The 57,536-nt window shown below is 36.2% G+C and overlaps 2 protein-coding genes and 1 long non-coding RNA gene across 4 annotated transcripts; all 3 read left to right on the top strand.

The window, feature by feature from the left end:
• The first annotated feature begins 27,508 nt into the window (after positions 1-27,508).
• On the top strand, positions 27,509-31,285 carry LOC114294770 (G-type lectin S-receptor-like serine/threonine-protein kinase At1g61550). 2 transcript variants are annotated; one of them, XM_028238915.2, is made up of 7 exons: positions 27,509-29,033; positions 29,173-29,286; positions 29,374-29,555; positions 29,629-29,839; positions 29,932-30,169; positions 30,605-30,755; positions 30,861-31,285. In XM_028238915.2, exons 1-7 carry the CDS (start codon positions 27,707-27,709, stop codon positions 31,161-31,163), a joined length of 2,526 nt encoding a protein of 841 aa, XP_028094716.2. In that variant the 5' UTR covers positions 27,509-27,706; the 3' UTR covers positions 31,164-31,285. The 2 variants fall into 2 exon arrangements, with proteins under 2 accessions (XP_028094716.2, XP_028094717.2); XM_028238916.2 differs by having other exon boundaries at positions 27,514-29,033; positions 29,401-29,555.
• Positions 31,286-34,809: 3,524 nt separating this feature from the next.
• LOC145799502 (uncharacterized) lies at positions 34,810-35,598 on the top strand. The gene is made up of 2 exons (XR_014341277.1): positions 34,810-35,040; positions 35,192-35,598. It is a non-coding gene; the product is annotated as an uncharacterized LOC145799502 (long non-coding RNA).
• Positions 35,599-41,481: 5,883 nt separating this feature from the next.
• LOC145799885 (G-type lectin S-receptor-like serine/threonine-protein kinase At1g61550) lies at positions 41,482-42,224 on the top strand. The gene is made up of 2 exons (XM_082889526.1): positions 41,482-41,715; positions 41,829-42,224. The coding sequence occupies exons 1-2, from the start codon at positions 41,482-41,484 to the stop codon at positions 42,222-42,224; spliced, it is 630 nt and encodes a 209-aa protein (XP_082745652.1).
• Positions 42,225-57,536: the final 15,312 nt, after the last annotated feature.

Genomic DNA, 57,536 nt, shown 5'->3' with positions numbered 1-57,536 from the left:
TTTACTAAGCATGATATTTTGTTTTTGAAAACACATGTGTTCTTATTCCGGTTATTAACCTAGAATTACTATGTGATGCGCACAGCATACAAGTATAGACTAGATCGCCTAAGTTGGAACAAAACATCGCATGTTCATTTGTTTGAAAACGGTTTGAAGTTTGATACTTGCAAGTAGGCTAAATCGGGGATTTGATGAATTGTTCCAATTCAAGCAATCCAACCTTCACCCACAGGCATTTAGGCAATTATATCAAATAAGTAGTTAGCCTCAAGACAAGCATGCTTTCATGACAACATTAACACATATGCAGTATGCTAAAGCGTAAACACTCACAGTGTACTCCGAGCCAAAATAGAGAACTACTTAGAAATCATGCATGATCCTAGTTCATGTTAAGATGGCTAATGCAACACATGCAAAAATGCAACTAAGATAGGCTCGGCTATCTAGAATGGCATGTGAATGCAATAATTCAATACATGTATTCAACTTGGAATTGAAATACAATGTAGTTAGTATGATGCGCCGAGCCCGGTGCATGCAAAACAGATGAATGGATGCACGCATGCAAGTATAAGATATGCTAAACAAAATATGCCCTAAAACTAACCATCGTAAGCGGTGAAATAAAAGGGAGACAGAAATGGAGGTTGGAAGACATGCATCACACACACGCACGCTTATTACAACAGTTGGCCCTCTCGATGGAGGGTCCGAATAAGAAGCTAACTAGCTAACCTAAGCTAATTAAACTAATTATTACACAACGAAGCTAGTTAACTAATCCTAGTTAACTAACTATTACAAAACAATTAAGCAGCTAAACGCATTAACTACTTAAGTACAGAATCTAAAGCATAAACTAGCTAAGCAAAGGAAGCTAAGTAAAGCAGTAAAGCAATGTCTTCAGAGGGAGAAGAGTATGCATGTCCGGTCGCCTCGTTCGAAAATCCGTCACGATGCCCCGATTTGCCTCTGTTTGCAACTGTTCTCAAAACCTTGCACCAAGCTCCAGAAAGCTTCTAACTCACCTTGGGGACCTGTGGGAGGGCTGCTAACTAGTTATTGATGTTTCCAGCCACTGGCCGACCACTTTTTGTTGCTGCAGACCAGAAAAAGTGGTCGGCCAGCTAGTTTTACTGGCTGGCCAGCCAGTTTTTGCTGCACTTCTCCAATTTGCTGCAAAAGAGAGCAAGAAAGGGCATGGCAATGTATTTGCAACATATATGTGCACAACCACCCTCCCTATCATTACATAAGCTCAAAGGAGTGTGCTTCTCGACCCTCGGGCCACTAATCACGCATCTCGATGCATGATGGCCGAGAAGCGAAGTTGCACAATTCAATGTAAAATGAATGCACAAATAAACACACAAAGCCTAGAACTCTATCATGTATGATCAAGAGCGTCGGCGACCGAGAATTGAGACACGTTTCATCACTTCAAGTATGAAACGTCCCTCATTTCTCGTGTTCAGATTAACACCCAATCCAAACACAATGCAAGCAACAACATGCATGCAAACATGTAATACAACTTAAGCATGCGAACATGCAATGCAAGGCATGCAAAACACAATGCAACTACATGGCATACACAACGCAAGGAATAACATGGAAAACACAATGCAATGTAACATGAGCATACACAATGCAAACAACAACGTGGCATACTTAATGCTATGTGACATGATCAACTTAACAAAGCTAATGGCATGCGAACAATGCTAATGCGTTCATACACAATGCAAGGCAACATAAGCATGCAACAACATGATGCAATGTAACAACATTCACATAACATGCTCGATGGACTTTAAACCAAAATGGACAGACCTCACATGCCCAAATCAGTGGCCATAATGATGAAACAAAGGCATGAAATGCAAGACAATGCATGCACAATGCAAAGGCTCATCAAGTAAGCCAAAGAGCACAACCCTCAAGAGTGCTCAAAGAGTGACAAATGTGGAAGTGTAACAACACTATAAGCTCTGAAACTAAGTAAGAAATGATTCCAAATCAATCAAACAATAGGCACAAGGCATGCTAGAGTCCTTAAGGCATAAGGCTAGCAAAGAGCAACACATAGGAGGCATGCAAAACATGGTACAAATGCATGAACCAACCACAAACAAAGCTCAAGTAGGTCAAAACAAAGACCAAAATATGCTGAGATAAGGGCTCAAAGGCCTAGGCATGCATGCATACACACTAGGCCATAAACAAGGCAACAATGCACAACCCTTAGAGGCACTCAAAGGGTGAAAGAAATAGGAACATGGCAATGCTACATGCTCTGAAATGTCATGTTAAATGATGCCAAATCATCCAAATACCTCAAAGATAGCATGCATGAGGCATCAAAACACAAAGCTAGCAAGGCCAATTGCACTACAGCTATACAAAGCATGAAGTATATGGCCAAGGCAACCCAAAACAGTCCTAGAACATGCTAAAATGATACTAAAACATGTATGGAAGGAAGCCAAAACAAGCTAGCATGAAGGGCATAAAGCATGGATCACGCAAGGCAAATAAGATGGATTACACTACACCTACCAAGACCAAGCATGGGATGGCTTCGCCAACAAAAATCAGAGTTATATCATGGCAAAATAACCCCAAAAACACATTGAAATGATAGCTCGCAAGCTTAGGCATGGAGGCATACGAAATGATTCATGTTTAAAGCATAAAGGGCAAACCCTACATGGGCTGAAAGATGCAAGTGTGTGGCCACACTACATGGACTGAAATCACATTTCAAAAGATGCCAAAACATGGAAATAGGCCAAGCAATGCATTCTAGTGGACTCAATACATAAAGCTAACAAGCTAGAATGCACTATGGCTATACAAAGCATGGCATGCATGACCAAAACAACACAAATCAAAGCTAAAGCATGTTAAAACATGGACAAAAGCTTCTTAGAATGGAGCCAAAATCATGCTAGAATGACATGTTAAAGCATGATGCATGTTAGGCTAGTTCATGGAAATGCACTACAAGTGCATGGAGCATGCAAAGGCCAACCAAATCAAACCTTAACAGAGGTATGACATGGCAAAACATCACCAAAAACATGCTGAAATGGACTCAAAACAAGCTAGAATGACATGCTACTTCATGAAGCATACAAAACTAGTTTGTGGGATTTACACTATAAGTGTATTAGGCATGCATGGAGTAACAAAGCCAAGTTAAAACAGTGGTATGCCACAACAAAATAAGCCCAAATACGTGCTAAGATATGGCCAACATTGTAGACGTGCCCAAACGTGCCCGCTTCGTGCGCGAAGTGCGCGAAATCCGTTTTCGTTCATTAGCAACTACAGTTCGGACTCAATGTCATGGTTCTGAATCTAATCTCGCAAAGTGTAATGCAAGACCGATAAATCACCAAAGAGTCCAAATCCGGCAAATCGTTTTGGAAAACTAATTTTTATAAAGAAGTGCCAAACATGGACTGTTTTGCCAGATACAGAGTCGCCACCTAAATATTTTTATTTTGAGAAATTTAGGAAACCCTGACTCATGCCTAAGGCCACGTGTCCGTCATCACCAAAGTTTCCTTGGCTCGGGAACTTGGGTACGAGAAAGGAAGGTCATGCAATGAGCACCTCCGCTCGCCCGATCAAAGATCGGCCTTTACTAAGCATGATATTTTGTTTTGAAAACATATGTGTTCTTATTCCGGTTTATTAGGTAGCTTACTACATGATGCGCACAGCATACAAGTATAGACTAGATCGCCTAAGTTGGAACAAAACATCTCATGTTTGTTTGAAAATGGTTTGAAGGTGCTACTCGCAAGTAGGCTAAGACGTGAATTTGCCACCCTCAAGTGGGCTTAGGAAACATAATGATTTGCCACTCTCAAGTGGGCTTAAAACTCGCATTTCAATGAATTGTTCCAATTCAAGTAATCCAACCTTCACCCACAGGAATTCATGCAGTTGAACACATAAGCAAATAGCCTCATGGCAAGCATGCTATCATGGTAACACTCACACTCATGCAAGGATGCTAAAGAGTAAAAGCTTACCTAGTACTTCGAGCCAAAACAACAACTAGTTAGAAACCATGCATGATCCTAGTTTATGTTAAGATGGCTAATGCAACACATGCAAAATGCAACTAAAAATAGGTTCGGTTATTCTAAAATGGCATATGAGATGTAACTTAATAATCATGTATTCAAGTAGGAATTGAAATACAATGCAGTTAGTATGATGCGCTGAGCCCGGTGCATGCAATACAGATGAATGGATGCAAACATGCAAGCATAAGAATGCTAATTGAAACATGACCTAAAACTAACCATCGTAAGCGGTTAAGTAAAAGGGAGAAAGACGTGGGGTTGGAAGACATTCACACACTCAAGCACACTTATTACAAAATTCACCCTCCCGACGGAGGGTCCGAATGAATAATACAAACTAGCTACGCTAAGCTAAGCTAATTAATTATTACACAACCGAATTGAAACAAATAGCTATACTAAGCTAAATGAATAATTCAAAACAAATCAAATGATTAAATTACACGAACTAATCATGAATATTGAAATGGCCTCACGGGCGATGAAGAGATACATGCTCGGTCGACTTCGCTCGGAAATCCGTTGCCATGCCTCATGTTGCCTCTGTTTGCACTGTTTTAGACTTCTGAAAACTGTACAAATCTCCAAAACACTTCTGATCCACCTCATGGATATGCTAAGAGGCCATCGGTCAAATGGTACTACCATCGGCCAAGGGATAAAGGTCATCGACCAGTTTTGAGTCTATCGGCCAAACATTTATAGCCGATCGGCACACCAGATAGCCGATTGGCCATCTCTTCCTGTAAACTGCTCCTTTTGCTGCAGCAGAGCACAAACAGAGGCATAGCAATACATTTGTAAGAAAATGTTGTGCAACCACACCCCTTATCATGTTTGAAGCTCAAAGGAGCGTAGTGCTCGACTCTCGAGCCATCAATCATGCATTTCAATGCATGATGGCCAAAGAGGCCGAGTCGCATAATCCAATGTGAATGAAATGCACAAAAATACATAAGGGACCTTAACCTCTATCATGTTTGATCAAGAGGCAAGGCATGCACATACAATGCAATACATGCAACATGGAGATACTATACAATGCAACATAAGCATGCCAAATGCAATGCAACAAATATGCAACAATGTCATGCAAAGACAAACATGCAACAACATGCAAAGATGGACAAGCATGCAACAATATACAAGCTAGCAAGCATGCAACAACATGCAATGTGGCAAGCATGCAACAACATGCAAAAGATGGACTTAAACCAAAATGGACAGACCTCAATCATGCCCAAATCAGTGGCCAAGGTAATGAAATGATGTCATGAAAAGTGAGAAAAACACATGCACATGCAAAGGCCCATCACCTAGGCATATGGACACAACTCTCAAACATGAGCAAGGAGTGACAAACATGAGAATGTGGCAATGAAGTAAGCTCTGAAATCTCATGTGAATTGATGCCAAATCAACCAAACATTGCAAGTATAGCATATTAAGAGGCTCAAAGCTCAAGGTAGGCAAAGGGACTCACACCATGGCCATGCAAAGCAAGCCCCAAAGGGCCAAGGGCAACCAAAACAATCCCAAGGCACGTCAATACAGGACCAAAAGCATGCTTCAACCTAGCCAACACAAGCTAGAACAAAATACCAAAAGCAAGAAGAATGCAAGGCTACAAAGGGGTATTACACTATACCTATTAAAACCAAACGTGGCATGACTTTAACAACAAAAATCAGAGATGCATCATGGTAAAACAAGACCAAAAATACATTGAAATGATAGCCCAAGGGCCTAAGCATGGAGGCATGCACAATGACCCACTCTTAAGGCATAAAACCCCAACTCTTCAAAGCATCAAAAGGATGGAAGATGCGAGTGTACAACCATGAAATATGCACTGAAATAACATTTCAAATGATGCCAAATCATGAAAATGGTCCAAACAAAGCATGTTAATGCCTTAAAAACTCAAAGCTAACAAGCTAGAATGCACTAATGCTATACAAAGCATGTCATGCACGACCAAAACAACACAAATCAGAGCTTAAGCATGGTAAAACAAGGCTAAAAGCTTCTTCGAGTTTAACCAAAACATGCAAGAATGATGATCCAAACACAAGATGCATGTTAAGGCAATAGAGAGGATTGCACTACAAGTGCATGGTGCATGCAAGAGGCTATTAAACCAACCTTAGACAAAGGTATAGCATGGAAAAATAACACCAAATAATTGCTAAAATGGAGCCAAAACAAGCTTAACAAGCATGTTACTATTATAAGCCATTTATACTAGCATACAAAACACAAGAAGAGGGGATGACCCTCTCCTACTTGGGACCTCAAAACCACCTTTCCACCACTGAAAATCCTTTGGATTTCAGTGGTGAGAAGGCCCAAACAAGGTGGTCCCAATAGCTTAAAAACATGGTACAAAACAAGGCCTAACAAGGCATAAGAGGGGATAGACTACCCCCAATACAAAAGTGACCTTAAACAAACATCACAAGCATGAAAAATCAGAACTTTTTACAGTAGAAAGTTAAGCTTAAATCAGCATGAAAATAGGTCTAAAAGCTTAAGCCAAAACAAGGAATTAAAAGGTTAGTTTCTCACCCTTGAAGAACACCTTCAAGAACACAACTCTAGCACCTTTTTTGAGCTTAAACCAAACCAAAAACACTAAAACCAACTCCTCAGTACCTCAGCAACAAAAGGATGGTGTTCTAGTAGGTGTTTGCGTGCAATAGTATGAAAAAATCACACTTTTGAGTACAAACAAGGTAAATGGAGAGAGAGAGGTAAAATATATATATAGAGAGAGAGAGATATAGAACTTGCATATCAAATTCGCAGAACCTCTGGAAAGGGAGAGGGGCCTCCCTTCTTATAGAATTTTAATTCTCAAGCTTGTTGAACAAGCTTGAGTCTTGAATACAATCCCTCCATACACGTGTATGGAGGATGAGAATTGTGCCCACCAATTGTCACAGCTGACACAAAATATCTGTAAAAAGAAGATGGAAAGGTCTTGGCCAGAAAATATGGCCGATCGACCAAAAATAGTGTCGATCGACCAAAAATAGTGTCGATCGGCCAACACTTATGGCCGATGGCAAGAAAACAAGGCCGATGGCACAATGCCTTAGCCGATGGGTTGTAGGGATGGCCAACAAGCCACCCACTCCCCTCAGAAGCAAAACCACAAGTCCTTGGTCCACAACCAAACACAAAACAGACAAGTTGAGAGATCCTAAGGCAAGGCGCGCAGCTGAGACCTTCGGGAACTCAAAATGAACACGAGCATGGATTATCATCGAGTATTCAAATGATGACATCCAAGTCTTGAGGACGGTCAAAAATGGGGTGTCTACAAACATAAGCTTAACAAACATGCTCAAACAAGAGGCTAATGAAGCAAGTATTGAAGACACAAGGAGAGGGGATGACCCTCTCCTTATTGGGACCTCAAAACACCACTTCCACCACTGAAATTCCTCTGAGTTTTAGTGGTGAGAAGGTTAAAACAAGGTGGTCCCAAAAGCTTAAAAAGAAGGCACAAAAGCAAGGCCAAACAAGGCCTAAGAGGGGGTAGACAACCCCCAACACAAAAGTGACCTTAAACAAAGATGTTAAGCATGCAAAAATAGAACTTTTTGTAGTTTAAAGTTAAGCTTAAATTAGTATGCAAATTGGTTCAAAAGCTTAAGCAAAAATAAGGGTTTAAGGAGTTAAAGGCTCACCCTTGAAGAACACTTTTGAAGCTACAACTCCAGCAAGTTTTTCAAGCTCAAACCAAACCAAAAACCTCAAAACCAGCTCCTAAGCACCTCAGCAACAAAATGATGGTGTTTGAGTGTGTGTTTGTGTGTTAAAGTATGATAAAACTACACTTTAAGGCACAAAAATGAAACAAAGAGGGAGATATAGAGATAAAGGTGTCTCAATTACTCCCAAACACAAAAAATTAAACCTCGAGGAGGGAGGGGGAGCCTCCCTCTTATAGAGAACAAAAGCTCAAGCTTCTTGAAGAAACAAAGGGTTGAAGGCCATCCCTCTATACACGTGTATGGAGGATGGTTTCAGTGCTCTCCAGCTGTGCCAACTAGCTAAAAATTTCTCCAAAAGGTGATGAAAAGCAGCCGCCAGCTACTTGAAGTGGTCGGCCATGGTGGGAGAGAGTCTAGAACATGAAAGAAAGCTAAAGGTGTGGTGGCCGACCAGAAAAGGTGGCCCAAAGACCAAGAAAACCAGTTGGCCAACCAAAAAATCGGCTGGCGGGGAGGAAAGTGGTCTCCAAGGGGAAGAACTGGTCTCTCACCCTTGTACCACCTTCCAAACAAGGAAAACAAGGTTTGTACCAAAAACAAACCAAAAAGGATGCAAGACGAAAGTTTAGGAGACAAAGCGCGCAGCCGAGAGACCTGAAAACTAGTCTACGAGCACCAAAAGTGGTTTACGACCACAAAAGTGGTCTCCCAGACCACAGTGTCCCTCTAGGTAGAGGCAACAAGACATGGTTCAAAAACCAAGCCAAACGGAGAACGTTAAGCAGTCCCGAGACAAGGCGCGCGGCCGAAGGCTCCAAAAATCGAAAACTGGTCTCCAAACGAGGAAAGTGGCCCAGAACCACGAAAAGTGGTCTATGACCACAAAAAGGTGGTCTACAGACCACTCCCTCCCTCCGGGGAAGAGAAACAAGGTTTGGTCCACAAACCGAGCCAAAGCACAAAGAGTTCAGAGGCCCGAAGGCAAGGTTCTCAACCAAAACTCTGAAACCTCAAACGAGCACAACATGCACTATCATCGAGCGCTCAAACGATGATGTCTGAGTCTTAAGGTCAGTCAAAAATAGGGTGTCTACAGTATCAGACACGTATCTCATGTCCTTGTCTGAGTGTCGGGTGTCCGACATGAGTATTTGATGTATTTAAAAGAGTCTATGGAACATATAGCAACCATGAATGCAACTGCTCCTTTGAGCACGAACTGTCCTTTCCCAAAAAGTGAACATTTATAGCACAGTAATAACATTACCATGTGATAATATTCAAATTTCTCATATTTACGCTAGTTAATGTCATAACTACTCTTTTCATTCAGTTATTTGGAAGTACATGCAGAAATTATATTTGCGCCAAAAGGTCAATTTAGCTTATAATACAGAGTATTTGTACAGAGTTGGGAATTCCAATCAAATCAGAACTCTATTTGAATGGTTGTTTATGAATTCCAGTTTTCGGTTGAATTCAAAAAATGTCAAAACTAATTAAATTTGTGAAAATTTTGGCTATATCTTGACTGGCCAAATTTACAATGAATGAATTACTAAAACTTGAAAAAATATCTATTTTAAGGTCATTGATGTCAAACTTTAAATTCCTTTTTTCACTATTTTTTTTTTGGTGTGTGCAAACTTTCCCCACAGAACCACAACAAACTTGCATGGATTTTTAGCAAATTTCAAACCGCAGATGGCTTGCAAGGTGTCGACAATGCCGACAAACCTCATCAATACGCATCTGAACCTGAAAATTTTGCAAATTTCAAACCACAAATGCCTTGCAAGGTGTCGACAATGCCGACAAACCATAAATTTTAAATACCTCTCTCTTGAAATAGTAGAAAAACTCTTATGAAGTCTTTACAAATAAACCTATAATGAGAAATTTAAGGAATTGCATATCTGAACCACTCTAGTCGAATTCAAACAACACAATTTTCTCACCCCAAATATTTTCTTCAAGGAATACTTCCAAATACATCATATATTACAGGAGCCAAAATTAGCTCAAATCTTTTTATGCATCAAGCATATGTATGATTTAATTGTATATCTAGCTCAAAACCATAAAAATTCCTTTTCAAAAGGTCATGCTTGCGAAAATAATTGTCTTACGAAAACAATTAATCGCATATCACAAGTACGAAGCGTAAATCCCTAAAATTCAACTATCAACAACCTCATTTTTTGTTGTTGTAACTTCACTGATAATTTCCCCAAATCTACATAATAACATGCAAACAAACACACGATAAACATGAATTAAAGTCTTGATTCACCCCAAGCATTGCCCTAGTTTATGTAGCAAATTGCTTGATTCAACCCAAGCATTGCCCTAATTTTTAATTTCAATCACATTTCAATAACAACGAGGTAGATTTTCAGCATTTCGTATATGATTTCTGTGTGTTTTCACATATATATATATACTACAACAAGACTTTGCCCTAACATTTATGTAGCAAATTGCTTGATTCACCCCAAGCATTGCCCTAATTTTTAATTTCAATCACATTTCAATAACAATGCCCTAATTTTCAGCATTTCCTACTATCTATTATGTGTGTTTTCACATATATATGTATATAGATGTATGTATGTATGTGTGTATGTGTGTAAACAGAGGCAGAGAGAAACAGAGGGAAATCGAGAGGGAGATACAGAGAGAGGGAGAGACAGATGCGAAATGGAGGACATACCTGCGAGGGAGTTCGGAGGATGATCCAACAAGCCTTGCGGTGATGGCGATGGAGACAAAGCTATAGAGAAGAGGGCAGAGGCGTGAGTGAGACCCAGCGACAGAGGCGTGAGTGTACATATGACTTGTGTATATAATCAAGTATATATGGAATCAAGCTTGTGTATACATGATTTGTGTGTGTGTAAACAGAGAGAGAGAGAGAGAGAGAGAGAGAGAGAGAGAGAAAGAGGGAAACCGAGAGGCCTCTGTGAGAAGGAGACAGAAATCGAGAGGGAGATACAGGAAGAGAGAGGGAGATACCTGGGAGGGAGTTCGGGGGATGATACAGCAAGTCTTGCGGTGATGGCGATGGAGACAGAGCAGTGACAGAGACGGGAGTGCGAGAGGGAGGGAAATGGACTACTTTTGCAATGAAAATAAAAGAAAAAAATATTTATACCCGTCCACAATTCATTTTCGTCGCTAATATATATTATGAAAAATTAATATTCCCTCCACAATTTCGTGGCATGTTTGGCTACAAAAAAAATAGTCGGTGAACCTTTCTTATTTGGCAACCAAAATTCAATTAGTCGCCCAAACCCAATTATTTCCACGACTAACACACTATTAGTAGCCAAAAATTAAATAACTAACAATAAAAAAAATAATTTATAAAGACTATACAATTAGCGACGAACATCATATTTAGTTGGCCAAAATTTTATATTTAACGACTAACATGTAATTAGTCGCCATTAGTGAAGACTATTCCGACTACATATGACATTAGTAGCGAAGTAGGTCACATTTACTGACCAAAACAGTTTAGTAGCTAATACGTCTTTATTTGGCGATGAAATATTGTTTGGTAGCTAATGTGTGTACCATTGGCGACCAAAAAATTTTTAGTAGCTAATGTGCACACCTTTGGCAACTAAATTGAGTTTAGTCGGCAAAATTAGTTGCCGAAGCTGTTCTTTCTTGTAGTGATTCTTCTTACGTGGAAATTCTTTTTACCCATTTTAAAATTTATTTTGTACTCTGATATACTTTGTTAGACAACTTATTGCCAGATATGTAATGAGAGGGTAATTTATGTGAAAATTGGGCCGAGCTGGGCAATGGGTCGTTATGAGCCACAGTATAAAGGGCTAAGTAAAAGGGCCACATAAGTCACTCCGGTCGTATGGATATTCCGAAGTTAGTCTGGTCCTAAGACTTCGAAGCTAGTCCGGTCCGACGTAAAAACGAAGTTAGATCGGTCTAACAGTACCTTTGCGTTAGACCGGTCTTGGAGTTATACCGGTCACGATTTGTTAGTTTGGCCTAACCACGCCGTGTGTTGTGCATGAGAAGCCGACGTAAGAGAAGCAAAAGGAAGAGCTAGTTTGGCCTATTCTGTGGCTCGGCATAGCCATAATTACTTCGGCCATGGTAAAAACCATCTCACTTGGTTCAAGCAGTGAGGGGGGTGTTGAAGGATAAGCATTATCTTTCAGGAGTAAGAATCCTAGGAGGACTCTGCATGGAGGAGTAGAAGTCCTACTAGGATTGTGCCACACGAAACCTATAAAAGCTCACAAACATCACCTTTGGGGAGGTAACACACAACTTTGCTTTCTGAATACACAGAGCTTTTGTCTATTTGTCAAGTTTACTGACTTAGGCATCGAAGAGGTTTCCGGCACACACCCGCCGGCTAGCTTACGTTTGTGTTTTCAAGTGATAAAGCGACGACGTACGGAGGAGAGTAGACTTGGTCAACAGGATTATACGAGAAGTTATATTTCTTTCCCGTACAATTGGCGCCATCTGTGGGAATTACAGACAGAACAAAACCTCTTGACTAAAAGCTTCTCCTCTTTACAAACAATGGCGCACATTGAAGAATTGCCACATTCCGCCATCGACGGGCAAACTCCAGAGGGGGGAGCAAGGCGTGAAAGATTACCTTCTATCCCTCCCATGGCAGATTTGGAGCCCCAACGGCATAACCCCAGGAGAGATACTAGGGGAAGACAGACTCACAGCCCCCGTCAATCTCGCTCGCAAAGTCCTGACAGGCAAAGACGGAGAATTGATCCTCAAGCTCTGGAGGACCGCGTGAAGGAGCAAGATGAATTAATAAGGAAGATGGCGGCGGACATGGAGGCCTTGAAACGCCAGATGAAGAGAAAAGAAGTGGCGACAGGAGAGGGGCACAAAAACAAGATGCCCCCTCGCCACTCAGAAAATCGTAGTAGGAATACCACACCCTCGTAAGGAGAGAGCAGAAGCCTCAGGACAGACGATACTCAATCCTGGCCTTCCAGAACTCGTCACTCCAGGTCTGAGAGGACGAGGTCTGAAAGATCATACACTGAAGGAAGCACATATTGGCCCTCACATACGCACCAAACCAGATCTAGACAGACGGAGTTACCCAGATCATCCGACTTACGAACAGTGCTCGAAGAAAAAGCACGATGTAAGGAGGATGCCAGGGCACGGGATCCACATAGAGTTTCTGCCTTGCAGAGGTTGGCTCCTCGGACGCATGGAAGCGTCAAGGTTGGAATGCCAATACCGCGCCCTGCCTACGAACCAACAGACAAAGCATTAGCAAGGCTGCAGACTTCGCCGTTTGTTCCGGCGATTGAAAATGCGCCCCTACCATCAGGCTTCCTTCAGCCCAAATTCACTACATATGAAGGGAAGACGGACCCCTACTCACACTTGAGCCACTTTCGCCAGGTCATGGCTGTATACAGGCGAAACAAGGCCCTCGTGTGCATACTCTTCCCATCTAGCCTTGGCGACCTAGGCTTAACTTGGTTCGAGAAACTTCCAGAGGGCAGCATAGCCTCTTGGGCGCAATTGGCAGAGGCGTTCGTAACAAGATTCCGAACAAACACTAAAACCCCGGTGGAAATCGACCAGCTACTCTCCATCGACATGGGCGATAAAGAGACCGTTAGATCCTACAATAGTCGCTACTGGGAGACATTCAATCAGATTGGGGACTGCCCCACCAATCTCGCCATTGCACAGTATAAAAGAGGCCTTCCAGTCAGGAACAGACTAAGGGACTCAATCACCATGACGCCGCCCCTCACCATGAAAGCCTTGATGGAAAGAGTGCACCAGCACATCAGGGTAGAAGAGGATGGCGCACGTGCCAAAGCAAAATCTGGGGCAACCACAGTACCAGAAAAGAAGACCTCAGCGAAGGTCAATACAATAGACCGACATAACAGAAACGGACGTGGCAGGCGAGACAACGGAGAGGACCCAGATAAAATATGGTTAAGGATCCTCACAGCCATAACCACGGTATTCAAGAAACTGATCTACCGAATTCTAAGTGAAATAAGAGATGAGCCTTTCGTCAGATGGCCAGCCAAACTAGGGGAAGCGTAGAAGGACTATGACGAAAGATCACGGTGCAGCTTCCATAAAGAAAAGGGACACCGCACTGAGAATTGCATGCCATTGAGACAACATCTGGAGGAGTTGGTGGCAGCAGGCCACTTGGATAAGTACATTGAAGGAGGGACGCAACCAGCCCCCCAGGATCACAATAACTCCAACGGGATGCCAGTCGACGCCCCACCCCAATGCGTTATCAATGTGATACATGGAGTCTTTGAACCTGAGCGTGTATGCGAGCTCAGAGGATCAATCAAAAAGGCTAAACACTTAAGAGAGGTGCTAAGTGCCCAACCTGCCACCAAGAAGGGGAAGACAGAGGCAACAAACGTCATGTCTTTTTCGGATAAAGACTTAGAACGGATATATTGCCCTCACAATGATGCCCTGGTCGTCACTCTCCGAGTCAAGGATTTTGACGTCAAGCGGATTCTGATTGACCAGGGTAGTTCATGTGAAATCATGTACTACGAAACATTTAAACAACTGAAGCTACAAGACAAAGACTTGGCGCCTGCTGTATCACCCCTAATTGGATTCAACTCTATGCCAGAATGGCCCGTCGGCAAAATAATTCTTCCAGTTAGAGCAGAAAGCGTAACGAAACAAGTGGAGTTCTGGGTATTGAAGGTCCCCTCCACTTACAACATCATCTTGGGCAGAACATGGCTGCATGCGTTGCGATCGGTGGCGTCATCCTACCACCAAGTGATGTGGTTTCCCAACGACACCGGAGTAATTGAAGAAGTCTATGGAGATCAGATCATGTCGAAGCAATGCTTCGTCACGGTGAATGGCAGCCGCGCTGCCAAAGGATACGTTCATTCGGTGGAAGAACCTGAGAATAATGAGCTATTTGCAGATGTCGGCAAAGCGGCAGATCAGAAAGCAGTGGAGGACTTGGTAGAGGTAAAAATAGATGAAAAGAACCCGGATAAGTTCTTTTTGCTCGGTTCGTCGTTGTCCAGCACTGAGAGATTAGAGGTCTTGGAATTCTTAACCTCTAACATCGAAGTGTTCGCCTGGACACCCTACGACATGCCAGGCATTGATCCAAACTTCATTTGTCACCAACTCAATGTCCACCCATCCGCCAGACCAGTCATTCAGCGCACTCGTAGATCGGCACTTCACCATGCTGAAATAGTGGCAGAAGAAGTAGGTAATCTGCAGGAGGCAGGAGCAATTAGAGAGGTGCACTATCCAAAATGGATCTCCAACACGGTCGTAGTGCCAAAGAAGAATGGCAAATGGCGTGTCTGCGTCGACTATAAAACAGTCAACAAGGCATGCCCAAAAGACAGCTTTCCTCTACCACGAATAGATCAACTGGTAGACCTAACGGCGGGGCACAACCGACTTAGCTTTCTGGACGCATACAGAGGCTACCACCAAATCGCCATGCATGAACTAGACCAGGAGGTCACATCCTTTACAACTCCAAGAGGACTATACTGTTACAAGGTCATGCCCTTTGGCCTGAAGAATGCAGCGGCAACATTCCAACGAATGGTCACCAAGATGTTCGAACCATTGTTAGGAAGAACGATGGAGGCTTACATCGACGACATGGTGGTCAAAAGCAAGGATGAAAATGACCATCTCAAGGACCTAGGAGAGATGTTTGATATCCTGAAGAAGCACAAGTTGCGCCTCAACGCATCTAAGTGTGCATTCGGTGTAGGATCTGGCAAATTCTTGGGCTTCCTTGTGACCAACCGGGGTATAGAAGCGGACCCCTCCCAGATTAAAGCAATTTAGGAGTTGGAGAGACTAAACTCAGTAAAATAAGTACAGCATCTCACCGGTATGGCGGCCGCACTCAATCGGTTCATCAGCCGATTGTCAGACAGACTACGACCATTCTTTCAAGCTTTAAAAGCCAAATTCGAATGGGACAAAGAATGCGACCAAGCACTGGAAAGCCTGAAAGAATACATGTCCTCCCCACCATTGCTGGTCACCCCAATACCAGGAGAAGAACTCTTCTTATACCTTGCAGTCTCTCAGCACGCAATTAGCGCAGTATTGGTCCGTGCGGAAGGAATTCAACATCTGCCCATCTATTATGTCAGCAAGACATTGCTGGGAGCTGAAACAAGGTATTTGCCACTGGAGAAACTGGCATTAGCCTTGATGATGGCCTCCAGGAAACTAGCACACTACTTTCACGCCCACACCATAGTCGTCCTCACAGCTTTCCCACTAAAAGCTTTGTTTGAGAGGGTGAACTTTTCTGGGCGAATTTTGAAGTGGGCAGTAGAGCTGGGACAATTCGACGTCAAGTTCCAACCTAGAACCACAGTAAAAGCCCAATCTTTGGCAGACTTCATCGTAGAATTTACTCCTAGAAGTCATCATATCTGCCCAGTCGACCTAACTGACACAACCGAACTAGGGATGGAAGATGACGCCGGAATAGCACAATCCCTAGCAGAAGGTACTCAGTCAGACTCAAAGGCAGACCAGACTAAAGACAGCAAGGAAGAAACAAACCAAGCTTCAACAAACCAAGACTCACCAACAAATAAAGACTTGGTTCAATCAGATAGCAAGGCGCAGACTGCAAGCATGGACCTTGAAGAAAACACCAGCAACATTCTTGACCCCACGACATCATCCGACCCCTCCACCTGCTGGAAGTTGTTCGTTGGTGAGATGTGGAAGCTCTTTGTGGATGGAGCATCCAACCGGCATGGTGCAGGGCTTGGCATAGTCCTCATCTCACCAGACGGCTTGGTTGTGGAGCAAGCAATCAACCTTGGCTTCCCAGCATCAAACAACGAAGCAGAATATGAAGCACTTCTAGCAGGACTCAAATCAGCATACCATATGAAGGCTACCGAATTAATGGTTTACAATGACTCACAGCTGGTGGTAAACCAAATTTCTGGCGACTATGAAGCAAAGGATGACAGGATGGCCAAGTACCAAGAATTGGTCAGAACAGAGATCAAGAAATTCGAAGTAATAAGGATAGAGCAAATCGGCAGGGAGGAAAATAGTAGAGCAGACGAACTAGCAGGCTTCGCCTCAATGGCAGACACCTCCATCCCTCATCCACTACTGATGGACTACCTACCTAGACCAAGCATTGAGAACCCCGAAGCAGAAGAGGTATGTTGCACAGAACTAGGCCCCTCATGGATGGATCCCATCATACTATTCTTGAAAGATGGCGTCCTACCGGAAGAAAAGAAAGAAGCCAACAAAATTAGAGCAAAGTCACAGCGATTTTGGCTCTCCCCATCTTTGGCATTATACAAAAAGTCGTTCTCAGGACCCTATCTAAAGTGTGTCCACCCCAGCAAAGTGGAAGCATTCTTGTACGAGATACACGAAGGGGTGTGCGGAAGCCATCAAGGAGGAAGATCGCTAGCTTACAGGGCCATTTCACAAGGATACTGGTGGCCATACATGCAGGCAGACTCAGAGAAATATGTGAAGAAGTGTGAGAAATGCCAAAAATTCGCACACCAAATACATCAACCAGCAAGAGAACTCCTACCATTAACTAGCCCATGGCCTTTCGCAATATGGGGCTTGGACATAGTAGGACCACTTCCGACAGCACCCGGCAATAGAAAGTTCTTTCTCGCAGCAACAGACTACTTCACAAAGTGGGTGGAAGCAGAAGCATTGTCATCGATCAAGGAAAGAGATGTGAAGAAATTCGTCTGGCAAAACATCATCACTCGGTTTGGCATACCAAAAGCCCTTATCTCAGACAATGGCACTCAGTTCGACGGCAGAATCTTCAGAGGCTTTTGTGAAGAATACAAAATAGAGTTCTATAATTCTACACCGACATATCCCCAAGCAAATGGACATGCAGAAGCTTCAAACAAAGTAGTCTTGGATGGGTTGAAGAAAAGGTTGGAGAAAGCCAAAGGCAAGTGGGCGGAAGAACTTCCTCATGTGTTATGGGCTTACCACACCACATCGCGACGATCAACAGGAGAAACACCATTCTCCTTAGCCTATGGAATAGAAGTAGTAATCCCACTGGAAATTGGCCTCGCCACAATTCGAAGCGAAAATTTTGACCCCGACTTAAATGGAGAGGCCATAACATTTGAGCTCGACCTCGCCGAAGAAAGAAGAGAAAAAGCACTAGTCCACATTGCCTCGTATCAACAAGAGTTATCCAGGAAATACAACAAAATGGTACATCCAAGACAATTCAAGATCGGAGATTGGGTACTACGCAAAGTGATGGGAAACACCTTGATACCAGGAGATGACAAGCTAGGGCCAAACTGGGAAGGTCCTTACAAAGTGGTTGGGTTAGCAGGCAAAGGGGCATACCACCTAGAAGACAAGGACGGCAAAGCAATCCTTAGGCCATGGAACACGGCCAATCTCAAGTTATTTTATTTTTAGCTTTTTTCTTTCCAAACATGTGTAATTTCTTTTTCTTCAATAAAACAATCGATTCTTTTCAGCATGAGTTGTTCTCTGTAAAAGTTAGCTTTAGTGAAGTTAGGAATATTGCAAACATTTTATTCTAAGTTAGCTGGAAAAATTAACTTAGAGGTTGGCTGGATTAAGCCAACACCCTTCCTAAGCCCAGGATAAGGATCCAGGCTGCAAGACGTTTGGTCGGAATAACCAAACATTATTCTAAGTTGGCTGGAAAAACTAACTTAGAGGTTGGCTGGATTAAACCAACACCCTTCCTAAACCCAGGATAAGGATCCAGGCTGCAGGACGTTTGGTCGGAATAACCAAACATTATTCTAAGTTGGCTGGAAAAACTAACTTAGAGGTTGGCTGGATTAAACCAACGCCCTTCCTAAGCCCAGGATAAGGATCCAGGCTGCAGGATGTTTGGTCGGAATAACCAAACATTATTCTAAGTTGGCTGGAAAAACTAACTTAGAGGTTGGCTAGATTAAACCAACTCTTTGTACTCTTCAGCCAAAGTATGGGTATGACTGAAGAGTGGTTGGCTGGATTAACCCAACTCTTTGTACTCTTCAGCCGAAGTAAGGGTATGGCTGAAGAGTGGTTGGCTGGATTAAACCAACTCTTTGTACTCTTCAGCCGAAGTATGGGTATGGCTGAAGAGTGGTTGGCTGGATTAAACCAACTCTTTGTACTCTTCAGCCGAAGTAAGGGTATGGCTGAAGAGTGGTTGGCTGGATTAAACCACCTCTTTGTACTCTTCAGCCGAAGTAAGGGTATGGCTGAAAAGTGGTTGGCTAGTAAGCATAGTTAGTTTGACCAGCTAAAAGCGAGATAACAGTTACAAGTGAAAAGATCATGGAAGTACAAACATACAACCGAAGTAAGAGTTCAAGAAAATTTTCATTCATCAAAAACAAAATACAAATGAGGGGCCATAGCCCTGTTACAGGATTAAAGAAGTAACAAAAAAGAAAAGTACAAAATCAACTGAAAAGGTCTTCAATCTCGGCATCAATGTCAACTTGAACACCGGTTGCAGATGGAAGATCAGTCTCAGTAGCAACTGGCAGAACGATATCAGTCGATGGCTCAACAGTCAGGTCTTCAACGGTTGCCTCCAATCGAGCTGATTGATCGTTAACTTGCTCGTTGACTACCGGAATAACAGTTTGCTCATTTTCATCGTCTTCATCATCTGAATCCTGCAAGAATTGTTCTCGGACCAAAGCAGCATATTCCGCAAGCGAGGCTGGAATGGAGTACTGAGGAGCATTGTAGACCTCGGTTTCAGGCCCACAGCCGAGCTACTCCACAGCACTTCTCCAGCCGCACTAGAAGAACAAATCCTTTGCCCCCTCGCATTGCGGAATGTATAGGCCCTCCGTCTCTTTGAAACCTTGGGCGTTGGCATCACCGACCTTCTTCTTGAGTTCAGCTATTTCGGCGTCTTTTTTGCCTTCGAGTTTAACCAACTCGCGCAAGTACTTGTCTTTCACCGTTGCTGCAATTTTTTGTTTTTCGGCTTCAGCCAAGCTAACAAGTCCGGTTAAGCGACCATTCTCGAACTGTAGCTCGGCTATCTGCTTCTTGGCGCGCTCAAGCTCGGTTGTCTTTGCCTCGGCTTCTGCCATGGCATGCCTTGTTGTCTTGTGGAGCTCCAGCACTTTTTTATGTGCAATATTGTTTTTCTGAATGGCCTGCAAAAGAATAGTAACCCTCTTCAGCCGGACTGACAGTTGGGAAAAATTAGACAGAAAAGGGAGAGCCACTTACCAGGATCATTGATTTTGTAGAAGACCGGATGGCCTTCAGCTCGGTGTTTAATTGCTTGTTGTGGTGCTCCATATCCTGCGGAAGGCAAACACTCTTGGCTAGATTGAAAGCCATCAAGTGATCCTTCTCAGCAACGACCGAATCAGACTCCTGGATATCTCGGTCTTGAAAAGTGAGAATTGGAGCCCATTTGGAGGAGTCAGCTCGGTCAGATTGCTCCGGTTGAAGGATGGGTTGAGGACTTGGTGGAGGGATGGATTTGTCCTCATCCACAAGTTGTTGTTCGGTCGGGGTAGATCGGGCGCGCTTAGAGGGGCGTGATGAAGAAGGCTGTTGAGAAGGGAGGGCCACAACGGCAGGCTGCGTTTGGCTTGGTGGCGGTACTTCGGGTCTGTTAGTTTCGGTTAGAAGCGCCCTTACTCTGTTCTTTTTAGCCATCTCCTCTTCAGCAGTTAGTGGGATTAGTCTGATTTCTAGCAAGGTTGGGTCCGGTTCTGGGGCCTCCTCAAGAAGAAAGTCGGTCACTCTTGCCTTTCGGCGACCGCTGTATCTGTAGGTCGGCTCGAACTTTAACAACTTAGCCCAACTACGTTCTAGATACCGTAGTGCGGCGCGTAAAGTCGCTAGATTGGGGTAGCTGTATAAAGAATGGAGGTGGGCAGAATCTGCGAAAAAAGGCAACTGTTAGCTCGGCTGAAAGATTGACAAACCGAAATATAAAATAGCACGCAAGAAAACCGAAGTAAATTTACCAGGTTCTCCTTTTTTCCAGTTTATACATCGGCCAGGAATCTGGGCTTGATGATCCTCAAAATTTCCAGACACCCAGAAAAAGTCGTCATCGTTTAAGTCTTTATCCGGTGTGTTTTTTATTATTTTCTCACGACGGCGGCGTATTCTGAGATAGTATACCCAGCCGTCTTCCTTCGAACCAATGGAGTATTGGTGAAAGATTTCGGCCAGACCAAGGTTGAGACCGGCTTGCCGGTTTAGTTCGGCTATCCCCATTATTATGCGGTATGAATTGGTGGATAGTTGGGTAGGGCATAATCTAGTTTGCCTAAGAAACTCGCAAATTAAAGGTTGGACTGGAAATCGTAGTCCGGTTTCAATAATTGACAAAAGGGTGAAGGGGACAAAGCCTTCATTGCCCCAAGGTATGACATCCTTTTCGGCTAAAATCAGGTGGACGTCATCAGGTATATTGTAGTCTTTTCTGAATTCGGCTAAGCCGCCCGGAGTGTTTACTAGATACCTATACTTCCCCATTTATGGTATAATTTATGAATAAATTAAAGTTCGGTCCACAAGATTGTCTCAGTAGCTCGGTTTGAGCAGGGCTTTTCTAGTTCGGGCACGACAAGCGTCTACATATCTCGGTCGAGGAAACAGTTCTGTTTGGCAGGTTGATCGCTTAGGGGCAGCTTTCTGAGTTCCATCTAAAAAACTAAGAAATCTGGTTTAGCCCCAAAGGCATAGATCGGTTGCAGTTCGGGTATGTCATTATGCTAAGAGCAAACCTAGTTCGGTGGGTTACCTCGGCTAAGGTCTATCAAGAAGTGGTTAGATTTATTCAAAGCTATTGGTGTGAACATGAAGTGTTAGTCCGATTTTAAGCTAACTAAACTTTTACCTAGCTTAAACAGTACCTTAGTTCGGTTGCATCATGATTTTGGATCAAAAATCTGTTTTCTACAGGGTATTTCATATACTCATATGTTCTACTGTTAAGTTTCTTCCATAAAAGTACAAAGCAAAGCAAAACAGAAAAACGTGTTTGCAGAAAACACAGAAAACAGAACACAGAAAGCAACATATGAAAACAAAGTAAAGGTGCAATACTAACCAGAAGAAGAAGCAGGAAACTGAAGATGGAAGCAAAAGGCAGCAAAACACGAGCTCAGAAAATGAACAAGCAGTGGAGGCTGAGAGAGAGAAGTTGTAAAGTGTGTTGAAATGATGAGACTAGTTTTAGGTAAAGGGAAAAAAGGCGGGACTGTTCAAATTTCACGAAGTACGAAGACGGCGTGACATCTGTCCTCAATCAATCAGTGCGTGCCACGTGTCCCAGGAAGGAGAAACGATTCAGTTGCTGTGATTGAGGAGACGTTTTGACCGGACAACCAGAGCCCGGAGTAAAATTAGCTCGGCTGGAAAGGCTAAAGGGTTTTTTTTTAGCTCGGCTGGAACGGCTTAAAAACTTCAGCTCGGTTGATACACAGGTAATCCCAATCTTGCTGTGCAGATGGAATTAAGGGGCAATTGAGAGGGTAATTTATGTGAAAATTGGGCCGAGCTGGGCAATGGGCCGTTATGAGCCACAGTATAAAGGGCCAAGTAAAAGGGCCACGTAAGTCACTCCGGTCGTATGGATATTCCGAAGTTAGTCCGGTCCTAAGACTTCGAAGCTAGTCCGGTCCGACGTAAAAACGAAGTTAGATCGGTCTAACAGTACCTTTGTGTTAGACCGGTCTTGGAGTTATACCGGTCACGATTTGTTAGTTCGGCCTAACCACGCCGTGTGTTGTGCATGAGAAGCCGACGTAAGAGAAGCAAAAGGAAGAGCTAGTTCGGTCTACTCTGTGGCTCGGCATAGCCATAATTACTTCGGTCATGATGGAGTTCGGCCATGATAAAAACCATCTCACTTGGTTCAAGCAGTGAGGGGGGTGTTGAAGGATAAGCATTATCTTTCAGGAGTAAGAATCCTAGGAGGACTCTGCATGGAGGAGTAGAAGTCCTACTAGGATTGTGCCACACGAAACCTATAAAAGCTCACAAACATCACCTTTGGGGAGGTAACACACAACTTTGCTTTCTGAATACACAGAGTTTTTGTCTATTTGTCAAGTTTACCGACTTGGGCATCGGAGAGGTTTCCGGCACACACCCACCGGCTAGCTTACGTTTGTGTTTTCAGGTGATAAAGCGACGACGTACGGAGGAGAGTAGACTTGGTCAACAGGATTATACGAGAAGGTATATTTCTTTCCCGTACATGTAATATAAATCCCGTGTTTTCCTTCAAAAAAAAAAAAAAAAAAGGGCTTGAGCTTCGAGGCTAAAAAAAGGGGACAATTACAAAAACAAAAATAAAAATAAAAATAAAAATAAAAACTACTCAAGGTTTTAGCCTGGTAAGAATAAACCCCACGTTGTCAATTTAAATCCTTATCTATTGATTTTTTTTTTTTAAATCTAAACCATTCGCCGACTTTCATTAAGCAAAATTAATGAAAAAAGACTATTTTACTTATTAAATTCAATATAAATGTACATAAAATGTCTAAAATATATTTTTTTTATTGAGTTTAATGACTAAATATTATTTTTTTCATTTATTTTAGATAACGAAAATAGATAAATGGTTTAGATTGAGAATAAATCAAAAGTTTAGATTTTAAATTAATAAGATTAAAAACTCATTATGAAGTTCAAATTCTGGATTTATTATTATTATTATTATTATTATTATTATTATTATTGTTGTTGTTGTAATTTCTTCAAAAATTAAAAAAAATTGGAACCTAACCTAACAAAACACTTATCCATACGATAATAGTCACATTACTTGAGTTTTGAATATTTAATAATACTACTATATTATATAGTCTTATTGGGTAATAAAACGTTACTGATAAGATTAAGTAGACAAGTCGTGGTCCATATTTTAATGCAAGACTACTCATTCAATGGTGGAGTGCGATTTAGCTGCAGTCGACTTAGACACAGTCGCTGAGGTGGTCGAATGTGACCCCTTTGCGGAATTAGTATCATCACCGAAAATTTTAGGGATCCACATTTATTCATCCAAAAATTTTAAGTAAATGATTGTATGATAAGAATTAAATTTATAAAATGTGAAATTTATGTATATAATAAATTTAAATTATAAAATAAAAAATTTAAGTCATTTCTGAATTGATAAATGTGTGTTTGTAATCTATCTATACTATATATATAAGCAAATGTAGTGATCTCTTAAAAAATTCAAAACTCTCAATCCTAACATCTCATGAACCTCTTTCCTACGTGGCACATCCATTCTTCTCTCATTCTATTTTCCTATTTTTTCTTATCTTTTTTTATATTTTTTATTTCACTTTTTAATTACTTATGGCATGGATATAAAAGATTTTCAAAATTTTTAAAGATAAAAGATTTTTAAAATATTTAAAAATAGAAGATGAGTTTGACTCTAATTCAAATTTCTTCATCAAAACTCTCAATCCTAACATCTCATGAACCTCTTTCCTATGTGGCACACCCATTCTTCTCTCATTCTATTTTCCTATTTTTTCTTATCTTTTTTTATATTTTTTATTTCACTTTTTAATTACTTATGGCATGGATATAAAAGATTTTCAAAATATTTAAAGAAAAAAGATTTTCAAAATATTTAAAAATAAAAGATGAGTTTGACTCTAATTCAAATTTTTTCATCAATTTATGTCTTACCCAAGGATATTTGAAATAAATAAATTTATAAATCTCAAAACCTAACTTCTATGACAATATGAAATTAGGCAAAAAGATTAGAGAACAAAAATAATGTTATAAAGAAATTAAACGGGTGATTTAACCAATTATGCAAGATTTTTAGCATCTTATGTGAAAAGAAGCACATGTTTTAAATCTCATATTATGTTTTTTGCTCTCTTTTACTTTTGCAATTTATCTAAGTTTCTCTTTCTATATTCGTATAATTTATCTTCAAATTTGCATTTGATTTTCTTTTTAATCTTTATCTTATATTTACAGGATCGATTCTTGCTTTTGATTTTTAATTAAGTTTATTCTATTTTTATCTGGTTTTCACATTCTATATTCTTAGAATTTTTTATTCTTTCTTATTTCAATTAAGTAGCTTTAGAAGACAAAATTTGATTAAATTATAGGTAGTAGACACAAAATAGAGTTAAAATTTGTATAATAAGATAACATAATTGCTTATTTTTTAACTACACAAAATTTAAATTTTAAAAAATTATAATTGGCACTTAAATCTTATCTGATTTTTAACATACTGCCTCGATTTTATTTTAGTTTTTTTTTTACAAATTTTAAAAAATTATAAGTGACATTTCACTCTTATCTAATTTTTTAATTATTACCCTCTCCATTTCTTCTGTTATTAGAGTTATATTAGATTTTATTTTTCTTTTCAAGTTTGTCTTATCTTATTTTTTAATTTTAAATTTCAACTTTTTTTTTTTTTTCAATTACTGAATTTCTCTCTACCTCATTTTTTTAGGATTTGTCTAATTTTCTTATATATATATATATATATATATATATATATATATATATATTTATAGTTTATCTTCAAATTTAAACTTAATTTATTTTTATCTATATCTTATATTTACAGAATCCACTCTTACTCTTAATTTTCAGTTCAACTTTTTTTCCCTCTAAAATTTATTTAATTAAATATAGTAAGATCACTAAATATATTATTTCAATACCCATCTAAATAAATATCATAGTATTTAATTATTAATTTTTAACATGTTCAATATTATTTACTATTTTTTATTACTTGCCCGTGCATAGCACGGGTTACCGCTAGTTTTACTCATTATGCAAATGTATTTAACGGAATGATAAAAGAAGTCTTTGACTTTGTGTTGCCTTTTCAATGAGAAGTTATTCAATGGTTTTGGAATTCCACATCAGTATTGTGCTTGACCAATGAGAACAATACATGAGGAAAAAAATTCACAGAATATTGAGCAATTTTAAGAATTTTGTCAATAACTGTCACATTATTTAAAATTTTATTAATTGGACAGATGACATTAATATGATGACTTGATATGCCTGATTTATTGAATAATTTCTCCTCTATTGAATAATTTCTCATCTTGAATAGTTTTCATGTTCCAATTCCTTCTCACTCATCTTCCAATTCCTTCTCACTCATCTGTAGTAGTCTATCTTTCTCTCAGCTATTATCTTAATTAAAAGAAGATCCCTCCAGTCCAAAATCTAGATTGGCGGGCGCTGTTTAGGACTCTGGCCCCCACCATGGGCCTTCTTTTAATGATCCGAATAGTTTATTTTGCTAGTTACTTCATGTATTTTATCTACACAAAAAATTAGATCGATTCGATAACTATAACTTGCTCAATTTATTGCGTTTGTCCTCAAAAAAAATGTGTGATTTATTTTTTTAAAACATAATTGTTGTCTTTTTTTTTTTTGTTTTTTTTTTTTAGTGAAAAACATGATAAATTAAACAAGTTATAGATATCAGATCGATCTAATTTTTTTGTGAATGAAATACACAAATTGCCCGACAAAATGACGATTCTGATCATCAAAATAAGACCCGTGGTGGCCTCCACAGACCCAAACAGTGACCTCTAGTTCAGGTTTTGAACTGAAGGAGATCTGCCTCCATCTTAATTTCCCACATCTTTAACGGTGTTTTGACTTTTCTACTTTAGATTATAAATTTATATCAATATAAATATTTTGTTAACAAATTGTCTCTTAAACAGATGAAAGTTTGACATGTGACTTATACATGATATCTCAAATGAAATGTCTAAAATGATGAGAAAATAAAAAATAAATAAATAAATTGGCATATTTTTTTATTTTTGTCTTTAGTAAACTTTTTAAAATTTCTTCATAAATATTCTTTCTTTGTTGGGTTTTGTTTTCAAAATTTGTTTTTTAATTTTCTTCTAAAAAACTAAAAATTATTTTTTAGTGAGAAAATAAAAAATATTCATCATTTTCATATAGTTTTATCTTTCTTATTTTTTTGGATAGTAAAAATAAATTTTAGAAAATTAAAAATATATTTCGAGTGGTTATTTTGTCAAACTATATTTAACGAAAATCAAATCAAATAAATTTTTTTTTTTTTTTGCTTTTTAAATGCATATAAATTAGATGTACGTAAAAGTTTAAAAAAAATTAACTAAAAAATGAAAGAAATTCATTAAAGATAAAAAATAAAATACAAAAATAAAATAAAATAAAATCAATAATTGTTTTTAAAAACTAAATCAAACATATTGTTAATATCATTTGAACATTCCATTCTGGATGTCATGTGTACCTCACATGTTAAATTTTAATCTATTTAAGAGATAGATTGTTAATAAAATATTTATATTGATATAAATTTATAATTTAAAGTGACAAGTATATCATTCTTTAGTTGTTGGGATAAAGTTATATTGGGTCAAGAGGAGGTAAAGTGATACAGTGCAATAATTGAGGGAGATAAATGGTAAGTGAATGTAATAATAAATAAGAAACACCCAAAAAAAAAAAAAAAAAAAAAAAGAAAATCTAAAACTAAAACTAAAAATAGAAGAGCGGTTGAGTTCGAAAGGAGAGTAATTAATGATAGAAGAGAAAAGTCAAAAAATTCTTTTAACATATGCCAATTACACTGGACTGCGTCAATGACAGCAGCAACTACACCTAAGTGATTTCAGTCAAATACCGCCGGGTAGTATCACCATTCTATTCAATAAAGTATAGATACCATGAGTGGTGGATCTCAACAATAATAAGAGATGAGTTATGTGAACACAAAATAAGACACAGAATATTTAAAAGAGAATGGGTATCCAATACAGAATTCCTTTTACTTTTCTTTCATTCCCATTCCTCTTGTTTGTCTTGTTCACTATTCCATCACAACACTGCACTCCAACTGATACTTTAACTCAATCACAACCAATCTCAGCAGGACAAACTCTCATCTCCTCTGGTCAAGTCTTTGAGTTAGGCTTCTTCATTCCAAGCAATTCCAGTAAGCAATATGTTGGGATTTGGCACAAGAACATACCAATACATGATCGAAAAGTCGTATGGGTGGCAAACAGAGAGAATCCACTTACAGTTACAGCAACAGACTCTGCCTTTTCAAGTCTAACAATTGGTAAAGACGGAAATCTGAGACTACTTGATGGCATGAACAACACTGTCTGGTTGACAAATGTTTCTGTCCATTCCAACAACTCAATTGCAGTGCTTTCAGACAAGGGAGACCTTACTCTTGTAGATCGTGTCTCTGGATTGACCTTGTGGGAGAGCTTTAACTATCCTTGTGACACTTTTTTACCGGGAATGACGCTAGCAATAAACACCAAATTAACAGGAGAGAAACGCTTCATATCTTGGCTGACCGAAGATGACCCATCTCCTGGAAAGTTTTTTTGCAGCTTTTCACTGGACACACCACCGCAGCTTTTCATTTGGAGTGGTTCCAAGCCATACTGGAGAAGTGGTCCATGGGACGGCTCGAAGTTTATAGGGATACTTGATGGTTTGTACGGCTACGGGGATGGATTTGACATCACACATGATAATCAGCAGGGAAATGTGACGTGGCACGTTTACAACACTTCTACTGTCCACTTTCTGTTCTTAACACCAAATGGATCTTTGAAGATAATGTATATGGATGAAAAAGTTAAGAACCCGTATGTTACTTGGATGACACCGCTCAATCGATGTGATATTTATGGAGTTTGTGGACCTTTTGGAGTTTGCAATAAGAATAAGTCTCCAAATTGTGAGTGCTTGAAAGGGTTTGTACCAAACTCAATTGAGGATTGGAAGAAAGGAAACTGGGCAGGTGGTTGTGTGAGGAAAACTGATTTGCTATGCCAAAAGAACACTAGCAGCTTAGCATCATCAGGAAAGGCTCAAAATGATGGATTTTGGAAGTTGAGAAGTATGAAGCTGCCAGATCATTTTGAATATTTGTACAGTGAGGATTCCTCAGGTTGCCAACAATGGTGCTTGAGTAACTGTTCTTGCGTGGCATATGCATATGTGACTGGAATTGATTGTCTGGTTTGGACTGGAGGGCTCATGGATGTTCAGCAGTTTTCACTTGCTGGGAACGACCTCTACCTTCGCCTTTCGTATTCAGAGCTGGGTAAAGTTAATTTATTTGAGCCTTAATATCTTAGGATTAGCAATATCATTTTTACTTTGTAATTTGTTTTTCATTATCTTTTTCTTTTTCTTTTTCTTATTTTTCTTTTTTCTTTTTTCTCTTTTTTCTTCAACTTCAGGAAAAGATGAGAAAAATGATGAAAAATTCATCATCAGCTTTACAACAATTTCTGGGGTTGTCCTTTTGGGTGCCTTCATGTATGGTTTGCACAGGTGGAGAGCAAATCAAAGAGGTAAGAAAGCTATATAATTGAATTCTAACAAGCGACTATGATTATTATTAACATATTTCAAATTTGAGAAATCTAAATAATTTTCAGTTCTGTGGTTCAATTTTTGTACATCAGTAAACAAAGAAAACAGGAGAAAGGGCTTTGAAGTGGCTGATTCAATGGACACTTCAGAGCTACCAATTATTGGCTTTGATAAAATATTAGCCGCTACCGATAACTTCAGCACAACAAACAAACTTGGGGAAGGAGGATTTGGACCTGTTTATATGGTAATTATGTTCTTAAATATATGAATTAAGCTGACATATATCCGATGTACCACCTAATAAAAATGGAGTACAGGGAAAGTTAGAAGATGGGCAGCAAGTGGCAGTGAAAAGACTTTCGAGTCATTCAGGACAAGGCGTGGAAGAGTTCAAGAATGAGATCATATTGATATCCAAACTGCAGCACAGGAATCTTGTTAGGCTCTCTGGTTGCTGCATTGAAGGGGAAGAGAAGCTATTGGTTTATGAGTACATGACAAACAAAAGCTTGGACACTTTTCTCTTTGGTTGGTTTATAGTCTCATCTTTCCTCCTGTAATTGTTCATAGCACTGTGGAAAAAAAAATTCAGACTTGTTTTCTTCTTGTTCATGCTTTAGATGCAACGAAAAGGGTGCAGCTTAATTGGGCTAAACGGTTCCACATTATTCAGGGTATTGCTAGAGGGCTTCTTTATCTCCATCGCGATTCTTGTTTAAGGATTATTCACAGAGATTTGAAGGCTAGCAATATTCTCTTAGATGATGACATGAATCCAAAAATTTCAGACTTTGGGTTAGCTCGAACTTTCCAAGTTACGCAAGAACTGGCAAACACTCACAGAGTGGTGGGAACATTGTAAGGATCCTTTCTTTCCTTCAATAGATTTTGTTCACTTTTGCCAACTATTTTCCCTACCGATGCAGTTATGTATTGATATGGAACATTTTATGTTTGAAATACTACAAATGAAAGTATAATGACAATAGCCACTAGTAGGGATCACAGCTCACCAGTTTGAAAATGAACTTAAAATATATCTTTGATTGGGATAGAGACTAGAATTACAAATGAGACTAATTTGTTTTCATTTCAGTACATAAATTTTATTTTTGTTTATTATTTAGTGAAATGACTGAATATATATTGAGGCAATATAAGTGATTCAATAAATAAGTTTGTCCCCTTGCTTTTTTTATCTTTAATTTTTAAGAACAATTACATTATATTTATAGATTGGAAGTCCTATAATTTTGGGTAAACATAAGTGTAATAATTTCTAATCAAATGCAGTGGATACATGTCTCCCGAGTATGTAATGGGAGGGCTATTTTCAGAGAAGTCAGATGTCTATAGCTTTGGTGTTTTGCTACTAGAGATGGTCAGTGGCATGAGGAATACGTGTTTCCATTATCATGAAAAATATTTGAACCTCCTTGGTTATGTAAGTGCACTAATTTCACCTTTACATGCTTTCAAATATTGTTAGTTGACACCATTATATGTGGTTCTACTAATTCATATATGGACATATGGGGAACTATTCTAGGCATGGAAGTTGTGCAAGGAAAGTCGGGCATCAGACTTAGTGGATGAGGTAGTGATTGATTCATGTTCTTGGTCTGAAGTAATGAGATGTATACATATTGGCCTTCTTTGTGTTCAGGACCACGCTGCGGATAGGCCAACAATGTCTTCTGTGGTTCTCATGATAAGTAATGAAATAGATCTTCCACATCCAAAACAACCTAAATTCACTATTCAAAGCTTGTCAGATGTTGATCTTCGGTCACAATACAACAAAATATGTTCCAACAGTAAGGCATCTCAATCAATTATTGAGGGGCGATAACCAATTAACAAATTATGTATATGTCGCACAACATATTTTGATATATTTGTATAATGTCAACAAGAAATATAGCAAATATAATAATATAACTATGTGACATAGTTGATTTTCTCTTTTGGTTATTTGCCGTTCATAAAGTTTGGTGTTATAGTGTACTTGGCTATGCAATTCTTGAAATAAAGGGAAATAAAGGGATAGGTACATATTAAAACAAAGCAGGTGGCATTAACAGGAATTGAATAGTTTGTAACCACAATATTCATAATATAATCACAATAATTAGTAATTTTCACTTTAAGAGTTCACATTATGGATCTATTTTAAATAATTTTTATCACAAAGTAGCATAACGCGACAAAAATATTTTTAATTTTCTTACTATGCGAGTATATATAGTAGCATTCTACATTTTGATAACTTTTAATAATTTCTTTCTCCAACTTAAATAGAAAGCAAAAAATAGAATGTGAACAATTTTTTCTTATTTTTTTCTCCCATAATTTTATTTTATTTTATTTTTCACTTATGAATTCGCAAAATGCGAATGGACACGATGATAAGCAGTCTAATGCCCAATAATCTTTATTTGACAAACCTCACATTCTAATTTGAACTTTGTTTTAATTGAAAAATAGCGGCGTTTTCATAAACATCGTAAAAAAAAAAAAAAGTTTCCATATTCCTTTTTTCCAGTAGTGTCTAATTTGAACCTTTTTTTTTAATTTTAATTTTTGTATATTAAACTTAAAAAATTCAAGACTTTTGGTTCTACATATTTTATTTTTGGTGAAATTTATATATTTTTGAAACCTATTTAACAAGATCTATCAAATAAGATCTCACTTGAATAAGTAATTATGTAAAATAAAAAAATAAATTTCACAATATGAATGTGCAACAGTGTGAATATTTACCCAACTATTCGAATCATAATATGAATGCTTACATTGGCAACTTACAATATGAATGTTCAGATTGGCAACTTACAATAAAAAGGTTTAACTAATCACATATGGGTAACTTTTAGGATTACACCCTATAAGAAGCCGAGGCCCCAAAGGTCATCCTTAGGTTGTTGCTACATAGCGTGGCCATTCAATCATGTAGTGGTAAGTCACGGATTTACACATAGGTAGGGATTCGAACCTACACTCCTAACACTGAGTACGATTCGCCCAAATCTGGAAGGTTCATCCTACCAACCATATATATTGTCGCCTGAGTGACTAGCCCCAGAGAGAATGGAACTTGGAATCTCATGGCTTATGCCCTGAAGTCTTACCAAAGTGCCATAGCCCCTTAGGTTTCGTATACCATAACGAGAAAATGTCAACGAATTCCATGATGTGAACATTTACAAAATCAATATAATAAGACAAGGATTTTTGAAAATGTCCTACAATTGTCTTAGAGATGTAATTATTTTTAATGGTTGAGATGAATCTAACCAATTCTTATCAATGGTTGAGATCAATCCTAAAATAAACAACACCTACCAAGCAAGCTTTGGTTCCATCCAAGTGAACGACACTCCCTCCTGTCTCTCTCAAACTTCTCCCCCGAGAAAGGGAAGGTGTTATGCCGTTCGCGTCGGTTATTATGCGATCGTTCATGTCTTAACTAAAAGTTGTGTGTTATATTCAGTTTGAAATTGTTGTTGTAATTACAATTCATCAATTTTAAGCCATAAATCTTTCTGACATGGGTGGGTGTTTGGTTGGGTTAGTCATTGTGTGAGTTTTTATTTACAGTTTAATTTTTGACATGGGTTTGATTTGGAATGAGAAATGAATTTTGAAATAGATTTTGTTTCTTAAATGGATGTAATTCTTTAAAAGGCTTTGGGTGCAAAATTATATTTGATCATTATCAAATGGGTTTCATTTTTAAAATGGGTTTTGATTTCTTAAATGATTTTTGATTTTTCCGACATGGGTTTAATTTATGAAATGGGTCTGATTCTTTAATAGAAAATGGGTGTTAATTTTTGAAAAGAAAATGTTTGAAACTATCATACATCTTTCACGATTCAATCGATTTGACAAATATCAGTTTTTGATTAGTTACACATTCAATGATATGGGATTCACCACCCTTGTCACATGATTGTGGATGTATTTAAGAGTGTAAAATGTGGGTCTCTAGTACTATTATTTTTTAAATGAGTTTTAAATGGATTTAATTTTTTAAACCGTTTTGGGTCCGAAGTTACTTGATCATCAAGAAATGGGGTTCATTTTTAAAATGGGTTTTGATTTCTAAAATGAATTTTTATTTTCAATTTGATTTCTGACATGATTTTGATTTATGAAATGTGTTTGATTCTTTAATGAGAAATGTGGGTTGATTTTGGAAATGGATTTTGATTTCCTATGGTTTTGAAAGGCTTTTGATTTATGAAATGGGTTTTGATCTATGAAATTAGTTTAAAATATTTGCTGTATAGGTGTGCTCAAGTAGACAAAGCCAAATCACTTTTAGTTATAATAAAACCATCACAATGGATCATATCTAAATAGCAACAATAAAGGTGTGCTTTGTTTTGTTTGGAAGCTTTATATATTTATATTAAAATTATTAGTAGTTAAATTTGATATTTTAATTTGGTTCTTGCTTTTTCTGGTTCATTTTTGGCTCAAGTTCTTTTCATGTTTGTGTTGTGAGTCATAAGTTGCAACGTACTCTTCTAATTTTTACAAATTTAAAACTTTGCTTGCTGGGACTATTTACTCTTTTTTTCTTCCTTTTTTTTTTTAAATAAATATTTTTCCATACATTGCTTGCCATTTTATGGTGTACAATAAATTGTAGGAACATTTATACACAAATTCTAATTTATGAATTTATACTCTATTAAGTTTTAACTAAGATTTTTTGGACTTTCAAGTTCCATTAAATTTTAAATAGTCGAAATTGCCTTCAAACAATGATTGTTCATTATTTATGATTATCTATAAAGGTAACATGATGATTTGACATTTATTTTGATTTTCAAAACTTTAAAATATCAACTTTCAAATTGACAAAAACTAAAAAAAAAATATGTGCAATGCTTTTTTTTTTTTTTTTTGAAAAAAGTTGAAAAAACAAAATTATTTTTTTGTGCAAAACTGAAAATTTTGTATCTATAAAAGAGCATGATGTTGGAACATTGATTTGCAAAACTGGAAAAAAAAAAAAAAAAAAAAAAAGGTAAATTACACTGACACCCCCACTACAACAAAATGCACATTCGGCGACCAAAATTGGCGACTAAAAAAAATTTAGTCGCCAAAAGTTATGAAATTGGCGACCAACTAATTTTTTTAGTCGCCAAAAGTAAAATATTTAGCTACTAAACAGAGGAACAAAAAAAATACAAAACAGAGGAACAAAAAAAAGAAAAAGAAAAGCAGAACCCTTTAAAATGGGAGCTATTATTAATCTTATCTGGAGGGTGCTTGTTTTAATTCCTTTACCTCTGTAGATTACTGCATACTGCACTTCAAGTTTGTTTGCTGCAATAGTTTTTTTTTGGGTTGACACACCTGTGTATGACAATATTCTTCATATCTTGTTGCTTATTGTTGTGATGTTGCATGTATCTGAATCCATGTGTTTTATGAAGAGTTACATATTTGTCTCTCTTTCTCAGGAAGTTGAGAAGCATCTTTCAGAGATGGTTGTCTCTAAAGCGCTGGTAGCAAAGATTGATCGGCCAATGGGTATAGTCTGTTTCCAGGCAGCAAAGGACAGCAATGACATTTTGAATTCATGGGCTATGAACTTGGAGAAGTTGCTTGACCTTGTGGAGAAGAGTTGCCACCAAATCCACAAGGAAACTATGGTTCACAAAGCTGCCTTGAAAGTTTGAAAATGCTGATGGCACTAATTGCAAGTACACTTCTCTATTCATTGTGTCTATGCTATTAGCATAAACATATATATATATATATATATATATAATATTACATCAAATGAATTAAAATTTGCTACTTTGGTAGTAGTGATATAATTTGTTTTTTGACTTGTCATTTAATTCTTTGCAGGGTGTGCTCTGCTGTGTTTTGAGGACCTATTGACAGAAACCAAAATGGGTTGGTCTTGTTGCAGCGGGAAGAGATTATTATGTGCTTTTATCTGTTTCCTCCATCCTTCGGCTTTATTAAAAGATTGATTAAAGATTCCACATGGTTTCTGCCTTTAAGTCTTTTGTGCTTTTTATTAGTGTTTTTTCTCAGTTGATTTACTCATTGGGATGATAGATTGGTAGTTGTGATATGAAAATTAGCAGGCCTATGGTATTTGTTGTCTACAGTAAAATGATTTGTGAATCAGATGTGGATTATGTTTCACTTCTATAGTTCACAAAGTGGATATTTCTTTTTTGTATACGGAGGACATCATTTTTGTATGATTATCTATTTGTATGGAATTATTATTTTGGGTTGGATTATATTTGGTTTGTATAGAATTTGATGTTACAAGACCAAATTTTTGGATGGTTGAAAGTGAAATAGAAATAGACATATGTATTGTTTTGTTTATATACAGGGTGCAGGTTGCACGAAATAAATACAGATTGTGCAGAAATTAATAATAATAATAAAAAAAAAATAACAGTAAATAAAGTTTTTGGTGACTAAATGTTTAGTAGCCAAAAAAACTAAATAAAACTTGTTGGCTACTAAAAATTTAGTAGCCAAAAACAAACTAAAGATTTTTTGGCGACTAAAAATTTAGTAGTAAAAAATATATGAGACTTTAAGCGACTAAATAGTTTAGTAGCTAAAAAAAAAATGAAAATTAATTTTTTTTGGCTACTAAATATTTAGTAGCTAATAATAAATGATACTTTGGGCGACTAAAAATTTTAGTCGCTAAAAATAAAATTAATTTTATTTGGAAACTTTTGGTGACTAAATATTTAGTCGCCAATTTATGATTTTTGGCTACTAAAAAATATTTAGTCGCCAATACCTCGTACTTTTCCCTACTAAAACATTAGTAGCCATTTATAGGACTTTTGGCGACTAAATTTTTTTTAGTCGCCAAAACCTTCCCCGACCGTGTTCCCGCGACAAATCTAGCGACCAAAATATTTAGTCGGGAAAAGGCTTCGGCGACTAAAATCCTTACTTTTGGCGACTAAAACTTTAGTCGCCAAAAATGCATTTTCTTGTAGTGCCCCCTGGGGCTTATGTTTATTACAGTTTTCCCCTCACCTTTTGGAAATTACATCTCCCCCTAAGATTTAAAGTTTCATTACAGATTTCCCCCTCAACAATTATTTTTTAAATACCAATTTTTCCCTCAATGGGTAAATTACATTGACACCCCTTACATTTTAGAAATTACAATCCCCTCCTTAATGTTTAAAGTAGCATTACCAATTGCCCCTTGGTTAGTATTAGTTGGAAAAAAAAATTATTAAAAAAAAATTATTTGAAAAAAAAAATATTTGAAAAAAAATTTTGTTAGTAAAATTTTTAAATTTTTGTTTAAAAACCAACATAAACTCATTTTTTGAATTTACGTTTTTTCCTCAAATTTACAAACTAAGACAACCATTTATAAATCAAAAAAATTATCAAACAAGTTTTCATGAAAGTTTTTTAAAAATTTTGTAAATATTAATTGAAAACTGAAAACGGGTTTCAGATGATAAAAATGTTATAAAATTAACAAATAATTAAATAAGTTACCAACGTAAGAAATGATTTAACAAAAGATTCTTAGGCTATGTATGGTTTGATTTTTAGAAATTTTCTTTTTAAAATTTAAAATTAATTTCGTTAAGAAATAAAAAATAAAATATTATTACCATTTTTATATAATTTTTTATCTTTCAAGTGGTTAGAAATAATTTTTTAAAAATTAAATTGAAACAGTCATACGTATGTATATAACCAGCCCAAAAGTTAAAACGATAATTATTTTTTATTTTTTATTTCTTAACCAAACTAATTTTTAGTTTTTAAAAAAAATATTCTAAAAATCAAACCATACATAGCCTAAGAATCTTTTGATAAATCATTTCTTATGTTGGTAACTTATTTAATTATTTGTTAATTTTACGACATTTTTACCATCTGAGACTTGTTTGGTAACCATTTCGTTTTTAGTTTTCAATTTATATTTACAAAAATTTTAAAAACTATCATAAAAACTTGTTTGATAATTTTTATAATTTATAAATGGTTGTATCAGTTTGTAAATTTGAGAAAAAAAACATAAATTCAAAAAATGAGTTTACGTTGGTTTTTAAATAAAAATTTAAAAATTTTACTAACAATTTTTTTTTTCAATTAATTTTTTTTTCAATTAATTTTTTTTTCCAATTAACACTAACCGATGGGGCAATTGGTAATGCTACTTTAAACCTTAGAGAGGGGATTCTAATTTCTAAAATATGAGGGGCATCAATGTAATTTACCCAATGAGGGCAAAATTGGTATTTAAAAAAATTAAATTGCTGAGAGCAGGAATCTGTAATGAAACTTTAAACCTTAAGGGGGAAGATGTAATTTCTGAAAGGTGAGGGGGGAAACTGTAATAAACATAAACCTCAGGGGGTGTCAGTGTAATTTGCCCAAAAAAAAAACTAATCAATGCGTTTGGTTTCAGTTTTCTGAAAATTGAGTTTTTTATTTTTTGTATTTTATTATTTTGAGCGAATATTTTTTAAATTTTAAACATTTTTTTAAAACTTTTTTAGATGAAACTTATTTAGATGTATCTAAAAAATAATATATTTGTAAAAAAATATTTTAAAAAATTAATAAATACACAAAAATACCAAAAATATATTGAATTTTCCTTTTTTTTGTATTTTTTGTATTTTTGGTATATAGTGAATTTTTTAAAAAAACTTTTCATGAAAATTATATTTTTTAACTGTATTTATGTTAGGTGTGTCTAAATATTAAAAAAAATTGCTTAAAATATTTAAAAATTTTAGTAAAAACAAAAAAAAATACGGTAAACAAGGAAGTAGAATTTTCTAAAAAAAAAAAAAAAACTGGAAATAAACATAACATTCTCAGTTTTATTGGATAGTTAAATCAAACCAATAAATATAAGGGAAAAAACGTTTAATCTCATGCTCTGTTTTTTTTTTTTTATCAGTTAGTGAAATAATTATCTGGAACATTACTATGCAAAATTGATAATGTTCTTAGTTTTAAAAATTGAAAAAAAAAACTAATAATATTCTCAGTTTTACTAAATAGGATTTATTGGTTCAAAAAATCTTACACAGGACTTGAGCTACCATTACATTTATAAATAAGACGTTTAGGTAATTAACTCTAAATTGTATATGTTTACTCCTTAATTTGCATTGAGACTGGAGGGAGTTGTTATTTTTAATTGAGTTCTGTAGAGCGTGTGGTACAAGAAAAATTGTTAGATCCATTTAATCTTGATATACTTAAAAAGTATAAAATTTGTACAAAAATCTTTAGCAAAAGTAATTAAATACAACAAAATACGAAAATGTATTAAACTTTTTTATTTCTTTTGTTATTTTTTGCATTTGATGAATTGTTTAAAAAAAATTCACAAATATTATATCTTTTAAATATATATAGATTAGTTGCATATAAAAAATAAAAATTTTGCGAAAAACATTAAAAAATCACTAAAAATAAAAAATAAAATATACGAAAAAAATCAATTTTCAGAAAAACAGTGTAAACCAAACAAGGTAAATATTTCTTCATATTTTTTAGTGTCTTTATAAAAACTATTACAGACTCCATAAATTTCAACATAATACGTATAAATTTTAACTACATTTAGATCACAACATTATTTACAGCATGCCTTTAGGTACGGACATACACTAATAGTCAATAAAGACAAAAAAAAAAATGTTAAAATAGACAATAAAGGGGTGTTTGGGATGGGCTAAATAGCTCATCCCAACCTAAAATAACTAATAAAACAAAATATCACATCACATCACTCACTTTAGTTTTTTACACGCCTTTTTTTTAAAAAGCCAAATAATCTATTCCCATGCGAGGCGTAAGACAAAATGTCAAATTATACACATCAATCAATTATTTTTGGGTAAATTACACTGACACCCCCTAAGGTTTATGTTTATTACAGTTCTCCCTTTACTTTTTGGAAATTACATCTCCCCCTGAGGTTTAAAGTTTCATTACAAATACCCTCCTCAGCAATTTAATTTTTTTAAATACCAATTTTGTCCTCATTGGTTAAATTACATTGACACCCCTCACATTTTAGAAATTACAATCCCCTCTCTAAGGCTTAAAGTAGCATTACCAATTGCCCCCTCGGTCAGTATTAATTGGAAAAAAAAATTCATTGAAAAAAAAAATTAATTTGAAAAAAAATTACTTGAATAAAAAAATTGTTAGTAAAATTTTTAAATTTTGTTTAAAAACCAAAGTAAACTCATTTTTTAAATTTATGTTTTTTTCTCAAATTTACAAACTGACACAACCATTTATAAATTTAAAAAATTATCAAACAAGTTTTTATGACAATTTTTTAAATTTTTGTAAATATAAATTGAAAACTGAAAACGAAATGGTTACCAAACAAGTCTCATATGGTAAAAATGTCGTAAAATTATCAAATAATTAAATAAGTTACCAACATAAGAAATGATTTATCAAAAGATTCTTCGGCTATGTATGGTTTGATTTTTAGATTTTTTTAAAAAAATTAAAAATTAATTTGGTTAAGAAATAAAAAATAAAAACTAATTATCATTTTAACTTTTGGGCTGGTTATATACATACGTATGGTTATTTCAATTTAATTTTAAAAAAATTATTTCTAATCACTCGAAAGATAAAAATTATATAAAAATGGTAATTATTTTTTATTTTTTATTTCTTAACCAAATTAATTTTTAATTTTTAAAAACAAATTCTAAAAATCAAACCATACATAGCCTACGAATCTTTTGATAAATCATTTCTTATGTTGGTAACTTATTTAATTATTTGTTAATTTTATGACATTTTTACCATCTGAAGCCTGTTTGGTAACCATTTCGTTTTCAGTTTTCAATTTATATTTATAAAAATTTTAAAAACTGTCATAAAAACTTGTTTGATAATTTTTTTTTGGTTTATAAATGGTTATCTCAGTTTATAAATTTGAAGAAAAAACGTAAATTCAAAAAATAAGCTTACGTTGGTTATTAAACAAAAATTTAAAAATTTTACTAACAAAATTTTTTTTTCAATTAATTTTTTTTTCAATTAATTTTTTTTTTCAATGAATTTTTTTTCCAACTAATATTAACCGAGGGAACAATTGGTAATGCTACTTTAAACCTTAATTTTTAAAATGTGAGGGGTGTCAATGTAATTTGCCCAATGAGGGTGAAATTGGTATTTAAAAAAATTAAATTGCTGATGGGGGAATCTGTAATGAAACTTTAAACCTCATGGGAGAGATGTAATTTCCAAAACGTGAAGGAGGAACTGTAATAAACATAAACCTCAGGGGGTGTCAGTGTAATTTACCCATTATTTTTTTCTCACAACCATCTATTCAACTACAAAATATATATATATATATATATATATATATAAATCATCCCAAACACAAAATAGCAAAAAAACTTTTTTACAATAGTTAAAAAGCCAATTAAAACTTTTTTTCATCTCATAAAATAGCAAAAAAACCAACTAAAATAACCAAGTTACAAAATGAGGCCTTAAGCTTTGTTTGATAACATGAGTTTGTAGTCAAAAAGTTAAAAAATCACCATAAATTATCGCATCAATTTTTTACCTTCTGTATGTATAGTTTTTTGTTTTTGTTTGTGGTAAAAAGTCAGTAAAAAACCCAACTAAGATAACCAATTTCTAAGCAGAATCTTATTAAACTTGAAAATTTATTCAAACTTACTTACTGAGCCGATCTTGAACCACCTGTTGTTAAAGATTTGACCGAGTAACTTTAGATAGTTGGTTTAAGAGCAGAGCACATAGCTTTCAAATAATGAATCTACAGCCCGATTGTTTCATCCTCAAATTCCGATCCTTGAGAAAATTGGGGGAGTAGTAACAGCTTATTCATCCCCAAATTCAGATTCTTAAGTTCCTCTCAGGGAGTGTTCTTCATGTGTTTGTGTTTTTGTTTCTATGATACGCATCAACAATGTTGATATGTGTTTTTCCCCAATTTGATTTTATCGTACAGATAGTTTTGTGTTCTCTGAACTTTGTAGTAGTGATGAAACATTTCTATGATTCTGAAGAAAGAAAGAAAAAAAAAAAGAACATACCCTGCCTCCTCAAGTCTAACAAATGGTAAAGATGGAAATTTGAGACTATTGGATGGCATGAACACTGTCTGGTTGACAAATGTTTCTGTCCATTCCAACAACTCAATTGCAGTGCCGTCAGACAAGGGAGACCCCACTCTTAAAGATAGTGTCTCTGGATTGACCTTATTGGAGAGCTTTAATTATCCCTGTGAAACTTTCTTACCCTGCATGATGCTAGGACTGAACACGAAAACTGGAGAGAAACACTTCCTGCCTTCCTGGAAGACCGAAGATCCCATCGCCTGGAAAGTTTGTTTGTGGAATTACACACCTCAAGTTTTCATTTGGAATGGTTCCAGGCCGTACAGTAGAAGTGGTCCGTGGGACGGATCGAATTCATAGGCATACTGCTCACTGCCCAGGGATATTCCAATGGATTTAACCTCCTACCCGATAATCAGCAGGGAAGTGTGTACCTCACGTTGGGCACTTATAACAACTCCTCTGTCAGCATTGTGGTCTTAACATCGGCAGGAACAGTGAACATAATGCACTGGGATGAACAAGTCAAGATATGGCATGTTGGTTGGAATGTACTGCATCCATGTGATACTCATGGGGTTTGTGGACCTTCAGGGCTTTGCAATAGAGATCAATCTCCAAATTGTGAGTGCTTGAAAGGGTTTGTACCAAATTCAACTGAGGATTCAAGGAAAGGCAATTGGGCAGGTGGTTGTGTGAGGAATAATGAACTGCTATGCCAAAAGAACACTACCAGCTTAGCATCATCAGGAAAGGCTCACAATGATGGGTTTTGAAAGCTGACAAGTATGAAGCTGCCGGATCATTACGAGTATTTGTACAATGAGGATTCCTCGGGATGCCAACAGTGGTGCTCAAGTTTGTTTGGACTAGAGGCCTCATGGATATTCAGAAGATTCCATTTGCCGGGAATGACCTCTACCTTCGCCTTTCCTATTCAGATCTGGGTAAAGTCACTTGTTTTGCTGCCTTAATAACTTTGGAATAGTAAAATCATTTGTTTTATAATTTGTTCTTCATTTTATTTTTCTTCTTTTTATATTTCATTTTTTGGAAAAGATAAGAGAAGTAAAAAATTCATATGTCAGCTTTACAACAATTTATGGGGTTGTTCTCTAGGGAACCTTCATGTATGGATTGCACATGTGGAGAGAGAATCAAAAAGGCAAGAATGCTATAATATAATTGAATTGCTCATTTTATGTTTTAGTATTTGATATGGGTATTTTATGCGGAGTAAATCAACAGGGACATTCCATTTGCTTCTGAAACTAATTTGACATATCCATCAATTTTCTCTCTCCTCTCACAGTGAATAATGATTTCTATTTCATCAAAGGGCTCTTTATTCTTTTAGTATGGTAAAAATTCAGTTTTGTTGTCAATAATACAGCAATTCCACTCTAATATTCAGATTAATTAAAAGAGTCTTTAAGTTTAATGAACCGCAAATTTTATAATTTACCATACAACCAGAACAGTAAGTTAAATTAAGGAAAAAACCAGAAGAACCAGTGAAGTCAGAACAGAACAACCATAAAATAGAACAGCCAAGAACAGAAAACAACCAGAAAATAACAACCAGAACAGAAAATAACCAGAATTGAAAAAATAACAAACAGAAAATAACTAAGAAAAATATATTAGATGAAAAATTAACAAGCGACAATAATGAAAACAAGCGACCATCAGAAAACTATATGGCTCAACAAGCAACCATGATTATTATTAACATATTCCAAATATATTGGTCTTGAAGACACATATCAAAAATCTAAATAATTTGTTGTTCTATGGTTCAATTTTGAACGTCAGTGAAGAGAAAAATCAGGAGAGAGGACTTCATCGGCTTTGATAAAATATTAGTGTGACCAATAACTTCAGCAAAACAAACAAACTTGGGGAAGGAGGATTTGGAACAGTTTATAAGGTAATTATATTCTTTTCTTGCATATATATATATGAATTATGAAGTTGAAGACATGCATAGGTATCCCATGTACTTATGAAGCGAATTCTTACATCTAGGTACTAAAGCAATTATTGGTCATCAATTTTCATGTGAAGTATATAAGCATGAGGGTACCCTCTCCTGAATAGCTAGCTTTTGGGGTTGAGGTCTATACAAGACCATGTAAGATGGTATCAGAGCTCAGCTTGAGAAAGGTCTTTGGTTCAAGTCTATTTGGTGGCATTTCGTATTTTGTCCCTATTTGGTTTCTTCTCTGTTTGTCTCTCTAAGTGCAAGGTGAGGTTGCTCCTGAAGTGCCAAGGATGGATAGGGTGAGTAACATGGTATTAGAGCTCACCTTGAGAAGAGTCTTGGGTTCAAGTCTCTCTATTGGCATTTCTTATTCTATCCCCATTTGGTTTCGTCTTCTCTATTTAGTTGTTTGTTTCTTTTTTCATTTGGTTCTCATTTGTCTTTCTACATGCAAGATGGGGTTGCAGTCGGAGTACTAGGAATGGGTAGGGTGCATGTCCCTTGCACGTGGTAGATGTTGTCGAGTGAACACGTTGGGCGTGAGGGAGAGTGTGAAGCGAAATCTCTCATTGCTTGGGTACTAGTGTAATGTATAATATAAAATGTGAGGGCATCCTCACATTAATACCTAGTTTTTGAAGTTGAGTTCTATCCAATACCTAGGTACTAAACTAATGTTATGTAGATAAGCATGAGGGCACCCCTCACGTTATCATGAAACAAACTAACAAAAATTGTGAACCACAGGGAATGTTGGAAGAAGGGCAAGAAGTAGCAGTGAAATGACTTTCCATACATTCAATACCATGTCCGGCCCTGAGTTTTCAAGGGCCTAAGGCGAAACCAAAAAATGGGGCCTATATTCACTATAAAAAAATAAATAAATAAATAAAAACCTTGTTTGGCACCACTACCGCCGATTGATACCAAAATAGTGTATTCATTCTAGAGTACCAGGAAAAAAGAAAAAAAAAGTTACCAAAAGGTATAGTTCAAATCAACAAAACAAACTAATTAATCAACAAATCTAATTAATGAAATGTTCCAGCGGTCTAAAGCAAACACAAATGATTTCAAATTGTGTTAAATTGAAGAGTGGGATAATAATTTTGCTTCACCAGCAGAGTGAAGCAAACATAAATGAAAAGGAAACATGACTATATAATCAGTTTTCCACACGAAACACACAATCCACTCATTGTCTGATATCTGATAGCAAAGAAATTATGGAACACAATTTAATGAAACAAAATTATGACAAAAAAATTAGGGAAACTTTATTCAATTAAAATATGATAAAGACCTAGGGTAAACAAATTTGGATAAAATTATTTATTCCATTAAAATCTGATAGTTTGTAAGAGAGAAAAATTAGGACAAAATTATTTATTCCATTATTTGGGCCAACTATACTTGTATATGTTTTAATAAAAAAAAAAATTTCAATTGGGCCTAACCACATTTGTGATTAAATGTTTTTTTTAATTGGGCCCAACATAATTTTTTTGAAATCCTTTAAACTTGCCCTAAATCAACAAAAACAAATTGGGTCTATTTAAATTTTGAATATACTACTAATGAATTTGGGGGCCCTATTTTTAGGCCAAATTTTGGGGCCTAAGCCACAAGCCTTAGTGGCCTTAGACCAAGGCCGACCCTGTTCAGGACAAGGTGTAGAAGAGTTCAAAAATGAGATCATATTGATCTCCAAACTCTAGCAGAGGAATCTTGTTAGGCACTTGGGTTGGTGCATTGAAGGGGAAGAGAAGCTATTGGTTTATGAGTATATGTCAAATAAAAGCTTGGACACTTTTCTCTTCAGTTAGTTTTACTTGGCGCATTCTTTTACCTTGTAAAATTAATAATGGCAAATTACGATGGTAGTCTTGTACTTTGATCATTGTGTCATTTTAATCCCTGTAATTTCAATTGGCTCGATTTTGACCCTGAATTATGATTTTGTCTCAATTTTGTCTAATTGATTACAACTCTTAACATTTCTTTATTAATTGTCTTAACTAGGCACATTTTATTTACACTCTCAGTGAAGTAAAATTATTTTCTTTAGAAAAACTAAGAAGGCACATTGTAGATAATGTATCAATAAATAAATAAATAAATCAAATATCAAAATTTAAAGGCTCATCTTTCTCCATGTTTATTGTTCATAGCTCATTGAATAATGTTACTACCACTAAGGAATGAAATTTTAAAACTTGTATTCATCCTTGTTCTCTTGTTCTCATTGGAGGTAAAATGTATGGAAAAGAATGGCTTTGATGAATGCATTTTTTTTTTTTAATTCATGCTTTTGGTTAGATGCAACGAAAAGGGTGCAGCTTGATTGGGCTAAACACTTCCACATTATTCAGTGTATTGCTAGAGGGCTTCTTTATCTCCATCATAATTCTTATTTAAAGGTTATTCATTGAGATTTGAAAGCCAACAATATTCTCTTAGATGATGACATGAATCCAAAAATTTCAGACTTTGGGCTAGCCCTAACTTTTCAAGTGATACAAGAACTAACAAACAGTCATAGGGTGGTGGAAACAGTGTAAAGATGTTTTCTTTCCTTCGGTAGATTTTACTCGCCTTTGCCAATTATTTTCCCTACTGATGCAGTTATGTATGACATGGAAACATTTTATGTTTGAAATACTACAAATAAAAGTTTAATGGAAATAATCACTAGTTGGGATCACAACAGGTTCATTGCTTTGAAGTGGGCTTAAAATATATCTTGGATGGAGCCAAAGACTAGAGTTACAATGTGATTACAGGCATGAGGACATGACATAAGTGCTTGCAAGGGAGGCTAGTTCAACTCCCTCTAGGTTCTAAATTCAATAAACAAGTTTTTCCCCTTCTTTTTTTTTTTAATTTTTAATTTTTTAGGACAATTACATTATATTTATATTTATTTATTGGAAGTCCTATAATCTTGGGTAAGCATAAATGTAAAAATTTCCAATCACAAACAATGGTTACATGTCTCTTGAGTATGGAGGATTATTCCCAGAGAAGTCAGACGTCTTTAGCTTTGGTTTTTGCTACTAGAGATGGTCCAATGGAATGAATGTTGAATTGTAAGCTTGATTCAAGCAAAGCCTTCACCAGAACATTCACCACCATCCATCACTGTGTATTTGGAGGCTGCAAAGTCAAGAATGAAGATCGAAGAACCTCTTGGAAAGAGGAGTTCAATTTGGTTTTGGTTTGCTATTGTCTGTTTTTTTCTTGTGTTTAGATTGTTTGGTTACATTGTGGGATTAGTCTATAAATAGATTGAGTGTTTAGTTGTTTGATAAGAGTATGGGAGAAAGAGAGAGTGATTTGTAATATATGCTCTGTTTGTTTTTCTAAAAAATTTGAGTGAATTTAAATTGAGTTTGGTTCTGTGTTAATTCTCTCTTGCGAATCACAACAAGTGATTTATACCCTACTTCCACCAACAAGTGGAATCAGAGCCAGAAGAGCCAAGAATTGGCCGAATTTCGGAAAAATAACTTGTGAAATAGAGTAAATTTTAGAATCTAAAATTTTCAAATTTGTCAAAATCAACTTTTGATTATACCAGTGTATAGGCCTCGTCGAGACGAATGTTTTGGAAAAAATCACGTAAAAAACGGAGCTAAAATGGAGCTAAAATGAAGCTATACAAACCAGTTAAAGTTTATTCGAAAAAGTCAACTCTGCGAGAGAGAACGACCGTCACTGACATCATTATCTCTGTTGCTGACGTCATCATACCACAGTTCAGAAGAAATTATTTGGTGCTTTGTGGGTCACAGATTCAACAAATCTGAATCAACCAAAATTGTTTTGGCTTAATCTAAGTCATTCGAAGTCCGATTTGGATGATCCAAGTGTTTTCTAGTTATTTGGAATAATCTGGACACATTCATACGATCAGAATTTGCAAATTACGTTATGAAAATTTACAATTAAATTTAACCTATGGCAAACGGAAACGTGCAAGCCCTCATTCCAAAACTTACGAAGGACAACTAGGACAATTGGTGCATCCAAATGAGAGCACTGCTAGGTGCTCAAGACGTCATGGAAGACAGATATACAGAATCCGCCTCAAAAATAGAAGAAGGTACCTTACTCGAAGTAGAGAAAACAATTCTTCGAGGCAAACGAAAGAAGGATTGCAAAGGAAAATCCATCATATATCAAGGTCTTGATGCATCCACATTCGAGATCATCACCTCCTCCAAAATAGCGAAAGAAATCTGGGAAACTCTTCATGTGACTCATAAAGGTGCTGATAAATTAAAGAGGATTTGCCTTCAAACTCTATGAGGTGAATTTGAATCTTTATGCATGAAGTCTTCAGAATCTATTTCTGAATACTATTCGAGAGTAATGGTGGTTGCAAACCAACTAAAGCGGAATGGAGGAGCCCTTACTGATATGAGAATATCAGAGAAAATTTTGCGATCCTTGGATCCAAAATTTGATTATATTGTTGTCGCCCTTGAAGAAACCAAAGATCTAGAGACAGTTTTTGTAAAAGAACTTGTGGGTTCACTACAAACCCATGAACAAAAAGTGATAAGAAGAAATGAAGACAAAGGGATGGAACAAGCCCTATAGTCAAAGTTGTCCCTCACCGGAGAAAGATCCAAGCAAGGGGGGACATCGCAAAGAGGACGTAGACATGGTCAAGCCTATTGTGGAAGAAGTTCTAGAAATTCTTAATCTAGAGGAAGAGGTTCATCTAAAGGAGGACGCGGACAACAAAGCTATGTCTCGAGAGGAAGAGGACCAAGAAGAAGAGGTGGTTACAGCAATCGTCACAATTTTGATAAAAGCAATGTCAAGTGTTACCTTTCCACAAGTTTGGTCACTACGGCAACGAGTGCAAAAATAAGCAATCATCCAATGAAGTTACTGAAAAAACTAACTATGCAGAGATAAAGTTCGTTGACAAAGAGGTGATATTTTGATCAAGAGGAAGAATGGAGATCATGCTTTCATCTCCAACGTCTATTATGTTCCAGACATGAAGACAAACATATTAAGTCTTGGACAACTCCTTGAAAGAGGCTATCAAATTAGCCTGAAAGATATGCTGCTCACAATTCTAGACATTCAAGGGAAGCTAGTTACTCGAGTAAAGATGGCAGAGAATAGAATGTTTCCTCTTACGATTCACCATGACACACCAAAGTGTCTAAGGGCGATGTTAAATGACAAAGACTGGATATGGCATCTCAGATTCGGACGTCTCAACTTTGAAAGCTTGAAGCAGTTGGAAACCAAGAACATGGTGAAAGGTATGCCCAACATTCACCAACCAAGTGAGATGTGTGAAACCTATATTATTAGTAAGCAATACAGGAACAACTTCAGAAAGGAAGCAAATTGGAGAGCAACCAAGCCGCTCGAACTAGTTCACATAGATATATGTGGTCTGTTGAAACCAATATTAAACGGACAGAACAGATACTTCCTCACTTTCATTGATGATTAAAGTAGGAAGACTTGGGTATATTTCCTCAAAAGGAAGTCAGAAGTGTTTGAAAAGTTCAAAGAGATCAAAACTCTGGTGGAAAAGCAAAGTAGTTATTATATCCAGACATTATGATCGGATCAAGGTAGAGAATACAAGACGGATGAGTTTGAAGAATTCCTTATGTAACAAGGAATCAAACGACAGTTTACACCAGCTTATACTCCCCAATTGAATGGAGTAGCTAAACGAAAGAATTGCACGATCCTTAACATGGCCAGAAGCAAGGTAAGAGACAAGAATATGCACAAGAGTTTTTAGGCTGAAGCAGTTTCGTGTGCAGTCTATTTGTTGAAGATATGTCCCACAAAATCCTTGACAATGAAGACACCGCATGAAGCATGGAGCACTCACAAGCCGAGTGTGAGTCATCTCAAAATCTTTGGCAGCATTGCCTACGCTAAGATCCCTGAAGCACAAAGAACAAAGCTTGAAGATAAAGGAGAGAAGTGTATCCTTGTTGGATATGGTGACAGTACAATGGGGTACAAACTATTAAATCCCATCACGAAGAAAATGTTTTTTAGCCAAGATGTCATCTTTGAAGAATATGAGTCTTGGAAATGGGACGAGTCTGAATCATTCACAAATACAGAACTGATAATTGAAGATGAAGAATTAGATCAGCCAAGAGAAATGACTAGAGAGCCATCATCACCTAGAGAGCAAGAGATATCTCTTCGTGTTTTTCCTTCACCATAGAGGAATGAAACTCAATCACCAACACAACGAGAAATTTTAGACATGAGGCCCAGAGGATTTGCAATCTACAAGATCTGTATGAAAATACAGAAATAATAGATGAAGATATCAATCTATTTTGTCAATTGATGAGCTATGGTCCAATTAGCTTTGATATAACGTCTCGAAAATTGGGCAGGATATATCGATTTATGCAACAAAACCCACCTGATAGATAAACACATATATATAGCTAACTATTTCATACATCCATTTCCATTATATCCCAAATGCCAAATACATGTTGTTCACATCTCAATGCCCCAGCTCCAATCCCAAGCATGCATTTTACAACAAGTATGAAATGGAAGCCCAACAGATAATAAGTGCCCTACAGGCTTACAAATTTATCCAAGAACATTCTTGGTTACACAAAATGGAGTTTCAACTCAACGCATTCTTGGTTACACATTCTTGGTTACATTCAACAAATAACAATAAAACAAAAATGAAGCCTCAGCTTCTAGTCCTCCCAAGTCAATGCCTTGGCGAAGGCATAGCATCTGTACCTGAAATGGTTTCCCTTATAGAGTGAGTCACAGCCCAGTAGAGATATACTACACAACATATGAACCATGACAAGACTAAAGGGGAGTATGTTCATGCCATGCTCATGATAAAACAGTTTATCTCTCTTTTTATAAAGCATGCAATGCTGAGACAACAACAGATTTGAAGCCATTTCCATTTTAAACCATATCTGTTACATGAATACAGCCTCTGTGAATCTCTAGGCGAGTGTCTGCAAGTATGCCCTAATGCACTACCACTGTCATTTTTACTAGTAAACTGGAAGGCTCAACACCTAACCGCGCGGTTCTATACCCCCTACCCAAATTCACGTAGTATTCATCTTTTCGCAAACAGATACATTTACAAATATTTCTCAAAAACATATACATTTCCAATGAAATGAATGTAATGCAATGTCCAATGCAACAAATGAGAAATGTGGTTTGATTTACCTAAGTCTCATGCCTTTCTACAACAATCATGGCTATCCTCCACCGATAGCCCAAACATATATTTCTAAACAGATATTTAAACAATTAAATTCCAAAAATTCTGATCAATACATTCTATTTCACATCTCAATAAATATGAACAACTGCACAAGTTTTCATATCACAATCACATCCAGTAACCTCTCAAGGTCAATTTCTAACCGCGTCAGTTTTATTCCAACAGATACATTAAGCAAAATAATACCGTTACTGCCCAAGAAAACATCATTTTCTTTCCAAACTCATTCTCCAAGAATTATTCAACTATGACATCCTATTTTGATCAAAAGCCCCAAAAGTTAAACGTAATTCCTTTGTTTTCTTTAAAAATGCTCTTTTGGTCATAAACTGATAAAAATTTCAAAACCAATCGAGTCGAAGTCTGTTTTTGTTCAAATTTAAAACATTGCTCTTTCATAACCTTACAAACATATTCCAAGTTTACACTTTCATAATTTGGGCATCAAGTCTTTATTTTTCTCAAAATTTCCCTTTTAAGCAAAAAAATCACAAATTTTCCAAAACTTCTAATTAAATTATATACAACTCTAAGCTCCATATAATCAAGTAAAAGTACATAAAGAAGTATAGGAAAAATCCATATCTTGAGCCAAGAATCTTTCATATTTTTCGGCAACATAAATTAAATTTTTTTTTGAGCCAAACGACGCCTTTTCCGCCCTCTACGTTTTGATCCAAAGCACTAAGGGTCAAAAATGACTTACACTAAATCAAACCCATGAAAAACCAACATTGGAACCCTTTCTCTTTTCTTTCTCACGGCAAGAACACCAAGAACTCTCAAAAGTTTAATAAAAAAATCCTTTTGGTTACTTTTATAGATATTTCCTAAACAAATATCTAATTAAACAAATATCTAACTATATATATATACACCTATATATATATATATATGTATATAAATTTAAAAATACATTTCAACATCTTTAATGACCAAGGTGAATATAATATTTTCTCACCACAAAATATATTTCGTTTAATGGTACACACCATAAATATTCAAAACTCTTTTATGGTAATTAAATAATAATAATAAAACCATAACAATATTACATGGTTACTAACGGGTCACAATTCAATCAATTGGGTCCAAAAGAATGGAGTTTAATAATTTAAAATAAATCCCCAACTGAGATTAAAGTATAAATTCAATTTCATTCAACTCGTTACAATCTTCCCCCCTTAAGGAATTTCGTCCCGGAAATTTAAACTAGATAACCTCGTTGAATCAAAATCAATTACTACCGTAGAAATGCAATCATGGCATGATAACACAACTTCCTAATTAAACATAAGAAATTCACCCTATTCCATAACGCATACAATGTACATGCTAATATCAAAATAACATTTCTATTACAACTCTCAAACATCAATAAAAAGGTCCGGATATTTCTCGCGAACTTCAGCCTCATGTTACCAAGTCGCTTCCTCAACCCCGTGGTGTCTCCACAACATTTTCACCAAGGGACAAATACGAATAAAAGATACACAGACACATACTGAAAAATACAAAGAAAATACACAGATACGTACATATACACAGACACATTTGGGGAATATGTCGTTACTGACAAGGAATATTTTGTCTATGAACGTCAGTGAGCATATGCCGTTACTACAACGGAATATTCTGTTAGCTGACGTCATCGCGCGTAAGCAAAACACGCAAAAGGGAAAGAAACACGAATGCAGGGATACGAAGTTTCGAACCCCCGACCATGGGCTCAGTCTCTCCATCCTTAGACGCCGAACCAGACCACTTAACCAAGTCACTCTTGTGACAAAAATAGTCGAATAAATGTATATAATACATAAATATACAATATATGTACATATATGTATACAACTTTTCCGCTTCTCTCTTTTCCTTCGAAAATTGCGTTTGACACGTGGCCTTACTTTTGCGTCAGCTGGCCGACAAAAGCAGACTTTCTCGATTTGTAAACTCACCTCGGCTCTCTCTTCCTCTTTGTTTTCTTCTCTTTCGTCTTTTTTTTCGTCGGCTGGTCGACAAAAACTACCCTCTTTGATTCTTTTCCATCTCATTTTTCTGCTTTTTTTGCCTCGACTCTCTCTTCTTCTTTGTCTTCTTCTCTTCCGTCTTTTTCTTCTTCATCACTCTTTTTTGTCTACTTAATTACTCTCTTCTCCTTCTTCTTCCTCATTCCCCTTGAGAGAGACAGAACATCGAGACTGCGCAAAGGAGAAAATCTGCCCCAAAACTCAGTCTGTTCTTTGCTACTTCACTGTGACTCTTTTATTTTTTCTTACACTTCTCACAACACATGGTCTCATCTCGTCCTCTCACTCTCTTTCCGGACCTCAATGATCCAAGCTCTCCTGGATTGAGTGCCCTTGCTCCTACTCTTCCTAACTTTTCAAGACCGAGTGCCCCTGCTCTTACTCGTCCCTTCCTGGACAGAGTGCCCCTGCTCATACTCTTCTTAACCTTCCTAAACAAAATGCTCCTGCTCCTACTCTTCTTTACTTTCCCATGATGTTAGTTGAGCAAATCATGGCCGCTCAATCTGACATTGAAGCCTACCACTTCACACTGAGATCCTGCATGGAGACAGTGACTGTGGTTACCAAATTGTCTCACCGACTGCAGAATAGGACCAGTGAGGTACTTCAGTTAAATGCCCAACTTTCTCTGCTCCAGCGCATGTACAAAGATACGTGAGCAGAAATTTGCACACTGAAGGCGGAGAATAAAGAGCTGAAACGGACGACCATCGTCATGACCCGATTCGGAGCACCTTCGTACTTCGCATTTGACAGCCAGCAGGGAGTCAACTCTCTTGGCGGTCCTGTACGCACTGAGGCAGGACCTTCAAGGGTCACCCAAGACGACAAAAAAAAGGAAGAACTCGGCGGGAGAGTCGAGTAAATGGAGTCGGCGTGTGGCCGTTACCAAAAACAAGATCCCTATTCTTTTTTTTCTTTTTCTTTTTTTTTTTTGATGTCACTGTAATCGGGGATGTAACTCGGTAGCTCTGATACCAAGTTGTAACTCCCCAAAAATTGGGCAAGATATATCTATTTATGCAACAAAATCCACCTGATAGACAAACACATATATATAGCTAACTATTCTATACATCCATTTCCATTAAATCCTAAATGCCAAATACACACTGTTCACATCTCAATGCCCCAGTTCCAATCCCAAGCATGTATTTTACAATAAGTATGAAATGGAAGCCAAACGGATAATAAGTGCCCTACAGGCTTACAAATTTATCCAAGAACATTCTTGGTTATACAAAATGGAGTTTCAACTTAACGCAAATACAGCCCTGGGCTTACATTCAACAAATAACAATAAAACAAAAATGAAGCCTTAGCTCCAAGTCCTCCCAAGTCAATGCCTTGGCGGAGGCATAGCACCTGTACCTGAAATGGTTTCCCTTATAGGGTGAGACACCGCCCAGTAGAGATATACTACACAACATATGAACCATGACAAGACTAAAGAGGAGTATCCTCATGCCATGCTCACGATAATATAATTTATCTCTCTTTTTATAAAGATGCAATGCTGAGATGCAACAACAGATATAAAGCCATTTCCATTTTAAACCATATCTGTTACATGAATACAGGCTCTGTGAATCTCTAGGTGAGTGTCTGCAAGTAAGCTCTAATGCACTACCACTGTCAATTTTACTAATAAACTGGAAGGCTCGACATCTAACCGCGCGGTTCCACACCTCTTACCCAGATTCACCTAGTATTCATCTTTTTGCAAACAGATATATTTACAAACATTTCTCAAAAACAGATACATTTCCAATGAAATGAATGTAATGCAATGTCCAATGCAACAAATGAGAAATGTGGTTCGATTTACCTAAGTCTCATGCCTTTCTACAACAATCATGGTTATCTTCCACCAATAGCCCAAACAGATATTTAAACAATTAAATTCCAAAATTTCTGATAAACACAATCTATTCCACATCTCATTAAATATGAACAACTACACTAGTTTTCATATTACAATCACGTCCAGTAACCTCTCAAGGTTCATTTCTAACTGTGTCGGTTTTATTCCAACAGATACATTAAACAAAATAATACCGTTACTGCCCAAGAAAACATCATTTTCTTTCCAAACTCATTCTCCAAGAATTATTCAACTATGACATACTATTTTGATCAAAAGCCCCAAAAGTTAAACGCAATTCCTTTGTTTTCTTTAAAAATGCTCTTTTGGTCACAAACCGGTAAAAGTTTCAAAACCAACCGAGTCGAAGTCCGTTTTTGGTCAAATTTAAAACATAGCTCTTTCATAACCTTACAAACATATTCCAAGTTTACACTTTCACAATTTGGGCATCAACTCTTTATTTTTCTCAAAATTTCCCTTTTAAGCAAATAAATCACAAAAATTTCAAAACTTCTAATTAAATTATATACAACTCTAAGCTCCATATAATCAAGTAAAAATACATAAAGAAGTGTAGGAAAAATCCCTACCTTGAGCCAAGAAGCTTTCATATTTTTCGGCAACAGAAATTAATTTTTTTTTTAACCGAACGATGCCTTTTCTGCCCTCTATGTTTTGATCTAAAACACTAGGGGTCAAAAATGACTTACACTAGATCAAATCCCTGAAAAACCAACATTGGAACCCTTTCTCTTTTCTTTCTCACGACAAGAACTCCAAGAACTCTCAAAAGTTTAATAAAAAATCATTTTGGTTACTTTTATATATATTTCCTAAACAAATATCAAATTAAACAAATATCTAACTATATATATATACACCTATATATATATATGTATATAAATTTAAAAATACATTTCAACATCTTTAATGACAAAGGTGAATATAATATTTTCTCACCACAAAATATATTTCGTTTAATAGAACACACCATAAATATTCACAACTCTTTTATGGTAATTAAATAATAATAATAAAACCATAACAATATTACATGGTTACTAACGGGTCACAATTCAATCAATTGGGTCCAAAAGAATGGAGTTTAATAATTTAAAATAAATCCCCAACTGAGATTAAAGTATAAATTCAATTTCATTCAACTCGTTACATTTGATGAAGCTAACAATGAAGATAAGTGGAAGAAAGCAATGGATGAAGAAATCAAATCCATTGAGAAGTACAAGACTTGGGAATTAACAACTCTTCCTGAAGGCTGCAAAAGTATTGGAGTGAAATGGATCATACCACAGCTACCAGTTGTGATAATAAATGAACCGTGAAAGTGAATAGTAATGTTTGTTTGGTGGTGATTGTTTTCATTTTTTTGATTTGATTTGATTTTATTTTTATATATTTATTTTTTGTGTTGCAATAATGCCCTCTTTGTGTGGAGGCTTCTCCCTTTCATGGAGATTTTCTTCTCCATGTGTGGAGGTTTATTTTTGTTCCTATGTGGAGACGCATATTCTCCTTATATGGAGGTTCTTTTTATCCATGTAAAATATATTTTGTACTCTGATATACCTTATTAGACAACTTATTGTCGGATTTTTAATGTAAATCTCGTGCTTTCCTAAAAGAAAAAAAAAATAGCTGTTGAAAGGAGCTTTGAGGCTAAAAAATTGGACAATTACAAAAACAATAAATAAATAAATAAAAAGTACTCAAGGTTTTAGCCTTGTAACAAAATAAACCTTACGTTGTCAATTTAAATCCTTATCTATTGATTTTTTTTTTAAATCTAAACCATTCACTTACTTTCGTTAAGTAAAAGTAATGAAAAAAAGAGTATTTTAGTCATTAAATTCAATAAAAATAAATATTTTATTTTTATTGAATTTAATGACTAAATTATTCATTTTTTTTATATTATTGATGTTAGATAACGAAAATAGGCAAATGATTTAGATTGAAAATAAATCAAAAGTTTAGGATTTAAATTAACAAGATTAAAAACTCATGATTTATTTAGCTATAAAGTTCAAATTCTGGATGCTTTTATTATTATTATTATCTTATTTTATTTTTGTTGCAAAAAAAAAAAATAAATAAATAAATTGGAACCTAACTGTACAAAAACTTATCCGTACGATAATAGTCACACTTGAGTTTTGAATATCCAATAATACTATCTTATATGGTGTTACATTTTAATGCGAGACTACTTATTTAATGGTGGAGTGTGATTTAGCAGCAGTCCACTTCGATGCAGTCGCCGAGATGGTCTTATGTGACCCCTCTGCGGAATTAATACCATCACCATTATACAAGGAAAATTTTAGGGGTTCATATTTATTTATTTAAAAATTTTTAGGTGGATAATTATATAATAAAAATTAAATTTATTATATAGTATGAGATTTATGTATAAAATAAATATGAATCACATAATAAAAATTTTAAATCATTTCTGAAAGTTCGTTTGTAATATTACTCAATTGTATTTAACGGAATGATGAAAAGGTCTTTGACTTTTCTGTTCCCTATTCAATGAGAAGTTATTCTATCGTTTTGGAATTCCACATCAATATTGTGCTTGACCAATGAGAGCAATACATGAGAAAAAAATTTACAAAATACGGAGTAATTTTAAGAATTTTGTCAATAATTGTCACATTATTTAAAATTATATTGATTGGACACATCACATTAATATAATGACATGATATACCTGATTTATTGAATAATTTCTCATCTTAAATAGTTTTCATGTTCCAATTTCCTCTCACTTCTCTCTCTCTCTCTGCTATTATCTTAATTAAAGAAGATTCTTCCAGTCCAAAATCTAGATTGGCGGGCGTTGTTTGAGACTCTGGCCCCCACCATGGGGCTTCATTTGATGATCCAAATAGTTTG

Source organism: Camellia sinensis, chromosome 9, assembly GCF_055761805.1.
Source record: "Camellia sinensis isolate YWXY chromosome 9, ASM5576180v1, whole genome shotgun sequence".
Taxonomy (NCBI): Eukaryota; Viridiplantae; Streptophyta; class Magnoliopsida; order Ericales; family Theaceae; genus Camellia; species Camellia sinensis.
The sequence above is the reverse complement of the archived record's forward strand: the minus strand, read 5'-3'. Positions and strand labels throughout refer to the sequence as shown.

Bases quoted from the DNA above. Each gene is read 5' to 3' on its own strand.
- LOC114294770 (XM_028238915.2), top strand. From the start codon at position 27,707: ATGGGTATCCAATACAGAATTCCTTTTACTTTTCTTTCATTCCCATTC. The intron at 29,034-29,172 runs GTAAAGTTAATT...CTTCAACTTCAG, and splicing joins CCTTTCGTATTCAGAGCTGG to GAAAAGATGAGAAAAATGAT. The intron at 30,170-30,604 runs GTAAGGATCCTT...AATCAAATGCAG, and splicing joins CACAGAGTGGTGGGAACATT to TGGATACATGTCTCCCGAGT.
- LOC145799885 (XM_082889526.1), top strand. From the start codon at position 41,482: ATGAACACTGTCTGGTTGACAAATGTTTCTGTCCATTCCAACAACTCA. The intron at 41,716-41,828 runs GTTTGTTTGTGG...CTCACTGCCCAG, and splicing joins AAGATCCCATCGCCTGGAAA to GGATATTCCAATGGATTTAA.